Raw genomic sequence first — 72,089 nt, forward strand, 5'->3', positions numbered from 1 at the left:
ACACTCACCTCTCACACTCCAATACTCATTTGTAAGCAGGGTATCCAATGGATACCTGTAAAGGGAAACATAGTACATAAAGAGCCAATACTTTGGAATGTTGTCTTTTGGAATGAAGTAGCCAGAGAATAGGAAGAAGGCTCCAAGAACCGTGCAAATGAGGGAATTCCCTGATATGAAATCAGGAGAGACTGCACTGAGGAAGAGTACCAGGGAACTTGCCATCAGGATTATGAGCCAAACCACAAAAGTGAAAAATGTGAAAGCTGCAATGGAAGGATTAAGCCCCACAATCCAGTAGACAGGACCGGCAAAAAGGATAGCTACCGCGAATAAGAAGGGCATGAAGACTATGGTGTTGGCAATCATGTATGAGGAAATTTTATAGGCTCCCCTTGAGGCTTCCTTCATCAGAACTCGCCGTTCTTGGAGGTATATTGGAAGTGCTTCAACTGTGGAAGAAAGGAGGAAACTTAGACTAAATGCAAAAAGACCTAATCTCTCAGCGACCCCTTCTTCGTCTTTCCTTACCTTCACATAGACGCTTGCCAATCCAAACCCACCAACAACGGCTTGCATTGTTCTTGCCAAGAAAAGCTGCTTTGTTCTATAAATAATTTTCCAAAATCTTGAGCAGAGAAACATAATTTCAAGCAGACTTGAAAACCAAAAATTTCCCATCTGTTTGTCCTCATTGTGTTGTTGAATTCTGATGCATTCTTCGTCTGACCATACCGGGTAGGAATATGAGTCTCCGTCTTCAGCAACAGAAAATTTGAAGCTTGATGCTTCCAGTGCAGGCATAATTTCCATTGCAAATTCTAATGCATTCAACTGAGTTGGAATTTGAAATCCCAATTTCTGTATGGTTTCCTCAAGCAATCCGAGACTACCATTGTGGACAACAGAGCCATGAGAAAGGACTAAAAAGTTAGAAATATATCTAAGAATTCTGTAGCTTGGTTGATGGATCGAAAGCAGCACAGTTCTTCGCTTAGCTTTGGCCATCGAAGCAAGCAGCTCTATCACTTGAAGAGCTGAAGTACTATCCAGGCCTGAAGTTGGCTCATCCAGGAGTAAAATTGGAGGGTCGTGAATCATATCAACACCAATCGAAACCCTTTTTCTTTCTCCACCAGAAATTCCTCTATTCTCTTGATCACCAACAAAACTGTCCGCAACATGTGAAAGGCCAAGCTCTTGCATCAAGCTCTCTACCCTTTCTTCCTTCTCTTTTGAAGTCATTTCTTTGAGCCTGAACTTGGCGCTGAACATCAGCGTTTCTCTTACAGTAAGTAGAGGAAGCAAATTATCCTCTTGTGCCACAAATCCACATATCTTCCTCAACTGAACTGGACTGGTCATCCGATGATCGTTGATAGAGATGCTACAAGGATCAAAGTCTTTATCATTTACCCTTCCTGATATTATCCTGAGAAGACTAGATTTCCCAGTGCCACTTGGACCCACAATGGCAAGTATTTCGGAACTTCTAGCAACAAAGCTGACCGATTTAAGTATCTCAACAGGCTTAGGCATTTGCCCCAGGTGAAAAAAAGTATCAGGAATTGACCTTTTCAGGTGAATTGTGTAGGAAAGGTTTCTCACTGTTAGTTTGTGAGAAGTCTTGGAATTGTCAGTTGAAAGTGGTGAGTGATAGAAGGAAGAGGAAAGGCTGGTGGATCCTTCAGGTGAACTGGAAGTTGAGAAGAGAATAACCGAGTCATCTTCAACATTGCTTGGTTGCTGCTGGAAGCAAGTTGCCATTGTTTGGAGCTAGTGTTTCAGTGTGGAAGGTACCTGAGGCTTTGAAGTGGGAATGTAAAATTGGAGGTTGGAACGTAAAATTGGAGGTTGGAACAACCAAGTTTAATTGTAAAACAAGTTATTTCTTCAGCGCTGGTGAAGGTGGTGAAATATTTGGCAGGGGTTGGTGAGCTGAGAAGCTGACTATATATTAACATAGTATAAAATTATCATTTCTTGTAGATTTGACTCATTCCATTCTGTGTACATCTCTGTTCTTTTAGTCAAGTTCTTCCATAAATGGATTGCCAAATTGATCTAAGCTATATCTAAATGACGCTTCCACGAGTTTCGGGAGCAGGTTTGAAAATTTTGTGCAGGCAGGAAAACAGCAAGGAAAGTGTACAACTCTTGGCTGGAGTTTTGGTGATCAATGGTGAATTAAGGATGTTGCACGAGGTTGATTAAAGTGTAATTATAAAAATAATTATATTATATATATATATATATTAAATTTTCTATTTATAATAATAAAGAAAATTTAAAATTGAGGAGTGGTGGTCACCACTTGACACCACCCGTCATTTTCTTTGCTATGCCCTTGTATTGGGCTCAATGGAAGATCTCATAAATCACAAAACATGCTTGGCTACTTGATTCCATTGAAAATTAATTTGATTTATCATTGAAAGAGAAAAGTTGACATATGATTAAAAGAGATTACCAAAAGATAAATGAATTTACATGACGTTTGAAAAAAAGAAATTAATCGAAATCTACAAGTGAAATTCCTTCTTTCTTTCTTTTAATTAATGCCAAATGTTAAAACTCCCGACTCCATTCACACGTCAAAGAACCACATGATGAAATGAAATAAAAGAAATTGCCGCACAATAAAAGACAAGGGAATTGATTTGGGCCTCATAGATCCAACAAAAAGATGGGGGGCCAAAAAACACCTGGTCATATTTAAGCCACAATATGCCAAATTGAGCCCATATCCTTTAGAGCCCAACACTAACTGAAAGGAATGGAACAAGGTCAAGAATTATTTAATAGTGGTGAATTTAACATTTTAAATAAAAGATAATTAAAAAGTAATTATAAGAATAATAATATTATATATAAAGTTTTATATCGATAATAATAAAAAAATTAAAACTTTAGAGATGACGACTGTCGCCACATACCTTCCCTTGACTCCGTCTTTGAATGTTAACATTCAATTCATCCAAAAAAAAAAAAGAATATTAAGATTCAGGTTTAGATATATAAGAATAATTTGATATTAGTTACATATGTATGGTTGAAACTAGGCCTTATGATTTCTTAGGAAGATAACAGAGTTTCTTTTCTCTTTTTATTTTTCATTCAATATTCCCAAATCACAACATGCATTGTAAAGCATATGATATAAAATATAGAAACAAGAAAAGAATGTATATCCATACTAAAATGTAATATTGGTGCTTCAGTTTTACCACATTCAATTTTGAATTTACATTAATCCAATGAAACACTACTCAATATATATATATATATATATATATATATAACATAATTGTTACATTTATAAAAACTTAATCAACAAATTAAACAAACCAACGTAAAATAGATAAAATCCACACTTGATAAGACTTGAACTCAAGTTAATTACTCATAATTTCAAAATCTAAATATATCCGTCTAACCAAGGTCGGCCCTTGGGTAAAGCCACCCAAGCAAGGGCTTTAGGCCCCCAATTTAGAGAGATCCCAAATTTAGAAAAGTTTTATAATTTTATAAAATAATTTAATTATATTAAAAATATATAAAAATTTAAAATTATATAAAAATAATTAATAATTAATAAAATTATCTATTTTCTTACTTTTTTAACTATGTACTTAGTAAATTTTAATTTTTTTTATTTTTTAATTTTTAAAATGCTATAAATTCTCAATTATTTCTCTTATTTCTAATCAACTAACAATTATATGTATTTAATCATCTCCAACAACTTTTTTTTTTTACTTATTTCTCCTATTTTCAATTAACATATTTAATAAATTTCAACAACTATTTTTTTCTTTTATATAAAATCAATTTTTTTTTTCAATGTATAATATCTACTTTGAAATTCTTCTTTTCTCATTAACTCTTTCTTCCTTCTTCTTTTTAAATTCAATTTTCTTTAAAAAATAAATAAAAGTCTATTATGTTATTATTTTTATAAAATCGTGAGCCTTATTTACGGTTTGTAATAAGTAATCAACAATTAAGTATTATTGTTTTAATATTTATAATTTTTTTATTTTAATTTATAGTTTATATTATATTATTATATTATCTTTATTTTATATTATAGTCGATTTATTTGAATTAAAAATTTGAATTAATGATTTATATTAGTTATTTAAAAAATATATGATAATCGTTTTAAGTTTTTAAAGTTATTGAGCCACCCCTAGGTTTAACTTGGCGGATGCTTGTGTTATTACGAGGGGATGTGACCTCCAAAGATTTTTACAATATTATATATTTTTTCCTTTAATGGTTTTTTAAAATTTTTTAATTTATTTCCCTTATAAAAATTGATTAACTCCACACTTGTTTATAAATTTATAACTTATTCTAAGTATATATAAAAATTAATTAGATCTTAAATTTAAATTTAAGTTATACAATAAAATATAATACTCATCTATTTCCTTATTTAAAGATTTAACCTCATGAGTCTTCGGTTTATAACAAGGCACCAAGTTCCATCCACATGGACTAAACTAGATCACAACCTGCAGGTTGTGGCTACTTGTTGTATTCACATCACTGCACTGTTGTTCACATGGACGACAAGCACAGACATCCAAACATGAATTCACGGCTATGAAAGCATTTGGCTCCACCAAACCTCTCAACACCAAAAAAAAAATATCTTGCAATTACGCCCCCGGATAATGTACGTACTTCTCGACACAATGACAACACACCAACATTTATTTCGCTACACAGCAGAGGACAAATTGACAAGCCTTGTGTCCCATTGCATGTTCTCCACCTGTCCAAATCGTTATAATGCTCTCTTTAAAAAAATAAATATTTCATCTAACAGGTAATATATAATTTTTTCTAAATTAAAATTAAAATTAAAATAAAAATATTTAATAATTTTAATTGTTTATTATCTTATAAAAATAAATGTTTATGAATTCATTATTTATTGTTCTCATATAAATTGTGAATAATAATAGAAGGAATTTGCAGTAGCTCATTCCATGTGTCGGCCAAAAATATCAGTTTCCTTGGAGGTCGTTTGTTTTTTTCCCCAAGACAAATAGACATGTTCCAAAACTGAAGGACTAATTGTTTCACGTGGTTGTTGGGCTTGTGTTGTTCATTTGTAACAGGATTGTCACGTGAATTCCATATGCACATGGACCTACATTAGTTGGATCCAAATTAATTTCAATCGTTCGTATCCAACTTTCCATATATTTTCATGTTATTTTTTCCCTTTTAAATCTATTGATTGAATGAGTGAAGATTGGTTCAATGTCGCATACAATAAACGTTTGATGTTACATAATTATAATCCAAAAACAAAATAAACGTTTGATGTTACGTAATAAAGAAAAGGAAAAAAAAAAATTTAGTCCTTAAAAATAAAGTGTTTTTGAAAATAACCTTTCAAATAATTTTAACTGTTTTTAACAAAAAGAATAAATTTTGAGACAAAAATGCCATTAATGAGACATTTTCGTAGACGCACACTCTCAAACACATTGAAAATGGAAAAATAAATATATAAAGAATTTACGAACATATAATTTTGTGCAAAACATCCATTTTTTTTTTGCGAAGCTTGTGCAAAATAAAATAATGTTGCATGACATGGTTTTTCAAATATTTCAGACATGACATTTAGATAATACGAGAAGAGTAATATTAAACCAAACGAGAAACCGATTGTGATAAATCGAAAGCTTCGAGAATGATGTGAAAGCAGAAATCCCTGATACAGTGGTGCAACGAAAGGAGAAAGATGTGAATCCAACACACGAAATGGTCGTGTTACAGCAGGCCATATGTGACACAGTTGTGGCACGGCAGGGTTCAGAGTTTGTGAAACGGCATGTTGGGAATATGTGACACGGCATGTTGGGAATATGTGACACGACATGGTGGGAATATGTGACACGGTTGTGAGACGACAGGGTTTAGAGTTTGTGACACGCTATAGAAGGAATATGTGACACGACAGGATGAGAATGTGACATGACTCGGAGGGAATATGTGAGATGGCATGGTGTGCATGTGTGACACGCCAGTGTGACAATGTGGCACGCTATGGTGTGTATACGTGACATGCCATGGTGAGAATATGTGAGACGGCATAGTGAGCATATGTGACACGATAGGGTTCAGATTTTATGACACGTCATGGAGGGAATCTGTGACACGGTAGGGTTCAGAGTTTGTGACACGCCATGGAGAAAATCTGTAACACGACAGGGTTTAGAGTTTGTGACACGCCATGAAGGGAATTTGTGATAGGGTAGGGTTTAGCGTGTGTGACACGACATGGCTTGAACATGTGACATGACATGGTTTGAAATATGAAAAATAAAGAAGCGGGCAAATAACGATGAAACCGATTGGACTTGCACTGAATGAATGAAATGAATAAATGAATATTATAAGGCCATTTCATTTTAATTAAATATTTTTCAGAATTCGCAAACGTCTGTGCGAAAGAACTCAGAGAGTTTGATTCATTCCTCATTCCCAAAAGTTGTACCAGAGTGTTCGACTTCGTTCTTTGCAAGCTTAACGACACCACAGCAACAATGTCAGTTATCAGTGAAGAAGTCAATCAGTCTGAAATTAAAACTTTCTTCTATTCATTAATTTTTTGCTGGGTTTGTTTGATATGTTCCTTTTTTTTGCAATCGTTATGTTTAAACTATTTTCTTCCTAGTTTGATGGTCGTACCAAAGTTTTGATATGGCGTATAGTGGGTTAACCGCGTTATGGGGTTTTTAGTGTGTCACAACATTAGTTATTTTAAGGTAGTTCGTGTAACGAGTCAGTAATTACACCTATTGGCGTGTCACACGCCATGGGTGTTTTAGGTCAGTTCGTGTAAAGAGACAGTAATTATAATGATTAGTGTGTCAGCATTGGCGTGTAACAACATTTGACTTGATACTCATGACGTGTAACAACATTTTACGTGATATGCATGGCATGTAACAACATTTTACTTGATATGCATGGCGTATAACAACATTTTACTTGATATGCGTGGTGTGTAACAGCATTTATTTCTTTCTCCAGTATACCTTGTTGCACATTATGGGTTAACTCACTCGTGCATGTGTGCCATGTTTTACAGATGCAGTCTAGACAGTATGACGATCTTGACAATTTTCTTATTGTACTAAGGGAGAAGTGGGCGTTCAATGTCGCTATTAATACTCACTGTAAGCGGTCGCAACTACATTACATTAACAAGACTCTCTAAGATAAAAGGGAGTACGATGCAATGAAGTGTACGTGCTTCGGAATGTTGCTAGACATATATCCATAAGGCTACTTTTGTGCTGGTCTCTTGCATAACATCATAATTCGTCGAATCACTGAGACATATTTAATGGACCATGAGCTATGGTTTGCCATTAGCAAAAGCAAGGTGCACATATCAAAGCAGGAGTTCTACCTTATCACCGGACTGAAGTTTGGTCGAATGCCCGATGTTTTCACACGACCATACGAGGTTGTTATGGACGAAATTCATGCAAGATATTGGAACAGGTAGCAGGGCATTAAGCTGCAAGCATTGCTTGATACATTCCACGGAGGTAACTTTCAACGACCAGAAGATGTGACAAAGATGGCACTCGTCTTGATTGCGAATAACATTTTATTTGGTCAAGACTACCATAGATAAGTGATGCCTTGGCTCTTGTCATTAGTGGAGGACATCGATGCTTGGAATGTCTTCCCATGGGGTCACTATGTTTGGAGGCTGACCTTATACTACCTTTTGAAGGGGTTCGAAGTGCCTGCCTCAAACTTGCAGAAGGATACTCGTTTATGGTACAACATTTACAGATTCGCATGGGTGATACAAGTACTGTCACATAACTTTTTTCATTTTCCTTTTGACATAATAATTTACGGTTGCACTCATTTATCATTTACGGTTTGATAATGGTTACATTTGACTTGCAGTTATGGTCAATTGAGGCAATTTCAACGTTACGAAAAATAGTTGCCCTTTCTAGTCTGAAGGACAACGTCTACCCACGAATGTGCAAATGGCAATGCAATTAAAAGCCGAAAGACTTCTACAAGGTAGTTGAGAAGTTGGAGTCATTCGAGTATGTGAGTGAACAGCTTCTAATTTCTGTTGTTAATTTGTATAATAATTTTCCCTAAAATTTAATCATAATACCTTTTTTGCAATTGTGGGCATTCGAGACCTTAGAGCCCACTCCGGATGAGGCCAGTCGGGAGTATTTTGTGAACATTGATGTCCCGTTATTTGAGGGCCACCAGTACGTGCCAATAGGGCACATGGAGGATCTGACGAAGTGAGGCTTAGGTGCAAGGAAAAAGAGGAGAGACTTGAAAGAGATAAGAACCACTGGTTCCACGAAGCGGAGGCGCATCATCGCTTCTTTAATCGATGAGCTGCTAGACCCTGAGTTGATGGAGCAAGGGGACGACCATGGCAATGGTAGTGAACAGCCAATAAGGACGGTTTTAGCGATTTGTGTTCAACAATTCCATGTGTAATTATTGAATAATATATCTGTGTTTGCAGTTGGACCATGCGACGGTAGCTCCACAACCACCAAAAAGTCTTCCTCGAACGCACAGTGCTAACGAGTTGTAGATAAGATCAGTTTTAACGATTTGTGTTCAACTTTTTCATATATGATTATCGAATAACATATCTGTGTTTGCAGTTGGACCATGCGACTATAGCTCCACAACCACTGAGAAGTCCTCCTCAAACGCACAGTGATAACGAGCCATTAGTAAGATTGGTTATAACGGTTTGTGTTCAACATTTTCACATATGTTTATCAAGTAACATAATAATTTCTGTTATTGCAGTTGATGGAGGTGACAACAGGTCCTCAACGATCGATCTGTCCGGCTCAACCGCACAATGCTAACGAGCTGTCGGTAAGGATATTAAAGTTTTAGCGGTTAATGTTCAACAATTTCATATATGATTATTGAATAACATAGTAATATATATTATTATAGTTAACCCATTCCACAAAAGTCAATGACAAAGTAGTCATGGAACGTTAGCTCCGATAGATCATGCGTAGGCATCAAAAAGACATGTTGGAGCTGAAAGGTTCAATTCAGTCATTGACTCTTGCAATGTAGATGCTTGAGGATCGTATTGTTGCTTGGATTCTAGACAGCCTGAAATCACAACTACGTTATTCTATCTTCCCTTGTATTTTGGTGGTTTACGTTTAGTAGGTGTAGTCCTATTTTTTATTCTCGGTTTATGGTGTGTGGTGTTTTATGATCTAACGAATTTTCCCATTTATCTCATTCTGTAGAGTGGTGTTTCATCGTACAATGATGGTGACGACCATGATGATGCTGATTATGGGTAGCATGATGAACCTGTTGTTGACATTCATGATGATGTTATTGCTGCTGACGGACAGAATATAACTCATGTCGATGATGTTATCGATGATGCTATGGTAGGGAATGTGACCTGTCAATTATATGCTGCTAAAGGAGACCATGTTCTTAAGGCCGATTCAGTTATCGATGCATCTGCTGGAGGGGAGAGGGACCTCCAATTAATTGAGGTTGAAGGGGACCATCTTCTTAAAGTCGATGCAATAGTCGAGGCAACAGTAGGAGAGGATGGGAACCTTGCATCTTTTTAGGCTGAAGAGGACCATCTTTCTCATAGCACTCCTGAAGGCAGCACGTCACGGGTGTCGTCATTAGAGTTGTCTGATGTCCATCATCATGAAGCAATAATTTTAGACCTAACTGAACAGGCATAGGTCAAAATAGCCAGTAAATACATGGCAAACCCATACATCGACCTGTCAGTGACCTGTCGGGATGTTAAGAACTCAATGGTGGAAAGTTACGAAGCTTTCAAGAAAGACGAGTGTGTGAGGTAAGCTCATTAATAACATTCCACATATTGTTTTTGAATGAAACCTTAATCCCCCAAGCCTTTTGAAATTCATTCTGTAACATGTGCAGGCGTAACGTAGAGATCATAGAGGATCAAAGGGCTGACTTTTTCACAATATTAGAAGATCCCAAAGAGGAAATGACAGGTGAATAAAATTGACGCATGCCTAAGTGTACTCTGTAAGTGAATGACAGGGGCAAAGTCCAAGCTGTACAACCCCCATGCATGCATGGTTGATACGATATTCTTCGTAAATATATATGTAAAATTTTCAATTATGAAAATACTAAAGTTTTTGGGGTTTAAAGTGTAAACTAATGTATACATGTTTGACAGGACACCATCCATATGCTCTACACCGTATTTTCAACTGAAGATGGTTGGTCCACTATAGAAATTCCAGATGAGTTACGGGCGTACGTGGAGGATGAGTTACGGTAAAATATGGGAAGATGTCGATTTCATCCTTGTGCCTTGCAATGTGGGTGGCCATTGGGTGGTTGCGAAGATTGACTTGGTGAGGTGGACGATGAAGGTGGTGGACTCTGCAAGAATTTCAGATGCTAAGGATAACGGAATGCATGTGGCTCAGATGACACCCCTTACAACAATGATGCCAATCATCTGCCACAAAGCCGATTATTTCAACAAAATGCGTCGAAAGACACGAGATTCAACGTCGATGCCATTCGAAATTCATTTGCCAAAAGCTAAAGTGCATCGTTAGAATTATGGTGTTAGCTACGGTATGTTCACCATAGAGTACATTGACGACATTTTGCAATCGAAATCGATTAAAGTTAAGCAGAATATGATTGCTAATATGCATCGCCAATACGCTCTGGAAGTTTTTAGCAATAGTTTAAAGAGCGAACCCTAAACCCTACACTAAGAGTTGTATATATATTTTTTTATGGATACAATTAATTTTGTTAATTTTAAAAATAATCAAACATCTTATACGAGAATTTTACAATTCAGACACAGTAACTTGAATGTTGAAAAGCTGAGTTAAATAAAAGAGAAAATTATGAGAAATAGCCATTCTCATAAGGTGATTTCCTTTTCAGAAATAATACTGTAACCACGTGGCATGTCACCCTATCCAAGCATGGCGTGTCACTCCACAAAACTGAAACAAGTCAGCGTTTCATCCCATAAATCTGTTTGCACTCATCATGTCACCAGAAGATGTCATGGACATCTAACAATTAGGGCGCGGCGTGTCAACCTAAAATACTCCAACAAGTTAGCGTGTCACGTCATAAATCTGCTACCACTCAGTGTGTCATACAATAAATCTACAAGCACTCAGCAGGTCACTTCATGAGTCTGCTACCACTCAATGTGTCATGCCATAAATTTGCTAGGACTCAGCGTGTCACACCATAAATTTGCTACCACCCAGCGTGTCATGTAATAAATCTGCTACCATTTAACATGTTATGCTATAAATCTATTAGGACTCAGCATGTCATGCCATAAATTTGCTACCACTCAGCGTGTCACGTAGTAAATCTGCTACCACTCAGCATGTCATGCCATAAATCAGCTAGCATTCAACATGTCACGCTATAAATCTACTACCATTCAACGTGTCACGCCATAAATCAGCTTGCACTCAGAGTGTAACCCCATAAATCTGCTACCACTCAACTTGTCACCATAAGGTGTCATCCACGCATAACAATTAAGGCATGGCGTGTCACCATACAATATGGGACAAGTTAACGTGTCACGCCATAAATCTGCTTCCGCTCAATGTGTCACCACAAGATGATATCGACATCTACCAATTACAGCATGTGGCTCATAAATGTTGACAAGACCGAGGTAGTCCCCGTACACTTAAGCAATGGTAGCCACTGCTTCTTCAGTATGAGAATCTGCTTGTTTGTCGTTTGCGGCCTGAGCTTCAGCCTCTCTCTCCCATTTAGTTCAATGTAGTCCTCTAAATGAATTACAAATTTTCCTGCCAAAGAAAAAATAGGGACTAAAGTGGAAAAAATTTTTTGGCTCAGGGACTAACTTGAAAGAAATTTCAATGTATGAAGACGAAAATATAAGTAACAGACTTATCATATTATTATGTGTGTTTTTCAAAAGTTAAAAAGCCTAAATTCCTTAAAGCGAAGATTAGAATGTTGTTTGAAGTCTACAACAAGATGGTTAGCCTTTTAGCAAAAAAAATAAAAAAATCAAAATAAAAAACATGTCTTTTAAAAAAACAACCAACACCCCTGTACATCCTAAATTATACAAGATTAGTGGAGATGAAAAAAAAATCTGTAAATCAACCTTAAGAAAATGTGAACATCAACAAAATAAAAACCAATAGGAACCATTATCCAGATTCACAGATACAATCTTTCCAACATTTTCAAGCCCATGTTACAATACAAATAAAAAAAAGCTTATATCAAACTGATCTGCTGCACCCTAAAATGAGGGAAATCACTACCATAAATAGCATCTTTTTAGTTCCCTTCATTTACTATTTGCCATCATTTTCTTCTCTTCTTGATAGCCTTTGATGTAGTGGACCTAGCAGCGCCTTCAATTGCACTAGTCCGAAGTACACTTACACTAGCAACATCTTCACTTGGTGTCCCAGCAGCAACTTCAGTAGGTGCAGTAGCAGCAGCTTTAGTTGGTGCAGCAGCAGCAGCTTCACTTGGTGCACCAGTAGGATATTCAGTCGATTCACTAACAGCTTCAAATTTCCTTTTTTGACTTTGATTTTTTTCTGTGTTTAGTTGACCCTAAACATCAAAATTTAAATAAAGTCAAGAACTTACCTTATAAATAATAACTAAATCAAGCCATAAGATACATAATAGATTACACTTACATGTCGCATTGGACAATTTGACCTATTGTGTCCTTCTTGCCGGTAAATCGTGCATTTCATTATCTTTCCCACCCTTGACATCTTTTTCTTTGGCCCTTCACTTTCTTCTTTTCTCTTCTCCCTCTTCAGTAGTCCAGCAGATCTCTGGAGATATGGAGGGTAGACAACCTCTACATTTTCTTTAGGCCAAAACATTGGGCCCCTTACAGGACGAAGCAGTTGTTTAGAAGCCTTAAGGTATTCAGTCTTTTTTAAACACTCTGCTATAGGGTCCTCTCCCTCATAATAGATAGTGCTGATGGCATGCTGGCATGGCACTCCACTAATGTCCCAAGCTCAGCAAGTACATGTCCTATGCTGCAAAGACCCCATGTAAGTCTCCCTTACCAACTTTTCAGGATTTTCCCAAAATACTTCATACAAATGGGCACTATTCGAATCCACTTCCCATTTTGCTGCTTGCCCCATAGACTTATCTAATTTCATTAGTATCCGAGGACCATACTCAGTACTCCACTTCATGCCATATTCCCTATTCTGAACCAATCGCTCTATGATATAAAGTCTAATATACTCAAGCATGCTGATGACTGATTTGCCTCTTGCTCCTATAAGTACTCCATTAAAGGTCTCACACATATTGTTCTCAATAACATCACACTTGGAGAAATCGGAGAAGAATGCTTGACACCTATGCACGGCATCCCAGTTCTGAATCAAGTGATTGTATGCAGCCTCATTCATGGCACATAGAAGTTCCATTTGCTTCTTGAACTCTGTCTGGTTTGGGGATTTAGCGTGGCGCCAAAATTGGAACTTTAAGTCTTCATCTTTGAACTTCTTCCCGTACTTTGCGTAGATGTGTCGTGCACACATTCGTTGTTCAACGAAGGGAAGAAGCTCACTGATAGCACTTAAAAGACCCTACAACAAAAAAAATAAATATGGTAAATAATGAGAAGATATACATTAAAGATTAATTGTGGACAATGAGCGTACTGTTCTGAAAGTTCATGCATAGATGGCAGCCTATGCATGAGTTTAGGAGTTGAAATTTATGATTTTCATGGTGGAAAAGAATGATGACATAATTTGCAGCATGTGTTTATTTATTTCAATGTAAAAGGTAAACACTCAATTCATACAAAAGATACACGATATACATACAGTACATAACATTTAATAGTCTTATTTATTATTTTATTTAAAAAAATACCTTTTACATGTCGCTGATGATGGTCCATCCCATTCCATCTTCGATGCCCAAATCAACACATAAGAGCTACAAAAACCATTTCCAATTGTCTTTGTTCTCGACACCACTAACCACTGCCTATGTAAGAGGGAACATTTGGTTGTTCCCATCTCAGCCCACAGCAACCAAAAGTTGTCCTTTCACTAACCGCTTCAAGAAAAAACCATCCAATCCAAATATACGTTTGCAACCTTTTAAAAAATTATTCTTTAATGCCCCAAAGCAAATATACATTTGGTGGAAAACTACAGCCTCATCTGGTGCAGACCTCTCCACGTCTATTTTAATTGTTGACCCCACATTTCTCTCTAAAAGCTCATCAGCATACTATCTTGATCTGCTGAACTCCTCTACATAATTATCTCGCACTTCCTTCATCATTGATAACTTGACTCTTCTGGCCTTTGTCAGACCAATTGCCACACCTAGCTATTTTCTCGCCAACATTATGATTTGTCTTTCCCTTAGGAACGACATCCTGATAATATCATCTTTCAACGCATTAGCCAAAACCCTTGATGTCACTCTCTTATTCTTAATTATAGGTAAACAATTGTGTGTTTTGAGATAGGTTTTCACTTTGAAGGAGTTATCATTCTCATACTTTGAAGCTAATATCTTCCACTCACATCCAATTCTAGCACATTTAGCTCTAACTCTGACCTTGTCATTTTTTGTTAAAAATGAAAGAAAATCGCTTAGCCATACTAAACTCAAACAAAATAGCTTTGAAATGTCTCGGATCCTTGAAAGATTGGCCCACAAAGAAGTCTGATATCGACTAATTGAAATTACCAAATGGTCTACTCGACCTGACTTTGTGCCACATCAACTTCAGACCAGAGCTTGTAGAAATGTAACTCCTTGGGTCACTAAACTCAATATAATCACTATCATGTTCTACTGTTGATTGTCCAATAGTCAGGCCTCCATCATCTCCAATAGCTTCAGATTGGCCTTCAGTTATTTCGAAAAGGCCACTAGAAGCTTTAAATTGGCCTTTAGCAAATTCAGATGGGCAGCTAGCAACTTTAACTTGGCCTCTAGCAATTTCAGATGGGCCGTTAGCAGCTTTAAATGGGCCTCCAGCAACTTCAGATGAGCCACTAGCAGCTTTAAGTTGGAGTCCAGTACCTTTTGATGGACCTACAGCTGTTGATTCAGATAGCCTTTCATCATCTAATTCCTCTTATGCAACAACCTACAACCTATCTCTGTTTGCATTAAATTCTCTAATTTTCTCCCTAGCCATTGCCAACTCATCATCCCCTTTATCACTTAACCATGTTGTATCAAAATAATCTTCATTTAATCCTTCTTCATCTTCATTTAAACGTTCTTAATGTCGATCTTCATTATCCGATGATAGAAACTCCACATCATCATTGAGTGATTCAGGCATTGGAGTACCATGTTGAGTATTCTCCCCATGCTCAACATAAACAGCAAGAAGACCCTTCTCATTAAGTAATTCGCACAAACTATTCACACTTTGATCATCTAAAATTGCTCTCAAAGCATTCCCATCCTTATAATATAAGCCTTTAATCAATCCTATATCATATTTTAAAGCCTTTACCAGCTATAATAGAGTCCAATAACAGATGGTATCAATGTTTGGTATATCAACCATCTTCCTCTTCCCGTTCCTATATGCAAACTTGGGTTCATGAACTAAGATCCCTCCACGATGAAAGCATAATTGAAAGCGATTGTTATCTGCGTGATAAAGTCGAAACACCCAATCAGCATACATTAAAACAAATACAAATCTAGTATCTGACCATGAATTGAACATTAATAAACTTTGTAAGCGAATTAACGGTGTGGCGAATAGAATGCTGAGTAATAATGCAGGAAAAAATTAATCAAAATAATAGACACTGGAATGTACTACATCTAAAAAATATATAGACTTAGGCATGGCCAATTAAAAGTTATAGGTAAACAGATCCAAATAAATACTAAATCCAATCAATTTTGTTCCAATCACATCTTCACATGTCAAGTTCACTTACTAGTATGTTTAGAGGGTCATATTGTAATGTTCTATACACACTCTAAGATATTGCTGTCAACCATGTGTTCTAAATGGATAATTTATTTTATTTTATTTTCAATAAATCATACTTCTGTTTATGTGCCCTAACCACCATAAAGTACCAACATAAAGTCATATAACATGCCAAAGTTGGAAACTGAATCAAAGTGTTCCTGGTCCATTACTTTTTGCCTATAGTCTGTCTTATCTAACAAATCAGCCTTAATAACAAATTAAAAAAACAAGGCCAAATCAGCATATGTTAAAAACACAGCCTAATACTATAAACAAATACATCAGCAATAATAAAAAATGAAACAACAAAACCATATATCAGTAAACCCTAAAACAAAACCTAATACTATCCATCATCAACATTTTGAATCCATACCGTGCTTGTCCAGACCAGCAGCCTTTTCCTTTTATTTTCCTCTTTTTTCTCTCGATTTTATTCTTTCTCTCGAGCTCTCACCCATTAGCTTTCTCGAATCAGGTTTAGGTTTAGTTTTTAGGCTAGGTTTCAATATCAGCTTAGTTTAGTATGAAGGTTGTGTTTCACTCCCCTTTTTTTGTTCTCTATTGATCTCAATTGGCCAGAATATTAAAAGTTAATGGCTCCAGCATGGATAACGATTACTTTAGGGTTTAGCCACTATTTAGGGATAATTATCGAGGTTAAGGAGAAATGGACCCTATAAGCTAAATCTCAACCCCCACACCATCTAATCAAAATGGTGACGTGGGATTTTTCTTTTATTAGTAAATTTTCTCGTTCATTTTCGTCCTCATACATAATAAATTTTTTCACATTAGTCTCTACATCGCTGCCATACCCAATCTGACAATGATGTGTCACTGCCACGTCATATCATCAGGTGACATGGAATCACCACATTATCATTTGTTATGATATAGGACTGCCACATCATTCAACCCCTTACACATTCGTTTCCATGTTAGCCAAGTTTGTCATGTAAGCACCACGTCCGGTGTTCGGGGGAAGGACTAAATTAGAGAAATTTCCAAAATTAGGAAACAAAACTGCTCTGATCCAATTTTTAATCTAAGGACTAAATTGAACGAAATGGGCCAGTACAGGGACTTCCCACCTCTTTTGACCCTTTAGTTACAACTTTTGCAATTTACGAATACACATTCATTTGAAATTATTCAACTCTTACCGAATTTACCTTTTATTTAAATTTACTTAAAATTTCTTATAAACCGATTTTATTTAAATTCAAATACCACAATCAAATTCTGCTAAATTTAATTTTCAATAATTCATTTCGAAACCCAAAAAAATATTAATAAAATAAGATAAAACCAGTAAACTTAATTTTTGTCAAAATGATAAATTAATTTACATATTCTACAATTGTTTAGGGGATAAATGAAATGAATAATCAAATAATATATTTACAAAATTAATAAAAAAATAAAGACTCATCCACAAGATGAAACTAGCAAACACAAAATATAAATGAATGTAAGAAACTGCAAAAGAAAATTGTCAGAAAGGTATTGCACATGGCTCATAACATTTAGTTACGCAGACAAGTTGTCTTCATCCACAACACACCCTACGTTTTCAGACATTGTCCTACGTATTGGACAGTTGTTGCTGTGTGATCGGTTTGTCTGCAACTTGAACATGTTTGCGGTCGTCACACTCGTGGAGGCACCGATTGAGTAGAAGATGGTGCCAAATTTGTGGATGGAACCGCAAATGGGGATGGGAAATTCTATCTATTATGCCTGTGCCTCTTGATTGCGAACATCTCCATGCTCGACTGCTTTCACCAGCCGGTGGGATCCTTCTCCTCATAAGTCTTCCCGCTTGGCCTCGTCAAGGTGGTTGCAACACAACAATTTGTTTCACATGAGGGGGGATGTCCCACTCACTATGATGCCTTATAGAGCAAATGGACCCTGCATAGCCCTCCACTAAAACGGTTATCTTGTAGTAGTCAGCACAAAATTCAATGGCTTCACGTTTGCATTTACTGAAAAATACAATAAACTCAATGTTCAAGCACAATGTAAATGCTATCTCAATTAGGGTTCAAATAAGAAATAAAGATATTCTGACCTTATTGTTGCAATGGCATGGTTGCATGGTAGTAAATCTGTTTGGAACTCACAACATGAACACGTCTTCTTAGACAGGTTTACAAGTCCATCCATCTTCCCGTCTTTAACTTCAAACTCCATTCAATTTATAGGTTTAACTACAAAGCGATGTGCATCATTGAACCGTTTGCTCACCTGCCTTGTAACCCAAGGGTTGAGGGCGTGGTCACCTTGACGGCCTCCTCGTACCAGTCATGAAACCAAAGCTAGAACATGTATCTGATGAACTCGATCAAAATAGTGATTGACATTTGTCTTGCATGCTTCAAGCATGAGTTAACACATTATGTACTGTTGGATGTCATGAGTTGGTATCGCCTTGACGGTGAACATGCATGTGCCCATCTCTTAGGTCCTATTCTCATAAGGTCAGTGTGGGCTTTCGCGTGAATCTTCTTCAGCTGGTTCATATGTTTGTTGAAATCGGAAACCTTATAACAATCTCACGCAAGGGTGAAAATCATAGAAAAGTCATCGCACTTGAACTTGTTTTTAAAGTTTTTCTTCAAGTGGTAACTGTATAAACCGTGGTGCGCTTTTGGGTATGCATTTTGGATTACTTTCTTAATGCCGAGATGATGATCAGAAATTAACATAGTGTTTCAGGACAACCAACCGCATCACGCAGCTTGCTAAGAAACCACGTCCACGACTCTTCGTCCTCAACATGGTCGATGCCAAACGCAACTGGATATACGCACTCATTCACATCTTTGCATACAGCGACAAATAGAACACCCTTGAACTTGCCTTTCAGATGTGTCGCATCTATTGCAACCGTAGGATGCATTACATCCCTAAACCCCCGAATACAAGCCCCGTATGACCAGAAACAATATTTGAATCTTTCTGCCTCATCAGTAGCCATTACAGTGACTGTGTCAGGATTTTTTTGTTCCAACATATAAAAATACGAAGGTAATACTTGAAATGACTCCTCCGAGGGACCAAAAATAAGCCTCTCCGCATACTCCTTCGCTTGCCAAGCCATACCATACAAGCATTCCAATCCCCACTGAACCCTCATCTCACCAATTATGTCCTTAGGTCTCAATGCTACTCCATTAGCTTGAAGCTTGTGTGACATAAGTTCACCAATTATCTTCACACTCGTGGTTGGAAATCACCCTTGCAAACCATCGACAGTACACGTGTGTACTTTGTGGAACATCCGAACTTGCCAATATTCTCCTTCAAGTAACTTTGTTGCACATACACCGAACTTGCATGCCTTGTCCTTGCAACCAACCTCATAACGACCTTTACATGACCTTTTTACTTTTATCCCAAACTACTATTTTAGAGCCAACATGTTCAAAACTCGTTTCAACTCAACTTTTGAGGAAAACATTCTTCCTCTATATAAGCGATCATCGGCACATGTCGACTCCTCAGTGGTAATTGTTTGGAAGGAGAACCTTTTTGCCCCTATAATTATTCATGTACAAGATATCCCTGCATTTCCCCTTTTCTGATAACTGTCATCGAACAATGTATCAAGGGAACGAATTCTGTTCTCACCAGCGATGGGGTTATTGTATATGAGGTCATCACATTAAACATCTTCTACATTAACACCTCCAACAACTTCCGTTTTGCCTTCAACATTTTGCAAATTGGAATGTCACTGTCATAAAGTCAGTCATTATCTAAACTGTCATCATGCCTTTCATTAGACCCATCATCTGAATTGTCATCAAATCTATCTTCGTCGGTAGGGAAAAAATACTCATTTCCCTTCTCAGATGCAGAATTATCATCGAGCATCACAGTGTCACCCTTTAACGTCATAGTGTTGTCCTCAAGTATTGTATTGTCATTTGAAAATGGCATTACACCCTCTACAGTTTCACCTGATCGTTGCATTTGTTGGAGAAAAGCAAGTAATTAGTTTGATGCACATCCATATCGAAATTGTGCAACCAACTATTCTGTGAATGTCGTCTGTCTATTGGGCTACACAAACTCTTGTGCATACGTCAATTGCCATTATTGTGGGTTACGGACTGAATGTTGTGATATATGTGAAGCATTGTAAATCTCATTTTCATTGAGCTGATTACCATGTTGTTCAGCTTCTTCATGTGACATAACATTTGTTTAGCGTCCCTTAATGCTGACATACACAGCCGAAACATTCCTCTGTTCTAGCAGAATTAATCCAACATCCTCATCGTCCTTGATAATTGGGCGTGATATCTCTTCGAGTGTACTGATCAATGCATTTAACTCAATCTCATCAATTTCTGAGTTTACCCTAACAACATCTTCAACCAGCTTCATCAAGCCCGCAAATGACAAATCACTCCTAACTCCACGCATTCGTGACTCACCACCCTTGTAAATGCCATCCACCCATTAACCACCATGTCTTATCACAAGTCGCACAATTAGAACCCCACTAAAATTGATGAGAACAAAAATTTGTCAATCATTTTACACATTACATGCCCTGTTCAAAATTTTGTCAGTCATGTTGTTACACCTCATGTTTAAAATATATTACACGCCATGTTTAAAAATGTTACACGCCATCTTAAAAAATGTTACACGCAAGTTCAACACTATGTTATCTATACGCATTGTTCAAAAATGTTACATGCATGTTCAAAAATTGTTACATGCCTTGTCAAAAATGTTACACACAAGTTCAAAAATTGTTACACGCCTTGTTCAAAATTGTTACACGCAAGTTCAAAAATGTTACACGCCATGTTCACAACATGTTACATGCCATGTTAAATAAAAATGTTACATGCCATGTGCTAACACATGTTATTTCAGTATATTTTTCACACTCCATCTGCTTTATAGATGCATGGCGTGTAACAACTCTGGGCAATGTGTTGCAACAATAAACCCAATAACATACCTTGATGTCATCTCTGCTATAGGGTCTGTTTATCGACGACAATATGTCAGATGTCAACAGATAGACCACAGCACTAGGGATGTCAAGGGGTACCCTATCCGGTTACACCGGGTTAGGGTACTCCATAAAAGGGTTCGGGTAGGGATTTTACTACCCGAATCGGATTCGGGTAGGGTTCAGGTACCACCCCTTGGGTACCTGTTACCCAAACTCGATTACTATTTATAAACATTTTATTATTATTTTAATAATTAAATTAAAAATTTACAATTTCTATCAACTTTACAAGCAATTTTTTTTTTGTTAAAAACTAACAAATATATGAAAAGTATGGTTACTCTAATTATTAATATGATGACATTAATATATTTAAATTAAAAAACTATTAAATTGTTAATTATGTTTAAATAATTTGAATATTATATCATATTATAAAGGAATATAATTACTATTATATATATACTTTTAATATACAATATTTACTTTCTATTTTGTGTTAACATTACAAAAATTATGACTTATAAAATTATTAATTATAATATATATACTTAAAGAAAGCTTTTGAAATTAGAATAGTTTTGGAACCTAAATGTTTTTTTTAATTTCATGAAATTAAGAACAAATTCTTATAATTAATTAAATTAATTCATGAAACTATTATTATTAATTAACTTGTAATGTCTTTTAATATATATAGTTTATATATTGTGTTAATTTATAAGAAATATAATTACTATTTTATATATTAAAATATTTTTTATATATGCGTGTGTGTATATATATATATATGTACTTTAAATATAAATATATTTACTTTTTATTTTGTATTAACATTGTAAAAATTATAACTCATAAAATTATTAATTACAGTATAGATACCTTTGTTGATATAAACTAATAACATATCAATCTAAAGAGAAGTTATGAGATTAGAAAAGTTAATTGGGTAATTGGGTACCCATGAAGAAGATTTTAATAATTTTTTTATTTAATTGAGTATTTAAACGAGTTAGGGTAATTATAGGGTAGTAGGAATGTATTAGGGTTAGGGTTAAGGTAGTAATTTTTAAATTATTCGAGTAGTTAATAGGGTTAGGGTAGTTAATTTTTAATAGGGTACTACACAGCACGATGACGATGGTGCTCGAAAGAGAGTTGACAGAGCTCATACAGTTTAGAGAGCTTAGAGAGCTAATGATGATAATGCTTAACATGAGAGTTGACAGAGTTGATACAGTTCAGAAAGCTAAAAGAGAAAGATGAAAGACCGCAAACAGTTGAGCATTTATTTATATTTTTTCTATGGCGGGAGGGAGATATCGAGAGCTTAATTTGCCACGATGTTTTTAAGGGCATTTTGGTCTTGGCAAGAAACATAAAACTTTATATGGGTGATTATTTCTGAAATCACCTTATGAGAAGACCTATTTCTCACAATTTCCTTTAAAGAAAACCCAGAATTTGTTCCATTATGATTGAAACATTCCGTATTCGATTGTCATCCTTCACAAAGAAATTTTCACACTTCAATTCGCCTCTCCTTATTATGAAAATGAAAATACTGAGATTTAAGGTTTCGACCTCTTTTTTCGAAGTTAGGGATTAAGGGAAAAAATTTGAATCCATTAAGTGGTTATGTAGTTCTTGTAAGAGACGGCAAAATGAATTCAAACTCAAATCTGTGTTTTAAAAAAACTTAATTTAAATTTTATTAAATTCAAATTTATTAAAAGTTAAAGACTCGAATTCAGAAAAATTCAAATTTGAAATTTCTCTAACTTATAATGATATAAACTCGCAATAATTTAAATTACACAATTTAAACTTGAGACTAATCCAACCCAAAGTTGTATAACTCAAACTTAATACTAAAAATGTAAAATTTAATTTTTATTCTAACCCAAGCCTAGCCCCGACTTAAACTTGAGACAACTCAAGATCAAAATTTAAAACTTCAAATGGACTGAACCTGAAATTATCCAAATTTGGAACAATCGGAATCTGAAACAATTTAAATCCATTATAATCCAAATTAGAATAACTTGAATCCAAAATGATCCAATTCAAATCACACCAAAGCTATTTGTCTGCCACCTCTATTTTTGTATATAGAACTCTATCTTTTGATGTTTGTTATTTTTGTATATAGAACTCTATCTTTTGATGTTTGTGCTTAAGAGTTTGTTTTTTTTCTGTAACAAGTTTTTTTTATATCTTTTGTTAAAAAAAATTACTTATCCAAAAACAAAACAAATGCTCATTAAAAAAAAAAGAAAATACTGTTATAAAATATAATTTGAAAGAATAAATAAAGATAACTTAAAAGAAGAACTAAAGAAAGAGACGGAAGAAAATAACTATAAAAGAAAGTATTTAGAGGGAGAAAGAAGATCTTATTCAAGTGTGTATTTACAAATGAAGTGATAGACTTATTTATAGACTAATACCCCTTATCTAGATAAAATTTACAAAATGAAAATAATACTAAGGGATTAGATAGATGGATTAAATTCTAATCTTAATCCAATCTAATTTACATCCAAATCGATATATACATAACATAAATGGATATTTACAAAAATATTCATAATACTTCCCTTTGAATATTCATTGTATTAAGAATACGCTTCATTAAAATCTTACTAGAAAAAAACTTCATGGGAAAAATATCCGAATGAAGAAAAAAGAGTACATAATTCTTTTTAAGAATACATTTTTGAAATATTGTCTCATTAAAAACCTTCCAAATAAAACCTAGTAAGAAAAACCTTGATAAAAGAAAAGAGTACATTGCGTATTTTGCTCCTCCTGATGACTACATTATTTAAGATATTTAAAATAGCGCATTTCGATCGTTTATACCAACTTTTCAAATGTTGTAATAGGAAGGACTGTGATGAACAAATCTGCAAAATTGTCACTTGAACAAATTTGTTAAACACTAATATCATCATTTTCTTGGAGATTATAAGTGAAGAAGAATTTTTGCGAAATATGTTTTGTTCAATCACCTTTAATGTATCATTTCTTTAATTGTGCTATGCAAGCAGCATTATCCTTATATATCATTGTTGGAATTTCCTTTTTGGTAAACAAGCCACATGTTTCTCAAATATGTTGAGTTACAAATCTTAACCAAACACATTCACAACTTTCCTAGTGAATTGCTAAAATTTCTGCATAGTTAAAAGAAGTAACAATTATAGTTTGTTTTACAAAACGCCATAAAATAGTTATACCTCCACATATGAAAAAATAACATGTATGAGATTGAATAATATTCTGAAACTACGTAACTAATTAAATTTGATTTTGATACATTTGAGTAATATAAGCCAATATCTATTATTCCTCGAAGATATTGAAGTATATATTTGATTCTATTCTAATGTCTTTGAGTTGAAGAAGAATTATATCTTGTTAATAAATTTATAGTAAATTATATATCAAGTCATGAATTGCTAACAAGATACATTAGTGCTCCAATGGCACTGAGATATGGTACTTTAAAACCAAGAAATTCTCTACCATCCTTATAAGGTCAGAAGGGTTTTTTTTTTTTTTTACTTTTAATGACCGACCAATCATTGGTGAACTCAATGGATGTGTTTTGCTATATAATTTGATTGATGGATAAAAATTCAATTTGCCAAATACTCAATTTGCAGATTTAAAAAAGCTTGAAGGTCTCGTATCTCAAATTCTTTTTTCAAGTAATCCACAACTTTGATAGCTCTTCAAGAATTTTAATAATATTTAGGTCATTAACATAAATAACAATTATCATAAATTTATATATGAATCTTTTTATAAAAACACATGAGTATATAGAATCATTTTTATAACCTTTTTTCAACAAATATTCACTAAGTTGATTATACCACATGCGTCCGGATTACTTTAATCCATATAAAGATTTATTTAATTTAATCGAATAAATTTTCCTAGAATTCAAATTTTGAGCTCCAAGCAACTTGAATCCTTTAAGGATTTTCATATGGACATCGTTATCAAGTGAGCCATATAAATAGGCTACAACTACATTCATTATATGCATTTCAATTCTCTTATTTATTGTCAGACTAGTTAATATAGAATTGTTGTATCCACCACAAAGAATATATCTCTTCATACTCAATATTGGGTCTTTGGATAGAACCTTGGGATACAAGCAGTGCTTTATATCACATAATCTCATTTTTCTCATTTCGTATTTGCACAAATACTCATTTATATCCCACTGGTTTGACACCATTTGGTGTACAGACTATAGGTCAAAAAACTTCATGTTTTGCAAATGATTTCCACCTTAATTGCATATTTCCACATTGGCCAATTATTTTTATTTCTACATTCTTCAACAGATGTACGTTCAAAATTTTCATTTTCCTTAATAATATTAAGCACTATATTGTATACAAAAATATCATTGACGTTTATTTAATTCTGGTTCCATCTTTTTCCATTATAACATAATTTATTGAGATCTATTTATTTTCACCGATTTCAATTACCTGAATTTCTTCTAAAATTTTACTAATTATGTCAAAAGTCTCTTCTAGAGTTTTTGTTTTCTCTTTTTGACTATCTTCTATATTTGTTCCTTTTCTCTTTCGAAGATTTTATCTTCAGAACTGATTGGTCTCTCACGCTTTTGGCATGCCTTGTCCTTTATGGACATCACTTTTAATGGGAGCTTTTGCAACTGGTATATAAAATTTAGTTATTCTCTTTAAGTCAGTAAATACGTCTAGCAATTGATTTGTTATATTTTACAAATAAATTATATTTTGAACTTCAAGTTCACATTTATTTGTGTGAGGATCAAAACTAAATAATAATAATACAGTCCAAGATATTTTTTTTTAGCTGTTTATTTTCTCCCCCTAATGTTGGAAAATTTGTTTCATCAAAATGACAATCAACAAATCTTATCGAGGGTTCGAGATATGTAATTATAGATGTAGATTTGTATCCAACATATATTACTAACCTCATTTAAGAACCCATCATTATGTGTCGTGGAGGAGCAATTGGAACATATACCGCACATCTAAAAATTTTAAAATGAGAAATATTTAGTTTTTGACTATAAACCAATTATATAAGGAAAAATTTATAATAACTCGTTGCCCCAATGTGTACAAGTACTACTGCATCCAAAATGGCACGCCCCCAAACAGAAATTGGGAGTTTAGATTTTATAAACAATGGTCTTACAATCAGTTGGAAGTGTTTAATAAACGATTATGTTGAATCGTCTTGTGCATAAACATGAGTAATATGATGTTCAATAGTTATTCGAACTAATATACAATATTTATTAAAGGTTTAAGATGTAAATTCACCAACATTATAAAGACAAATAGTCGTGATTACATAATTAGGAAAATGTGCTTACAATGAATGATTGCAAATGGCAAATTGCAAGCTAATAATAAGCACATGTGACCATCTAGCTTATGCATCGATTAAAATTATAAAATATTTAAATCATTCACATGATGGTTGTACGAGTCACATATATCACCCTGAACATGTTTTAAAAAATGTAAGAGATTTACTCTCAACTTTAACTAATGATGGCCTTATAATTAATTTGCCTTCAAAGCAAGCAGCACAAGAAAATTCATTAAATTGAAAAATCTTTTAGTTTTTCAATGCATAACTACATGTATTTTTAAAATTTTTCTCATCATTATTGATCCGAAATAGCTTAATTGGTCATGCCAAACATTAAAATTATTAATAGACTTCTGGTTTACTAAAGTATAAGTTTCAATTATTTTAATATTTGTGTAGTACAATCTAGAGAACAAAACAGGTAATTTTTTTTTCAACATACATGTGAGACCCTGTCAAGCTCGATTAAAAGACGGTATTGTATCGAGTGGTACAACTAAGTTAAATCGAGCCTTGAACTAGTTCAAATAGAAATTCTAAGAGGAATTTGAAAATTTTAAAACCAACAGAATGGTTTAGAATAGTGATTTGGAGTTCAAGGTCCAGTTTGGAGTCCATCAGAAAATTGACCAATTAGGGACAAAACGGTCATTTTACCATTTGATGATTAAATGGAGATTTTTAGCCAAGATTTGATCACATTTGACCAAGAATAATTATATGAAATATAATTATGATTATTGGAGTATAAAATGATGTTTAGTAGTGAAAAATTGTGATTCCCGGTATTTATAGAGTAGAAGGGCAAAATGGTAATTTTGCCACTAGTGGACTAAACGAAAATTTTTTTAAACAATTTTTGCCCCATTTGGTTAATATTGATCAATAGTAGTGTTATTTTAGGTTGAAAAGTAGAAATAATGAGATTCCGGTACATTTCGGAGTATAAGGGCAAAATCGTAATTTTTTTGTCTCGGGGGCAAATCAGTAAAATTTTCGGCCCAGCACTTGTCAAGACCAAGGGATTTTAATTGTGGTAGGATTGGATAAATACCAGAATATTTGTGGTGGAAAATTAAGAAGAAAAAGTCAAAAAGTTAAAATTTTGGCCAATAAGCATGTGACACATGGCATGCTTGATTATTTTATTATTTTCTATAGAAATCAGCCCATTAAATCCCCAATTCCCTCACCATATTCGGCCTAGACATCCAGCAACCAGAAAAAAGGAAGAACAAAAGGAAAAACAAGAAAACCTAGGTGGAAATTCAAAGAAAAAGTGAAGAAATCAAGGAAACAAGCTAGGTAAGTTAAAATTTCTTTAATTCTCCTTGATACCTAGCTTACCCATGCTTTTGTTCTTGATTTCCATGGTTGAATATTGAGTTATCATGATGAATTCAATTCTGAAAAATGGGTATGGAAGAGGAATTGTTGTTGGAATAATTTGATTTTAGACTATGTTAGTGTTTAGAGATAGTTAAGCATGGTTATGAACAAAAACACTAAAGAAATATTTAATTTCTCTAGGGTTCCTTGTTGGCTGAACCATGAGGGCTGAATATCAATGGGGGATTGTTTTTATTTCAAGGAAAATGGCATGGAAAATGATGAAGTAAGGTGAAACGGTTATGTAGAAAAAATTCGATGCTAGTACACCAAATGACCAAATTTTTTTTCTATAAGGAATTGTGAGGGTTCTAATGCTGAATTTGGCTTTATTTAAATGTATGTGGTAAATTAAGGTATTAGAGGAGAAATGAATTAATTTAGAGGTGATTTGGACACAATCGTCGATTAATCGGGTGATCGGTCGAATTTAATCGATACCGTGATTAAGCGGTAATCGGGTATATTTGTGCATTTACATATCAAGCATTAGTAGTTTAAATTAATTTATATCAATTTAGGGACAATATAGTAAATTCCTCGACTTGGTTATTTGTCAAGGTGGTGAGACGTCCGGAAAAGGCAAAGGAATTACGCCTGAGGACTATTAGTCAGAGTTCACCCGGAATCTGAATTTTCGACACCTGTGAGTGGACTGCCTATCAAAATTGTTTTGGGAATATGACTGTTTTGAACAAAGTGTTTGAATGATTTTATGCAATTTTTCATGAAAATGAATGCCTTGGGAACAAGCTTTTGAGAAAAGGTTTATGTTATGAAATGTGGTTATTATGGATTTCTATGTGGCTGCATTATGTTGATATACATATGTGCTTGAATATAATGTTGTGTAATTATGTTGACTCGGCTATGTGCGAGTAGGGAGTGTGCATAAGCCGAGGATGACCCGGTTATGTGCGAGTAGGGAGTGCGCATAATCCGGTGATGACCCAGCCATGTGCGAGTAGGGAGTGCGCATGAGCTGGTGATGATGATGATGGGTTGGTGAGATGATGATGATGGGTATATACGTATATATATATACATATGTAAATGTGTGTGATATAGCAAATTGATGGACAATGATTTATGGTTGTAATGTACGTAAAATTTGACACATTATACTTTGAGAATTTTCATGAATGTTAGGTTGATTTTATTAGTTTAGTAGGATGGCTTTTGTTGAGTGAGGAAAAATGTTTATCTTGTTGCCTTGTTTTCACTGCATCGAAATTCATGCTCGCTGTAGCGAAAAAAAACTCTGGGGTTTGGAGGGGTTTTAAATAGGAATGAACTAAATTGCATTGTTTGAAACAAGTGCATCATGATTTTAAATTTTTCCTAATTGTTGCTTGTTCCCTTCCTTGTTCACTCACTGGGTTTATACTCACCATTTTCAAATTCATGTTTTCAGATCACGAGGTAGCCGATAATTAGGACGAGGTGTCCTTGTAGATCTGTGTACATCTTCTGGTAGGTGTCTCGGCATTCGGTAGCTGTATATCCATCCGAGTCACTCCGCTGGAGGTCGAGTATTATTTTGTTATGTATAGATGAACTTAAATGTAAATTTTAAAAGAGTAATGCCAGTACGAGTTGGCAATGTGTATCACTATTTTGACTCAAAGTCATGAAATACGACTTAATGATAATAAATAGAATCATAAGTAAAATAAATAATAGGCTTGCTTGGGTTTAGTGGATTACGTCCATTGGACCCATGCGCCGGTCATGACCCGGAATTTGGGTCGTGACAGTATTGGTATCAGAGCCCTAGGTTTGTCTAGGTCCTAGAACTTCCTTTTTGTTAGTCCAGCGGAGAGTCGGGTCTTTATGTGGGAACTTCAGTTGTAAAGTGTGAACCGCGGCACATTTTACAACCAAATGACCGCATAGATTCCCTATCTTAGAAACCACCTGTTGCTTTAAGTATGATTATAATATGTGTTTAATAACAGGCGTTTGCTTTTGTCTAGGTAAGAATGCCGCCTAAGACACGAGCCGCCTCAAGACGGGCAAGGGAGCAAGATGTTCCCATTGAGATGGCAGATAGACCACGGGCATCCACCCAGAGAGGCCGAGGTAGACGTGGCAGGGTCACTAGGCCGGTGGGGTTGGATACGCCTGTGAGTAGGCAAGAAGAGGGACAGTCCTCAGGTGATGTAGATAGACACCCAGCTAGGGGTATTACTATTGAGGATTTGGCGGCAGGCCTACAGGGAGTTAACCGGGTTGTAGAGATGATGGCGACCCGCATGGAAGATATACAAAGGGTAGTAGAGGGGAGACCTACAGTACAAGAATCCCCTAGCTCCCAAGGACAGGCCGATCACCAACATCATGAGGAGGAGAGGGGACATCTAGATATTTCTCTTCCTGACTTTCTCAAGCTTAAGCCTCCAACATTTTCAGGGTCTGATGCATCGGAGAAACCCCAGGTTTTCTTGGATAAGATGGAGAAAATTTGTAAAGCCTTGGGATGTTCTAGTGTTCGGTCAGTTGAGCTAGCCGCCTTCCAATTAGAGGATGTGGCGCAGGAATGGTATAGCTCTTTATGTAGAGGCAGACCGACTAATGCAACACCGTTGGCCTGGAGTGAGTTCAGTGTAGCCTTCTTAGATCGATTCTTACCACTCAGTGTGCGTAATGCCAGAGCTAGAGAGTTTGAGACTTTGGTACAGACTTCAAGCATGACGGTGTCTGAGTATGACATCAAGTTCACGCAGCTAGCTCGTTATGCGCCCTATCTCGTTTCTACTGAGGAGATGAAGATTCAGAGGTTTGTGGATGGGTTAGTGGAGCCATTATTTAGGGCTGTGGCATCCCGAGATTTCACTACCTATTCTGCAGCAGTGGATCGTGCTCAACGCATCGAGATGAGGACCAATGAGAGTAAGGCTGCGAGAGATAGAGCAAAAAGGGGCAAGACAGAGGGTTATCAGGGCCGTAGAGATTTCAGCAGTGGTGGTTCATCTTCTAGCCGTCAGGGTCCACAGAGGGACTCACGGTTACCGCAGCAGGGGAGTGACGCACCTGGTGCTAATATTAGGGTGGGACAGAGAACCTTTAGTTCTAGGAGGCAGCAAGATTCTAGACAGAGTAGTCAAGTCATTCGCTCTTGTGATACTTGTGGGAGACGACATAGTGGACGGTGCTTCCTTACTACAAAAACTTGTTACGGGTGCGGTCAACCTGGGCATATTAGGAGGGATTGTCCGATGGCACATCAATCACCAGATTCTGCTCGTGGTTCCACTCAGCCAGCTTCATCTGCTCCGTCAGTTGCTGTCTCATCTGGCCGGGAGGTTAGTGGATCGAGAGGTAGAGGTGCGGGTACTTCCTCTCAAGGCAGACCATCTGGGTCCGGACATCAAAGTTCTATTGGTAGAGGCCAAGCGAGGGTGTTTGCTTTAACACAGCAGGAGGCTCAAACATCCAATGCCGTGGTCTCAGGTATTCTCTCCGTTTGTAATATGAATGCTCGAGTACTATTTGATCCTGGTGCTACCCATTCTTTTATCTCTCCATGTTTTGCATCTCGGTTGGGTAGAGGTCGTGTTAGGAGAGAGGAACAATTAGTGGTGTCTACTCCTTTAAAGGAGATATTTGTGGCCGAGTGGGAATATGAGTCATGTGTAGTGCGAGTCAAGGACAAAGACACTTCGGTGAATCTAGTGGTGCTAGACACCTTAGACTTTGATGTAATCTTGGGGATGAATTGGTTATCACCCTGTCATGCTAGTGTGGACTGCTATCATAAATTGGTTAGATTTGATTTCCCCGGTGAACCATCATTTAGTATTCAGGGGGATAGGAGTAATGCTCCAACCAATTTGATATCGGTCATATCTGCCAGAAGATTATTACGACAGGGTTGTATAGGTTACTTGGCTGTTGTAAAGGATAGTCAGGCAAAGATTGGAGATGTAACTCAAGTGTCGGTGGTGAAGGAGTTCGTGGATGTATTTCCTGAAGAGCTACCAGGTTTGCCTCCTGAACGGGAGGTTGAGTTTTGCATAGATTTGATTCCCGACACTAGACCTATATCCATACCCCCATATAGAATGGCACCTGCAGAGCTTAAAGAGCTTAAGGATCAGTTGGAGGATTTGTTGGATAAAGGTTTCATACGACCTAGTGTATCCCCATGGGGAGCACCAGTGTTATTTGTGAAGAAGAAAGATGGGTCACTTAGGTTGTGCATTGATTATCGACAGCTTAATAAAGTGACGGTGAAGAATAAATATCCTCTCCCAAGGATAGATGATTTATTTGATCAACTACAAGGAGCACAATGTTTTTCTAAGATAGATCTGCGATCTGGGTACCATCAGTTGAGAATCCGGAACGAAGATATACCCAAGACCGCATTTCGAACAAGATATGGGCACTATGAGTTCTTAGTGATGTCATTTGGGCTCACGAATGCTCCTGCAGCCTTTATGGATTTGATGAACCGAGTGTTCAAACCTTATTTGGATAAGTTTGTAGTGGTGTTTATTGATGATATTTTGATATATTCAAAGAGTCGAGAGGAGCATGAGCAGCATCTTAAGATAGTGCTCCAAATTTTGAGAGAACATCGATTGTATGCTAAGTTCTCCAAGTGTGAGTTTTGGCTCGAAAGTGTTGCATTCTTGGGGCATGTGGTATCTAAGGAGGGGATACGAGTTGATACAAAGAAAATTGAAGCAGTGGAAAAATGGCCAAGGCCAACATCAGTTACGGAGATTAGAAGCTTTGTGGGTTTAGCTGGCTATTATCGTCGCTTTGTGAAAGACTTCTCCAAAATAGTTGCCCCTTTGACTAAGCTGACACGTAAAGATACAAAATTTGAGTGGTCTGATGCTTGTGAGAATAGTTTTGAGAAGCTTAAGGCATGTCTCACCACAGCTCCAGTGTTAAGCCTGCCGCAAGGCACAGGGGGTTACACGGTGTTTTGTGATGCATCGGGGGTTGGTTTAGGATGTGTATTGATGCAACATGGGAAGGTGATTGCGTATGCATCTAGGCAACTTAAAAGGCATGAGCAGAATTACCCCATACACGATTTGGAAATGGCAGCAATCGTGTTTGCCTTAAAGATTTGGAGACATTACTTGTATGGTGAGACTTGCGAGATATACACGGACCACAAAAGTCTGAAGTATATATTTCAGCAGAGGGATCTTAACTTACGGCAACGTAGATGGATGGAGTTGCTAAAGGATTATGATTGTACTATTCTTTATCATCCCGGTAAGGCCAATGTAGTGGCGGATGCCTTGAGTCGAAAATCAATGGGAAGCTTGGCACATATTTCCATTGGTAGGAGATCTTTGGTTAGAGAGATCCATAGTTTGGGAGACATAGGTGTGCGTTTGGAAGTTGCGGAGACAAATGCTTTGTTAGCACACTTTAGAGTGAGGCCTATTTTAATGGACAGGATTAAAGAAGCACAAAGTAAAGATGAATTTGTGATTAAGGCCTTAGAGGATCCTCAGGGTAGGAAAGGAAAAATGTTTACTAAAGGCACAGATGGAGTGTTGAGGTATGGAACCAGACTTTATGTGCCTGATGGTGACGGGTTGAGGAGAGAAATATTAGAGGAAGCTCACATGGCAGCTTATGTGGTACATCCAGGGGCTACAAAAATGTATCAAGATTTGAAAGAGGTGTATTGGTGGGAAGGACTTAAGAGAGATGTAGCTGAGTTTGTCTCCAAGTGCCTGGTTTGTCAGCAGGTTAAGGCCGAGCATCAAAAGCCTGCAGGGCTACTACAGCCATTACCAGTACCCGAGTGGAAGTGGGAACATATTGCTATGGACTTTGTAACGGGTTTGCCTCGAACCAGTGGGGGATATGATTCAATTTGGATAGTAGTGGACCGGTTAACAAAGTCAGCTCATTTTCTTCCGGTTAAGACTACTTATGGGGCTGCCCAATATGCTCGAGTTTATGTGGATGAGATAGTGCGACTACATGGTATTCCCATTTCTATAGTATCTGACAGAGGAGCTCAGTTTACTAGTAGGTTTTGGGGAAAGTTGCAAGAAGCATTGGGCACTAAGTTGGATTTCAGCACAGCTTTCCACCCTCAGACTGATGGACAATCTGAACGGACCATACAGACATTGGAGGATATGTTGAGGGCTTGTGTGATAGACCTTGGTGTCAGGTGGGAACAATATCTACCCTTAGTGGAATTTGCCTACAACAACAGTTTCCAAACTAGCATCCAAATGGCACCATTTGAGGCCTTATATGGACGAAGATGTAGGTCACCCATTGGATGGCTAGAGGTGGGAGAAAGGAAACTTTTGGGGCCTGAATTGGTGCAGGATGCAACCGAGAAAATACACATGATCCGTCAGAAGATGTTAACAGCACAAAGTAGACAGAAATCATATGCTGATAACCGACGGAGAGACTTGGAGTTCCAAGTAGGAGATCATGTATTTTTGAAAGTTTCGCCAACTAAAGGGGTAATGAGGTTTGGCAAGAAAGGGAAGTTAAGTCCTCGGTATATAGGGCCATTCGAGATCTTAGAAAAGGTTGGAGCGGTGGCTTATCGTTTGGCATTACCACCAGACCTCTCTAATATTCATCCCGTGTTTCATGTGTCCATGCTTAGGAAGTACAACCCAGATCCATCACATGTAATACGGTATGAAACAATTCAGTTGCAAGATGATCTAACCTATGAGGAACAACCGGTAGCTATCCTTGATAGGCAAGTTAAAAAGCTCCGTTCAAAGGATGTAGCCTCAGTGAAAGTGTTGTGGCGGAATCACACTAGCGAGGAGGTAACGTGGGAAGCTGAGGATGACATGCGGACAAAGCATCCACACCTCTTCGATATGTAAAGGTAAGCCACTCTACATTGAATTTAAATTCGGGGACCGAATTTTTATTAGTGGGGGAGAATGTGAGACCCTGTCAAGCTCGATTAAAAGACGGTATTGTATCGAGTGGTACAACTAAGTTAAATCGAGCCTTGAACTAGTTCAAATAGAAATTCTAAGAGGAATTTGAAAATTTTAAAACCAACAGAATGGTTTAGAATAGTGATTTGGAGTTCAAGGTCCAGTTTGGAGTCCATCAGAAAATTGACCAATTAGGGACAAAACGGTCATTTTACCATTTGATGATTAAATGGAGATTTTTAGCCAAGATTTGATCACATTTGACCAAGAATAATTATATGAAATATAATTATGATTATTGGAGTATAAAATGATGTTTAGTAGTGAAAAATTGTGATTCCCGGTATTTATAGAGTAGAAGGGCAAAATGGTAATTTTGCCACTAGTGGACTAAACGAAAATTTTTTTAAACAATTTTTGCCCCATTTGGTTAATATTGATCAATAGTAGTGTTATTTTAGGTTGAAAAGTAGAAATAATGAGATTCCGGTACATTTCGGAGTATAAGGGCAAAATCGTAATTTTTTTGTCTCGGGGGCAAATCAGTAAAATTTTCGGCCCAGCACTTGTCAAGACCAAGGGATTTTAATTGTGGTAGGATTGGATAAATACCAGAATATTTGTGGTGGAAAATTAAGAAGAAAAAGTCAAAAAGTTAAAATTTTGGCCAATAAGCATGTGACACATGGCATGCTTGATTATTTTATTATTTTCTATAGAAATCAGCCCATTAAATCCCCAATTCCCTCACCATATTCGGCCTAGACATCCAGCAACCAGAAAAAAGGAAGAACAAAAGGAAAAACAAGAAAACCTAGGTGGAAATTCAAAGAAAAAGTGAAGAAATCAAGGAAACAAGCTAGGTAAGTTAAAATTTCTTTAATTCTCCTTGATACCTAGCTTACCCATGCTTTTGTTCTTGATTTCCATGGTTGAATATTGAGTTATCATGATGAATTCAATTCTGAAAAATGGGTATGGAAGAGGAATTGTTGTTGGAATAATTTGATTTTAGACTATGTTAGTGTTTAGAGATAGTTAAGCATGGTTATGAACAAAAACACTAAAGAAATATTTAATTTCTCTAGGGTTCCTTGTTGGCTGAACCATGAGGGCTGAATATCAATGGGGGATTGTTTTTATTTCAAGGAAAATGGCATGGAAAATGATGAAGTAAGGTGAAACGGTTATGTAGAAAAAATTCGATGCTAGTACACCAAATGACCAAATTTTTTTTCTATAAGGAATTGTGAGGGTTCTAATGCTGAATTTGGCTTTATTTAAATGTATGTGGTAAATTAAGGTATTAGAGGAGAAATGAATTAATTTAGAGGTGATTTGGACACAATCGTCGATTAATCGGGTGATCGGTCGAATTTAATCGATACCGTGATTAAGCGGTAATCGGGTATATTTGTGCATTTACATATCAAGCATTAGTAGTTTAAATTAATTTATATCAATTTAGGGACAATATAGTAAATTCCTCGACTTGGTTATTTGTCAAGGTGGTGAGACGTCCGGAAAAGGCAAAGGAATTACGCCTGAGGACTATTAGTCAGAGTTCACCCGGAATCTGAATTTTCGACACCTGTGAGTGGACTGCCTATCAAAATTGTTTTGGGAATATGACTGTTTTGAACAAAGTGTTTGAATGATTTTATGCAATTTTTCATGAAAATGAATGCCTTGGGAACAAGCTTTTGAGAAAAGGTTTATGTTATGAAATGTGGTTATTATGGATTTCTATGTGGCTGCATTATGTTGATATACATATGTGCTTGAATATAATGTTGTGTAATTATGTTGACTCGGCTATGTGCGAGTAGGGAGTGTGCATAAGCCGAGGATGACCCGGTTATGTGCGAGTAGGGAGTGCGCATAATCCGGTGATGACCCAGCCATGTGCGAGTAGGGAGTGCGCATGAGCTGGTGATGATGATGATGGGTTGGTGAGATGATGATGATGGGTATATACGTATATATATATACATATGTAAATGTGTGTGATATAGCAAATTGATGGACAATGATTTATGGTTGTAATGTACGTAAAATTTGACACATTATACTTTGAGAATTTTCATGAATGTTAGGTTGATTTTATTAGTTTAGTAGGATGGCTTTTGTTGAGTGAGGAAAAATGTTTATCTTGTTGCCTTGTTTTCACTGCATCGAAATTCATGCTCGCTGTAGCGAAAAAAAACTCTGGGGTTTGGAGGGGTTTTAAATAGGAATGAACTAAATTGCATTGTTTGAAACAAGTGCATCATGATTTTAAATTTTTCCTAATTGTTGCTTGTTCCCTTCCTTGTTCACTCACTGGGTTTATACTCACCATTTTCAAATTCATGTTTTCAGATCACGAGGTAGCCGATAATTAGGACGAGGTGTCCTTGTAGATCTGTGTACATCTTCTGGTAGGTGTCTCGGCATTCGGTAGCTGTATATCCATCCGAGTCACTCCGCTGGAGGTCGAGTATTATTTTGTTATGTATAGATGAACTTAAATGTAAATTTTAAAAGAGTAATGCCAGTACGAGTTGGCAATGTGTATCACTATTTTGACTCAAAGTCATGAAATACGACTTAATGATAATAAATAGAATCATAAGTAAAATAAATAATAGGCTTGCTTGGGTTTAGTGGATTACGTCCATTGGACCCATGCGCCGGTCATGACCCGGAATTTGGGTCGTGACAATACACTTCTTACTCGAGATAATAGATATAATATAGAAGTATTAAGTGTCTCTTTGATTTATTCTCTCAATATGATATCCATTCAAACGAATATCTTTAAAACTTAATAAATTTCTTTGAAACATTGAAAATAATATTTCCTCTATTATAAAATTAATTCCTCAAGGTAGTAAAATATTGGCTCTTCCGGAACCTTCAATTAATCTTATACTTGTATTGACATTAGTTTCTTCTATTGTCAAGTGGAAAAAATATTTCTTTTCTTTAAATATAGTGTGCATTATAGTAATGTCTACTAGATATATATTTGCATCATTGATCTTGGATCTAACAAGATGAATATCAGTATTTTTCATTAATAAGATAAAATACATAATAAGAAACTTGTAAGTTAACATAAGAGAATATTAAATATATAATTAAAACATATAATAAAAACATATCATCTAAATATAATGAGAACATACAAAAGTATCTTTATAATAAAGTTATACTAAAATATATGAACAAACTATTAAGAAATTTCATTCTTGGATATTTTTATTACCAATCAAATGATCAATTCCTCTTTTAAGGTGGACAAGAAAATCAATAATATATATTTCCATTAGCAATCATATGATCAATTCCTTTTTCATGGTAGACAAGAAAATCAATAACAGATCAACTTGACCATGGTTAAAATCATCACAACATGTTTTAGCTTTTAATGATGCTTTATAAAATGCAAGATGTACAGGTACGTGACCAATGACCTTTCATGTCACATTGATGACAAGACATTTTCTATATTTATTTTATTCTATCCATTTTTGTTTTTTCATATTCATCTATTTTAGATGAGTTAAAGGTATCCATCCACTTTTTGTGGGTTATTCACTTCTAGTGAGTTAGTGAGTTAAGGTATCCATTCACTTTTTAGTAAGTAAAATTATCCATCCATTTTTAGTGGGTAAAGTTATATATCCACTTTTGGTGGGTAAAGTTATTCTTAGAATTAGAATAGTGAGTGATTAATGTAAATTATTATAGCGACTTCTTTTCTATCTATGACCATAATTGTTAAATGATGTCGCATTCATTTCAAGGAATGAATGGATTCATGATTTTTCATTGGTAGCTATATAATAACAAATCCACTTTTCAATAAATGGACAAAATATAATATATAATACATGATAGCCAAACACATATTAAGGTTGATTTTTAGAGAATGGAAACAGTAAAGAGATATCAAGTCATTTACATGATTTCCTACAACCAGAAATTAAAGACTAACCATTGAAATCTTTATAAAGCTCGGAGATGATGAAAACCAAATAATACCAACATTTATCTTATTTGCTAAAACCAAAAATTAAAATCCAATCATTGAAATCCTTTTGAAACTTAAAAATGATAAAAAGAAAATAATATCAAAATTTGAGATATTAGAAAATCATGTTGATAACGTGTTATGAAATATGACTTAAAAGAATAAATAAAGATAACTCGAAAGAACAACTAAAGAAAGAAAATAACTATAAAAGAAAGTATTTGAGAACTAAAGAAAGAGAAGTCAGAAAATAACTATAAAAGAAAGTATTTGAAGAGAGAAAGAAGATCTTATTTAAATGTCTATTTATAAATGAAGTGAATGATCTGTTTTAAATAAAATTTATAAGATGAAGATAATAAAAAAAAATTAGATAAGTGTATTAAATTCTAATCTTAATCCAATCTAATCTACATTCAAATCTAAATATATATAATATAAATGTATATTCATAAAAATATTCATAACAAATACTACCTTCAAATCTAGGCCATTTTAATTTATTTCTTCCCTTTTTATTTAATTGAATTATATAAGGTGGGGATTTAATTAGATAATTAGAATATTGTAAATCTATCGATTTGTCATATAAGTGACCTTAGATAATTATAACTTTTTATTTTTTTTATCTCATATTAGCCACAAGTTGCTGGTAAAAATTTTCTTTTTCTTTTTTCATTTTATGTTGGAACTGTACTTTTCTGGTTTGCACAATTTGCAGGGTATTAACAAAATGACAATCGAAAATTGGACAGATAGCAGTTAGGTCTAACAGCAATGTTGACGAATGAGGAGTGCAAGGCATTTGACAAGAAACAAAAAATTTAAGCAACGAAAATGACAATGCTTCAAAGCAAACGAAAACAGTTCAAAATTTCTCCTATCGGTTCGTTAGGTGGCCTACATATGCATGCACCAGTCATCTTCGGCTAGTTGAGTACAAATTTTGGTGGACCGTCAATCTCCCTAGGCCGTTATTTGTCTGAAAATCTAATTTGAATTTATTATTATCTTTTTTTTGTTGTTGAGGTGAATCTAGAGAATAATTTGTCAACTGCATATGACAAGGATGTTCTTATGGGTAAAACTTAGATATTTCTCAAATCTCACAAACATTTATGAGCTTAATTTATATACCTTAACTTATGAACCATTAGGTACTCATTCAGAGTTGCATTGAATCTTGGACGGAAGGGTGAATGAAGTTTATGAAAGAAGACAGGGTAATATCTTCTTTTTCAGTATAATGAAGTTATGACCCAATATCAGGGATGACTCTTTCTTGTTCAATTTTGTTTTCTTACGTTTTATCAGTTACATGCTTTTCTTCACGTTTTAGTTGTGTTTGTCTTCAGTTAAAGTGTAAAGTTTGCTATCTGATTAGGCTGGGGGGTGTTGTCGCTTTGCATGTCTTGTGTCCAGGTTCCATGCTCTTGCAAGTGCCTTTAAACGGATCAGTTCAAAGGAGCTGAACATGTGAAACATGACAATTCATGAAGCCAAAAAACTGAAATCAGGGTAACCAGAAGTCACCAACAGCTGATTCCCAATGAAGACATACAAGTAATAAAGAGCCGTTCCTCAAAATGGATATTATGGGAAATTAAGTTCTTGCTTGCATACATATTTTGAGAGGAAAAGCTAAAGATCACATCTTCTCCATAAGGGCCAAGCCTACCTTCATCGCCCAGGTAAATATTATTAGAGCAATATTTGATCTTTATTAAATGTTAGCATATATTTATATTAATTATAAGATATATCTCTACATATTTAACCAAACATTTTTATAAATATATTTTGTATTCTAATCAACATAAAACAGAACAAATTTAGCCTTAATTGTATTTTCTTAACATGATATCTTAAGTAATTGAAGTAATCAAGAAGTAGAAATCTTATACGCCAAGAACACCTTTGGTATGGGGAATAGCAAAACTAATCTCCCTCTATTCCCAACTATTATTTGCTCTCTTTGTTTGGTTGGTAATTTGGTAAGAAATAATAATTTTTAAGTTTTAAAAATTCCTCAAAATCAATAAAAATTTATTTTTAACTAAAGTCAACCGACATAGAATAGCTTTCAAAATCAATAAGATGAAATTATTCCTCATAAGTTTAGAAAATTACAATCCTACTCATATAAAATCATTTTTTCTCTCCTCCTCCTCTCCCTCCATCTGTTCCAACCGCATTGTTCTCTTCCACCATTTCTAGCTCCACCAATCGCCACAACATCTCTCTTGTCCACCTTTCCAGGTACATTACTCTCATGCATCATCCATTTTTCCAGTTTTGCCTGTGATCATGTACTTGTTTGATGTAAAGGAAAATGAGTTGAATTGAATGTGCTCAAGTGCCCTACTTTTTTGTTCATTGTATGATGTTATTGGCTTAGTTTACTGCTGTCCTATTTTTTGTTCTTTGTTTAATGTCCTTGGCTTGCAACTCTCTTAATTGAATTGACCAAAATTATTAAAAGGTGCACAACATTTATACAATGGGTAAAAACTTCTTTCTTGCTGAGTTTTTATTTTATCAAATATTGTACATAAAAAACATTATTTAGAAAAAAATATTATCTAGATAAGTTTCTAAAAGTCTTAAAAATTTTTCTTTCTTTTTTATTTGTGCCAAGGTAGAACTTTGCATTAAACTAATATATACGATGTATTATTTTGATGAAAGTAACACAATATAGTATTTTGATGAAAATAAATACTAATAAATAAAGAATATTTTTATCTTTTTTATCTATTATTTTTTTTTATTTTAAGATTTATTTTACTAACTAAATACCGTAATAAAACATAATAATAATTTTTATCTTCTTTTTTTTATTGTACCAAATTACATAAAATTATTTTATTTTATTTTTATTAAATAACTATTTTATTAATTGTTATTTATCTTATCCTAAATAGCAGACAATGGTAAGAGATGGATGGTGACTTTTCAATCACAATCGTTGGGTTTTTTTTTTTTTTATGTAGAGAGAGAGCAGGCACTTAAAAGCTCCACCACGCACACAACTTGCGCGTGTCCAATATCTTTCTTTAGAATATAATACTCTCCTCCTCAAACTGGCCCAGAGCAGCCAGCGCAAAGACAGACAGATACACCAGCCAGCAATGTCTCGCCACAGACGCCAAGCCTCTCGAGTCCTCCCACCAGAGCTAACATTGGAAGGGGACGAGCCACCTCCCAAATCCACTACTGACTCAACCCAAGCAATTGCTAGTCCTTATGGTCGTCACGGCTCTAATGGTTCAACCACTGACAGGTCTGCAGCAAATCCATCCGCTCATCGCCACCAAGACTCTTCCGGAAACCATTCCCAGGGTCCTGAAACGAAGCCTTCTGCAAGCACCAAACCTTCTTGATAGCTGACAGCTGAAGCAGAACAAGTACTTAATAAATTTTTGCAGTTATGTTAAAGCTGATCCTCATGTTTCTTCCCGGTTCCAGTTCCTTTTTTTTTTTTCTTTCTGTTTTCTCTTGGTAAGGTGAAAAGCTTTTTATTTCTTATTGTATGTTTATGGGAAGTGTTGATTAGCTAGAAAAGTCTGCCGTAGTTTTTATTTTCCTCTTTCCCACTCAATTTAGAAGTTGCATAAGGTTTTCCCAACAGGTTTCCTTGATAATACTGTTTCACAAAAGATAAACAAAACTATACAAGGAGATTCAACAACCAACAGCCTGAGAGATAATAACAACTAATGTGGTATAATTTATGCAATACTCATTTTCCCCATTCAGAAATCATTCATCGAGATTCATTTCTTTGTTCTAAATTTATTACTTTCAATATATATATATATATATATATATATTTATTTAGGATAGTTAGATCCTAGAACGATTTGGGAATTGGTCACAGGTAAATTTTGCTGGTGAAGATATATATATTTTTGGACATTGTTGAGCATTGCCAATCAATATTTATTTGAGTAGTGTGTTCGGAAATACTTCATAACTTCCATTGATTTCATATGACTTGGTATGTTTGGGGAAAAAAAAGAAAAAAAAGATGAAATTTCATACATAAAAAGTTCATTGTACGTTACAAACAAAATTATTTTCAATTGATGGGTTTCATTTTCACATTTGTTAGAAATACTACACCGATTTTTTGTGTTCTTTTAATTTTTTACGGTCACATGTAATTAGCAGTGGATAGGAGGGCAGAGATCCAACAGGGAATAATTATGTATATAAAAGGTCAATTCTAAAATTGAAGAACCATTCCTTGGGGATTTAACCTCATTTTTTTTCCAGGAAATGGTGATTTTCAACTCTTCTAGAAAATGATTGATGGCCTTCGTATTAATGTAGTATCTGAACAGTGGAGGGGAGTTTATAATGGAAGGAAGGCATATGACACCTCAACTAATTATATGAAAAATGATATTATCAGATTATATATATATATATATATATATATATATATATATATATATATATATACATACACTGATATATATTATAAATTTTTTTTAAGAATAATTGCTCGAATTGAAGGCATTTTCACGTTTCTAAACAAGCAAACGGGTTTTAACAACTATTAAATCTAAAGATATTTGCACAACAATTAAATCTATATCTGAATATTAAAAATTAACAAAATAAACCAAACAAACCAACCATCAAATTAGTTATTAGTTACAATTGAATAAAATGGACGTGTAATGAGAATTGAACTTAGGATTGGAATATGATTGTTGAATTAAATTTTTTGAAAAAGAAAAGAAATTTTAGACCAATCTTAAATTTAAAATTTTGGTGGGAATGAGCTGTGGCATATTTCATGACATTAAAGAAGCAGTTGGCTTTTCATTTTCTCATATTTAAGAGGGAAGCAGAAGTTTTGTTTTGTCTCCTCATTTTTTTCCCCTTCTAAGGATATTTACACCCTCTCAAATATCAATTTAATTTAGATCTTAAAATAAAAAACAGTTAAAGCAGCCCATGAGTTACCCTAGTTTTCATAAGGCCTTTTTGTGGTATTGACCCACAAGCAAAATCCAGCCTGATCAAGGGCCCATATTTACAAACTTTTTCCTTAGTTGCCTCCTTATTTTCTTTAGTGCAAGTAGAGGATTAGTAAAACTTTTCCAATATTGCTTTTATATATATATATATAGAGAGAGACATTATTATATATTGAAAAAGAAAGATATTTCATCACAACCTATTCCAATGGGGGGAATATTCTCTTTATTAAAAGCTTTTTCCAAGTAAAAATAGTATAAACAAAATACAACATCTAATGACATTAGAATAAAAACAAATCTAAAGATATTAATCTAAAAAAATGTGAATTTAGATATTTAAAAAACTAATATGTTCACATAATTAAAATTATATCAAACAGTATTAATAAAACAAAATCACCTACATTAATTTTTTATCTCTCGGAGGATTAGACCTGTCTAATGAAAAATCTAAGATTCTTATATGAAAAGTGACTAATGAGTAATTATAAATAGACCTGGTAATTTTAGACACAACACGTTAACACAACACAAGAAGACATAGGTTAAACAGGTTTAGGTTTAGTCTTGACGTGTTTCGTGTCCAATCGTGTCTGACACGTTTAAGGTACGAAAATTTTTGTATCTTAACATGTCAAACACGAGTAACATGTTTAAATACGTTTAATTAATCTTGTTATCGTGTTTAAACGTACAAACGTATTTAATCGTGTTATCGTGTTTAAACGTGTATACATGATATGTTTATCAACTTGCTAAAAATTAATAGTCAAATGTTGTTTTAGCCTTACTTAAATAATTTTACAAAGATAAAATGTAAATATGTCATACCCAAATCCTAATTTTAAATTTTGTTTTGTTGTATTTGATGCTTTTGTTATTTTGTTTTCTTATAATTGTTTTTATAATTATTGATTTTAAATTTAAATAATAAAATTATATTTAATTGTAAATATTTTTATTTAATTGTGTTAAACGTGTTAATTATGTTATTAATCGTATCGTGTCATATATTGACACGTTTAACAAACATGTTTAAACTTGTCAGTCGTGTTACACGGTTATTAAATGTATAAGTATACGTGTTTCAAATTTAAAATATAAATAATATTCGTATTGTGTTTATATTTAATCTTAACGTATTTCATATTTAAACGTATTTCAGATTTAATTGAAGGTAACGATCGCTCTCACCCACCATCCTTTGACTCTATCGATAGATCTGTCTTAAACCCACATGCATGCCCTGACTCGAAAGTGTCGTAACGTGCAGATCCGGGAACCCGACCGCCCGACGCTAGTGAAAACTCTAAAACTAGGAGTCACCACCAATCTTTTTTACTAGGTGCGATTGGCCACCTATTGACTCGATTCTAATCGATGAAACTTTAAATTAATTTTAAGCCCACCGAAAATAACCTTAAACTAGTCTACATTTTTCTAGATCTAAGTTCGGGAGTACGGTTACGCCCGGGGAAAGATTAGCACCCCCGGGACGCCCGTTCTATGAACGGTACCAATTTTTAGATTATCCTATTAGGCTTTAATTTTTAAGTTTACTATATTTTCTTAGTTATTATTATCTTATTTTATCTCATATTTAACCTAAAATGGAATGCAAATGTGAGGCAAGATGATATGCATGGCGTTAGATAAAAATGTCGAACAAATAACCTTTTATCGATGATATTTTTTCGGATCCGCCCATCATACTGGTGGGATCCGAGGTATTCTCTCACCTAAGGAATCATTCGAGAAATTCGCCTTTGCAAATTTGACGAATAAATCCCGTCATCGGGGTTATCGTACGTTTTCTTTTAAAATAATATTTTCGTGCATAATGAATCTAATACGGGCAAAAGCCTTTTATTAAAGATGTTTCTCGAGCTCTCCCATCGTACTGGTGGGACCCAGGGACACATTTTCACCTAGTGAACTTTTCGAAGAATACTCGCCTTCGCAAGATCCTCGAAAGATCCCATCATCGGGGCTTAAACTCGAAAACAGAAATATTTATATGCAATTATATGCATGATGCAACATATGTATATGCCATGCTAATGCAATTATCTATTTTTTGTCATTTTTTATTATTATTATTTTCATTTTATTTCATATTATCGTATTTTCTATTTTTTATTCTCTTATATTTTATTTTTTTATATTCTAAGTTTCTCTTATATTTTCCTTTTATAATTAGATAAATTGTTTATGATTCCATTTAATACTTAATTTTAAATTACTTGTCGTCTTAGATTTTTTATTATTATTTATTTATTTTATTTTTCTATTTATTTAATGTCATGTATATTGCATTTTCACAAATTAATTATTTACTATATATTCGAATTATTATTATTATTTTTATCATCATATTTTTTTATCTATTGTTATTTATTTATTATTTTTATTGAATAATCTTTGTATAGTCAAATTCTTTATTTATTAAAAATTTCAGAATCTTGAAATCGAGGCCCTCCCATCGTACTGGTGGAGCCTTGATTCGGATTCCGAACCTAGGGAACATAGGCCCGGGATTGCTACTTCTCGCGTCCCGACCGATCATCCCATCATCGGTATTGTTTACTTATCTTATTTAAATTGAATAACTCATCACTTTGCCCCATTCTCATTCTTTTTCATTTATGAAGCTATCTTTTTAAATATTTTGACAATTACACATTTTATTCTACTATATTTTCTATTTTTATTATTTTATTATTTTTTTCAAATTCTTTTCCATTCATGATTTCCCCATATAAACTCACCTAGTTAAGTGTATTATTATTATGTCTCACGTTTCAACTCTTCCTACATTTTATACTTTCTCTTACCCATATTCTTAATCTAGTCATATATTTCCTTTTCTATGTGTATATTAAATAAATTCATTCATATCACTAAATGCTTACTTTTCCATGTACAATGTCCCTCTAAACCTATTTACTATATTATTAATTTTTAATTAAATGTTCATTTATTTTCCTATATATTTTTATTCTTGGATCTATTTTTATAACTAAATAATCTTTCTACCTAATTATGCTATTACTTATTTTCATATAATTGCACATATATTTTATATATTTTCTTATCTATTCCAATCTCTCTATTTTTCTTCACATTTTTACATTTTTAAACATCTCTATTATTATTATTTTTTACTTACATATTTTTGTATTTTTTATTTTTTTATATTCTTTCCTAATATGTTTTAAAATTCATTCTACAACATTAATATACCTTATTTATATTATTTTACTACCCTTAACTTAAAGCTACATTAAAAAATTTTCTAACTTAAACAATCAACACAAATACCACAATCATAACCCAATAAATCAATGATCCAAAACTTACCCCAAAGCTTTAGCCCAACCTGGCTCAAGGTGGATCGGGCTGACCCGAAAAGCTTGCAAGCCTGCTTCAAGAATTCAGCCCCCTGGTGCCCAAAACGGTACCATTTCACATGCCCCAGCTCTTAACTATTTAAGCTTCATTTTCTTCCTTTCTTCCCATTTTCTCCCTTTTGTCTCTCTCTCTAGAACCCAAACCCTCTTCCTTATCTCTACCAAACCGCCGGCCAACCCTACGCCAGACCTCCCTTTGTCGTTCTCTTCTTTCCGCCGGTGACTAGCCCACGTCGGACCTCCCTCTATCGGCTACCTAGATCTGCTCTCTTTTTGCCCAAATCGGGCTCTCCCTCTACCAGTCTCTTCCTACCGTCGGCCACTAGCCCACGTCAGACCTCCCTTTGCCTGCTGCGTCACTCTTTATCTCACCACCTCACCGACCGGTGGCTTGGGAACTTCTCTTCTCCCTCTCCTTCCTTTCACCAGCAACCCGAAAACCCTAGTTCTCTCCCCTAAAATCAACGAGACCAATAAAAACCCCAAGCTCTCTACCCCTTTTGTGCATATATTTGATGATTTTTTTTGTCTCTCTTTTTGATTTTTTGGATTATGGTTTTTGTACTGCTAGAAAACTAGGGATTTTTTTATTTGCGGGTTCTTGTGGCTGCCAGAAAAAAATTAGGATTTTTGCAGGTCACTGGTATTTTCTTCGCTGGTTGTGTTTGATCCTAGGGTTTTTGCAGATTTTTTGGCTCCCCCCTTTGATCAATTGCTACAGTACTTTATACACTCAACTTTTTCGCCGAGTGAAGTGCCTCCACTACCCTACCAGACACAAATTTTTCACATCTGGCAGGGTGAGGGAGGCACCTGGCAGGGTGCATCCGTACCCTGCCAGTCGTGCCCTCTCCCCTTTTCTCTTTCTCTTTTTTTATTTTTTATTTTTTATTTTTATTTTTTTATTATTATTTTTTGTTTGTTGTTTATCTTTTGTTTGCTATTATTTTATTATATTATTATTTTTATCATATATTTATTTATTTTTTAAACACAAAAAATATAGTGTCTACAGTTGCCCCTCTTTACGAATTTCAGTAATCTGAAATAATGCAAAGACGTAGACACCTTAATTTATCATCTTTCAAAGCTTTTGCTCTGTTTTTTCTCTTCTTTTTTTTAATAAACTTCTCAAAATTGAGGCAATGAAACTTTTAAAAATAAACTCCTCAAAATTGAGGCAATGAAACTTTAAAATAAATTTCTCAAAATTGAGGTAACGAAATTTTAAAACTAAACTCCTCAAAATTGAGGCAACGAAACTTTAAAAATAGACTCCTTAAAATTGAGGCAATAAAACTTTAAAAAAAACTCCTCAAAATTGAGGCAACGAAACTTTAAAAGTAAACTTCTCAAAATTGAGGCAACGAAACTTTAAAAATAGAACTCCTCAATATTGAGGCAATGAGACTTTAAAAATAATTAACTCTTCAAAATTGAGGCAATGAGACTTTAAAAAAATAAACTCCTCAAAATTGAGGCAATGAGACTTTAAAAATAATTAACTCCTCAAAATTGAGGCAATGAAACTTTAAAAAATCTTGAAACTAATTACCCAAAGGTTTTAGAAGATGCACCCGGAGGATTTAAGAAAATAATATGCTCGGAGGATTTAGGAAATGTGGCTCCTCAAAAACTGAGGCAACGTAACTTTAAAAATAAACTCCTCAAAACTAAGGCAACGAAACTTTTTTCTTTTTTGAAATGGTGAAAAATAATAAATTCCTCATCTGAGGTTCTACGACTTTAAAGATGAATTTCCTTTTTTTTCAGTTGTTTTAAAACTTTGAATATGACAATTTAAATATCCTAATCATCTTCATCAACCCCCCCCCCTTTTTTGAGTGTTTTAGAGTTTTCTCTTTGATCATTGGGGGATGAATCGATCACGCTTCTGATTTCTCGTCTTCACCATTTCGTTGCTCACAACTGTTTTCTTCCTCTATCATATGCATGGTCCAATCATTCTTCACATTTTTACTGTTCTCCATTCTGTTGCTACTTCCATTTCTTTCTTTCCTTTCTTAGTCTTTTCTCTTTCTTTTTTACATTACCAGACTCCATTTCATTCCCCGTCAATTACGATCTTTTTTTAAAATATTGCAAACATTTCTTACTTTATCATGCTCTTTATTAAATATCATTCCAATTTTATGATAAATGCAATGCAATGTACTTATATCTCCTCTCTTGGCAGAATGGAAATGATGACAATGTTGGGAGCAGAAAGGCTATTTTTCATTAGAAAAAAGAGAAGTTTCTACAATCAAGCATAACGACAAGGAACAGGGGAAAACTAATTGATACAAAAGAGATACAGTTCTTTCTTAATGACTGTTCCGATAGATATTGACAGTAGCCTCGAAATTTTATCTCAAAGCAGGCACAAGCGTCAGCTCCCTTGTCTTTTGTTTGAACATCTCGGATCATGATTTTCACCCTTTCTATGTTAAGCCCTTATAGTATTTGGACCTCTTTCGTGTCTAGACCGCTTTTTTTGGTTTTCGCCCTAAACACATCTCCCATACTCAAGCCGCTTTTTCAGGTTTTCGACTTAAAATTTTTTTTTTTTAAATTCATTTTTTCTTTTTTTTTTAAAATTTTATGCAAAATATTTCTTGACAGCATCAGCATTCACTGGGTTGGAAAACTCCCTTCCGTCCATCTTTGCCAAAATTAGTGCTCCTCTTGAAAAAGCTTTCCTCACCACAAATGGTCCTTCCCAATTCGACGTCCATTTCCCGCGAAGATCCTTCTAGTTCGGGAGAATTTTTTTCAATACTAACTCTCCTTCTTGAAACTATTGAGGATGTGCATTTTTGCCATATGCCCTCATCATTCTCTTTTGATATAACTGCCCATGGCAAAGTGCCGTCAACCTTTTTTCTTCTATGAGATTCAATTGCTCATAACTAGTGTTAACCCATTCAGCTTCTTCCAATTGTACTTCTTTAAGGACCCTTAGGGAAGGGATTTCTACTTCAATTGGCAAAACTGCTTCCATCCCATACACCAAAAAGAACGACGTAGCTCCCATGGAAGTTCGGACTGTTGTGCAATAAGCATGCAAAGCAAAGGGTAACTTTTCATGCCAATCTTTGTATACATCTGTCATCTTTTCAATTATCCTTTTGATGTTCTTGTTGGCTACTTCTACCGCTCCATTCATCTTTGGGCGATAAGGCGTTGAATTGTGATGCTTGATCTTGAACTTAGCACAAACCTCTTTCATCATCGAACCATTGAGGCTATTAGCGTTATCTGTGATGATCCTTTTCGGGAGACCATAGCGGCATATTATTTCTTTTTGGATGAACTTACATACCACTTTTTGGGTCATGTTGGCATAAGATGCTGCTTTTACCCATTTAATGAAGTAGTCAATTGCCATCAAAATAAACCGATGCCCATTTGATGCCTTCGGGGTTATTAACCCAATCACATCCATGCCCCACATTGAGAATGGCCATGGTGATGTCAATACATGTTGTGAATTTGCAAGAGTGTGGATTCTGTTTGTGTATATTTGACATTTGTGACACTTTCGAGCGAAATCTATACAATCCATTTCCAACGTGAGCCAGTAATACCCTGTTCTCATGACCTGTCTTGCCAACATATGCCCACTTGCATGTGCCCCACAAATTCCTTCGTGAACTTCCTCAACTATTCTTTGAGCTTCGGCTGAATCCACACATCTCAAAAGCACTTGATCCCTACTTCTCTTGTATAAGATGTCCCCATCCAAGAAAAAATTCATTGCCAACCTTCTAATGGTTTTCTTATCATTTTCTGAGCTTTGCTCTGGATATTGCCGAAACTTGAGATAATGCACAATATCATGGTACCACGATTTCCCATCTACTTCTTCCTCTACACTAGAGCAGTGTGCGGGGCACTCTCGAAGATTAATCACGATGGGTTGAATCTTGACATTGGTACCAACTTTGAACATTGCTGCCAACGTGGCTAATGCATTAGCCAATTGGTTCTCCTCTCGGGGCAAATGGGTGAAGCAAATCTTATCAAAAGTTTCAATTAGTTTTGAAACATACTTATGATACCGGATTAACTTCAAGTCACGTGTTTCCCATTCTCCTCGCAACTGAAAAATGACCAAAGCAGAATCCCCATACACTTTCAAAATGTGAATTTTCCTCTCGATTACTGCCTGAAGACTCATGACACAAGCTTCATATTCAGCCACATTATTGGTGCAATAGAAGTTGAGTTTAGCTATGACGAGATAATGATCTCCTTCTGGTGACACTAACACGACCCCTATGCCATGCCCTAAGGCATTCGAAGCTCCATCGAAAAACATCTTCCAATTCTCTTTCTCCTCTGATTCCTCCTCATTTGTTTGACAAACCGACATCAGGTCCTCATCTAGGAACTCAAACTCCATTGGTTCATAATCCTCCTCCACCCTTTTTGCCAGAAAATATGCGATTGCACTTCCTTTGATAGCTTTTTGGAACACATATACAATATCATATTCAAATAACAACACTTGCCATCTTGCCACTCTACCTGATAAGGATGGTTTCTCGAAGATGTATTTAATAGGATCCAACTTCGCAATGAGCCAAGTGGTATGATATAGCATGTACTGCTCGAGTCGATGCGTCGTCCATGCTAAAGCACAACACATCTTTTCCAATGAGGAATACTTGGACTCGTACTTAGTGAACTTTTTACTCAAGTAGTAGACTGCTCTTTCTTTCTTATTAGTTTCATTATGTTATCCCAACACACATCCCATGGATCCTTCATTTACTGTCAGATACAAAAGAAGGGGTCTCCGGCCACAAATGGTACCAACATTAGCGGACTTAACAGATATTCTTTAACCTTGTCAAAAGCAACTTGGCACTCCTCGTTCCATGCCCCAAGATTGTGCTTGCGAAGGAGCTTGAAGATTGGGTCACATTTGAGTGTGAGTTGATATATGAACCGGGCTATATAATTCAACCTTCCTAAGAATCCTCTAACTTCTTTCTGCGTTTTGGGAGGAGGCAAATCACAGATTGCTTGAACCTTATCAGGGTCAACTTCTATTCCTCTTTCACTAATGACGAAACCAAGTAATTTTCCTGAAGTGACTCCAAAAGTACACTTTGTCAAATTTAATCTGAGCTGAAACTTTCGTAACCTCTTAAATAACCTTTCAAGATTGGTCTCATGGTCCTCTATTTTGTGAGCTTTTACAATCATATCATCCACATACACCTCAACCTCTCTGTGCATCATGTCATGGAAAAGAGTCACCATGGCTCGTTGATAAGTTGCCCCAGCATTCTTCAAACCAAATGGCATTACCTTATAACAAAAGATCCCCCACATAGTTATGAAGGTAGTTTTTTCTCTGTCCTCTGGTGCCATCTTAATTTGGTTATACCCCGAAAAACCATCCATAAAGGAAAACATGGAATTGAGAGCAGTATTGTCAACAAGGGTGTCGATGTGGGGCAAAGAAAAATTATCTTTTGGACTAGCTCTATTCAAATCTCAATAGTCCACACACATTCTTACTTTCCCATCTTTTTTAGGCACTAGGACAATATTTGCAACCCATTTCGGGTACTTAGCTACTTCCAAGAATCCTGCGTCGAACTGATTTTTCACCTCTTCCTTAATTTTCAATAACATTTCAGGTTTCATTCTTCTCAACTTTTGCTTAATTGGTTTGCATTTAGGTTTCAAAGGCAATTTATGGGCTACAATGTCTGTATTGAGTCCTAGCATATCTTGATAGGACCATGCAAACACATCTTCATATTCATGAAGTAGTTTTATTAGTTTTTCTTTTTCAATCGGCACCAACATCGTACCAATTCTAACTTCTTTCTTATTATCTTCATTTTCCAAATTAATTGTTTCAAGTGTCTCTTGATGTGGGACAATTTGTCTCCCCTTCTGTTCTACTAGTCTTAACAAATCCAGAGTTAAATCATAATCTTCCACGTTTTCTGTATCGTCAAGTTCACTGACACTTGTACCTTTTTCAAAATTAACCTTAAAACCACTATCACTATCATCTTCGCATTCATTATTTGAAATCCTAGAAGGTAAAGGGAATTGAAAGATGTAGAGCTATTGTATAGATAAATAGTTAAAATAAAGGGATGAGATGACAAGAATGGAAATGGTGAATCATGAGGGGAGATATGAGAAATGCACTACGCATGTCACTTTATTAGAATGATAAATGATAAAAAGCCCGATACATAAAATTTTCAATGTTCTTGGGCATAAGCATGGATGTTTAGTTTGCATTACTTTGAAATTGAATCACAAGTGACTGGTAAACTCATGATGGTCAAGTTGCTCAACTTCAACTTCGATGGCCCGATGTATGTAGTAGGAATCCCATCCACATATCCTAGCTGCTCTTCACTTTCCTCCATTACACATATTGATAAATCAGAATAGGTTTCCCCTAATGCTGACACTGATTCTAGGCTCCCAACGGTGAGTGATTCAGGAAAGATGTAGCCTCCAGACCGAAATATCTCGTAAAAATGAGGATATATCATTCTATGGTTTTCCAACTCGTGCCTCTTAAAGCGAGCCAACATTTCCCTTCTTCTTTCGGCTATCATTTCTTCCCTTTCCTTAGTCGGCTTATATCCTAGGCCAAACCTTTCTTTATTTTTGCCAGCACATATTGGCCTTTTAATGCCTTGCAGCTCTTTTCTCAATCTTGCCCTTGCTCGGTATCCTTTCCCTACCATCTGACTGACAGCCATCTTGGTGGTTTTGAAAAGCCTCGGAATATGTGGTGTGGTTCCTTCTCCAACATATGTGGTATTAATAAACTCGAAGGATCGAAAGAAACCTTCAGGCACTTCTTCCACCGCCTCCACGTAAGGAGTATCCGTTGGCTTGCTTATGAGCAAGTCTTCTTCCCCGTTAACACATACAATCTTCCCGTCCACGACGAACTTGACCTTTTGGTGAAGCGATGAAAGTATGGCCCTAACCATATGGATCCAAGGTCTTCCCAAAAAATAATTGTATGAAGGAGCGATATCCATAACTTGAAATTCAATGGTAAAGGTACACGGGCCGATTTCTACCGATATCTCAATATCCCTTATTACTCCTCTCCTTGTCCCATCAAAAGCTCTCACAATCATCTGGCTCTTTCTCATGTAAGACATGTCGATGGGTAAGTGGGCCAAGGTCCTCATGGGTATCACATTCAAGGACGATCCGTTATCAAGCAGCACTTTTACGACGGTACAACCTTTACACTTGGTAGTGGTATGCAAGGCTTTGTAGTTTCCCCTACCTCCAGAAGGGATTTCTTCATTGCTAAAGGATATTATATTACCCACTAAAATGTTCCCAATTATATAGTCTAAATTTTCAACTGAAATGTCGTGATCCACATATGTTTGGTTCAGAATCCTCATCAAAGAATTCCTATGTGGTTCCGAGATGAGAAGCAATGATAACAGTGAGATACGAGCAGGTAACCTGTTCAATTGCTTGACCACATTGTACTCACTATGTTTGATGAACTTGAGGAACTCTGCAGCTTCTTTTTCTGTCATCGATCCTTTTGAGCCATTTGTCGATTCTTGAGATTGCACCTTTTCTTCTCTCGAATTTTGCTCTTTTTCTTTTCCCTTCTCCTTCTTGAGATTCTCCGATGCCTCCGGTGTATAGCAACGTCCACTGCGGGTAATCCCCCTAACACTAGTTATATTTGCAGCATTATCTTGAGATTCGACCATCCATTTTCCCGTATTTGAAACTTGTACATTGCAATTATAGTTCCACGGGACAACTTTGTCATCTTTGTAGGGGAAAGGTTTAGGGACTTTGATGGTCATTTTGGCATGGGTTCTGTCTTCCACAGACTCTCCTCTTGGTTCATAAAAAATGCTTAAAGGTTTTATCTTCATTGGGTGAGTGGACTCTTTGGCCATCATGTTTACTGCTGGCCCTGAGGCTTCAACGTAGAATTCAATCCTTGATTTGTCCATCATCCTTTGCACTTCTTTCCAGAAAGAACTACAATCTTGAATTAAATGCCTCACACATACTTTGTGATATAAGCAGTATGGTCCTTAGATATCTCCTGAGTCATTCACATCGGGACATTTCAGCAAAACCTCGAGCATTTTGGCCTTTACCAAGGCTTCAAACACTTTCTCCATGGAGGTTTTCACTTCTCGAATGTTTCTTTTAACATACACCTCCCCTTCGATTACATTTACCCCTGCCCCAACATGATTTGGCAGTGGGTTATGGCTAACATTCTGTTCTGGCTTCTTTTCAAAATTCAAGATTCCTGTCTTGATCAACCCTTGCACCTTATGTTTGAATGTTGTACAATTCTCGATCGAGTGACTTTCAATTCCATAATGATAATCATAGTTGGCGGAAGCATCATACCATCTCGAAAATGGAGGTTTCAATGGCTTTATGTATAAAGGTGCCACCAGATGGTTTGCAACTAACTGAGTGAAGAGTTCAGCATATGGGATTGGGATTGGGTTAAACTGTACTTTTTCTTGCTTGTTTTGCCATCTTTTTTATTCACCGGCAGTATGGTTATTTAAAGGTATTATTTGTTGTGTGGTTGAAGCTGTAACGGGTGTGAAAGTAGGTGGGTGGATATTTATGGGATAAAGTGTCCGTTGGATGGGAGCATATGGGTATAGGTTAGAAAAGGCATTTGGCATGGGTGGATATAGGTAAGGGCTTTAGGAAGCGTTATTCACAACTGGATAATAGGGCTATGGTGGATATGGCTGGTAAGGGTTGTAGCTTCCTCCTTGGGGTTGTCCCGAAGTGATGGCTTAGGCTTTTCCTTCCTTCTTCTTAAAAGTTTCCCTTTTTTTTTGTGTGCCACATCACCTCCTTCTATCTTTCCTTGCTTAATGGCAGTCTCGATCATCTCTCTTGAAATCACCATATCAACGAAGTTCTTTGTGGCACTACCGATCAATCGTTCGTAGTAAAGGGCTCGCAGGGTGTTAACGAACATCACGATGGTCTCTTTCTCAGTCAATGGTGGCTAAACTTGAGAAGCCATATTCCTCCATCTTTAAGCATATTCTTTGAAGCTTTCAGTGGGTTTCTTCTCCATGTTTTGTAAAGAAAGACGATCCGGAGCCATATCTGTAACATGCTGATACTGAGCTACAAATGCCTGAGCAAGGTCCTTTCATGTGTGGATTCGATTACGGTCCAGTTGGACGTACCACTTTGCTGCAGCACCAGTGAGGCTATCTTGGAAGCAATGTATCAAGAGCTTGTCATCATGGGCATATGCAGCCATCCTTTTGCAATACATGGTGATGTGTGTGACCGGGCACTTGATTCCATCATACTTTTCAAAGTTTGAAATTTTGAATTTTGGGGTTATAACCACATCTGGAACGAGACAGAGTTCGATTGCATCCATAGAGCAATACATTCCCATTCCTTCTATCATGCGTAGTCTCTCCTCAAAAAGGTCAAATTTTTGATGGGTATCGGGATTGTCTTTTGATTCAACAGATCCACACTTGAGCTTCTCTTGTTCTTTCGGATCGTCCAGATCAGGTACAAAGATGGGATCTGAAGGACTTGCCCCTCCAATTGGCCTCTGTTGGGCATAAGTCGGTGGTGGCCCTGTAGACACTAGCATCCCAAAGAATTGATATTGTCCTATCGATGGCATAAGGATAGACGCATTCCTTGCTGGTGGTGGTGTGAATCTTGATGGATATACAGGGTCTGTGTTGGCTTCTGTCTGTTGAACACCTTCTGGTGCACCAGAACTCCCTGCCACTCTCTTCTCTTTATCTGTCGACATCAACTCCAAAATCTTTGACAATTGACCCATAATCTCTTATTGCTTCTTCTCGATTTTGTCCATTCTCTCTGTGTGTTAGTCCCCCATGATCTTAGAGCGAACTCTTGTGTTGTATCTGTGTAAGGTTCGTTTCTCTGGAATTTTATTCTTTACGGGCCAAATGGATAAGTTAGAATTTTATGTTGATGAATGCATTGTCATTTGTTATTATTTATATGAATCATGCAACTATGATGAAAGTGAAATGTGTTTGAAAAGAATAGGAAAAATATTGGTCATCCAACATTTACCATAAGAAAATCCACATCCATAGAACTGAAATATCCGATTACATCATTGTCTAAAACCATTACATAACTACTAAAAGGAAAAACCAACTTTGTCATATTGGTCCCTAACCATCCTGAGGTGATCGATCAACCGTTCACTCAATTCATCCCTCGAAAGAATCTCTCACTTGAGTTCTTTGGTCTTGTCTATCATTGCTGGCGCTCTAAATGCCACTTTTCTCATCTATCTCAGTATCCATCGCATTTCAGCTTCTTTCCTTTGAAGGCTTTGTGTGCACAAATCATTTCTTTTCCTCATTTGGAAATACTCTTGCCTTACAACTTCATACTGTGCCTTGTAGCCCTCCATGGCAGTTTTCATCAAGCCGTAGTCATTTCTCAACTCTTGGATAGTTTGTTCTTGTCTTCGTACCTCGTGTTGCAAAGCATTGTTGTCACTTTGGAGTTCTTGCATTTTGGCTATCAGAGAAAAATTTACCACGTTCACTTCCTCAAACTTGTTTCGCCACTCATCCCGCTCTTCCAAAGCCATCCGTACCTTTCTTGCCGTCTCTTTCTTCACTTCTTCTAGCTCATCCTCATGTCTCTGCTTCATATTCATCATCTCCTTTTCAAGTCTCTTTCTTATCAACTCACTTTCTAGTAGGACATCTTGAGGTTTTGGGTTTATGGGATGTTTTGATGGATTTTTCGGGGGGCATACGACATCTTTCACCCTTTGGTCGTGCCAAGTATGATATCCTGTGGTGACTTCATCGGTAACCCTCCCTTGATCCACTCGGCATGTTTTCTTCCAATATTGTGTAATTTTCTCAATTTTTTTAAGCGTTTCTGACTCTCCATATGTAAACTCTAACTGGTTAAGCTGGTGAGTCATGGGCACGAATTGCTCAGATCCAAACTGTCTTTGTACCATTATCGGTGCATAGCTAATGGCTCCCCATGGTCCCATCAACTGCACCCACGGCTTGTCCCCGCATTTATACATCACTTGTATTCACGGCATCCATGGAGCTCTCCAAGTCACTTCAACGCTCATTAACCTCTGGAGCCTCGTGACCCACTCTTCCTTCCTCTTGCAGTCTGGCCATTCACTTTCACAAAACTCAAGGATAGGGAACCTCACAAATAAATAAAGCTTTCAAAATTTGCTTTCTTTGCATTTCAAAATGGCTTTTGATCCATATGGTTAAGAGTTGGGCACATCCGATGAATCGTCCCTCGCCTTTGCGTCGATAGAAATTCAAGGATCTGAAGGTTTCAGCTAAGATGGATGAGGCCGGGTTGATGCTCCTTGTCACCTGATCGAAGAAGTCTATGACTGATACCTCCACATGACCTAAAACCTTCAGGAAGACCACTAAGCCATAGATTGCCATCGCGAAAGCTAGGAGACCTTGTTCATCCTCCATGTGTTTTTTAATATATCCGTTCAAGAAACTCCACAAAAGGCACTCTATGTCTCATTTCTTCTTCAAGTGCTGATCCACTTCTACCGTAGTCATTCCTAGCAACTTGGCCAACTTTCGTCGATATCTTGACTTTTGGGCTCTCCAATAAATCTTGTCAAGCTGCATGTGATCTATCCGGAGTAGAGATGAGTACTCTTCTATGGTAGGGGTCATGTCCACCTTGTTAAGGACAAAGCAACGGTATGAAGGATCCCAAAACAAAACGATGGCTCGGAGCATCTGGTCATCAACAGGTACATATAGGAGCCATGCAATGTGTCCATACTTGCTCTGAAAATTGTCTCAGTGAGCACGTCTCCATTGTTCCCAAATTCCTATCATTTCTGTGAAGTCATTTTGCTGAAGGTCCAGGTGAACTCTCTCGGGTCAAGTTGGGATATGTCCTTGGGTCAAACAGTCTCCTTTTTCTTGTTGAATCTGCCCCATTCGTAACTCTATCTCATAGTCATTTCTGTATATGTTGAGTGGACTTGCTGATGACGATGCCATGGATGTAATCGGGATCTCTTAGGTTAGATGTTGTGTAGTCAATATTTCTCCTATATGCAATTACGATGCATGCAAATGAACATGTAACGTGCACATGACAAGCAAAATAAACTTAAGTTAGTATGGTAAAAAGAAAGAGTGGAGTGTTAAAAAATAATGAGAGAATAATAAGTAACATCATGGGTATTACTGTCTACTCCACGATAGTTAATTATCTCATGGCATAATTAAAAATAGAGGGAGTGGAAGAAATTTCTTCACGTGTACCTATTTATAGAGTATACTCTCACGGGTATGGCCCTACCTAGGGTTAAGCTATTCTCGGTATTCTACATGCTGAGCGGGGTTTATAAACAGAGCTAAGGTTCCCAAATCGTTCCTCACTGTCGTCCACGCGGACTAGTAAAGCACCCCGGTCCTCACCCATTACAAGCTTCAAACGGACTAGGTTCGATTTGAGTGGGAGTCCTCACTAGCCCATGCAGAAGTTATCACCTCACAAGAGCATAGCTACTAAACTCCCTCCAAAAAAGGACATAACCTGGGTGGAGGGTTTATGTATGAATGCAAAATGTGCTGTGTGTGTGAAGGAAAACATCGAGTTCAGAGTAACATTCTCACATCCCTCTCTCTTAAATCCCCACAATTATTAAAAGCAATAAAGTAACAAATGCGAAACAAACAAATGCATTAAACAAAATATGCAGAACAAATCATCAACACTAAGGAAACATCGAATTATTTAAAACCTTGGATAACCTATCATTATTTAATGGTTCGACTCTCGAAAATCCCCAGTGGAGTCGTTAGCTGTCGTAACGTACGGGTCTGGAAACCCGACCGCCCGACGCGAGTAAAAACTCTAAAACTAGGAGTCGCCACAAATCTTTTTTACTAGGTAAGATTGGCCACCTATTGACTCGATTCTAATCGATGAAGCTTTAAATTAATTTTAAGCCCACCGAAAAGAACCTTAAACTGGTCTACGTTTTTCTATATCTAAGTTCGAGAGTACGGTTACGCTCGGGGAAGGATTAGCACCCCTGAGATGCCCGTTCCATGAACGGTACCATTTTTTAGATTATCCTATTAGGCTTTAATTTTTAAGTTCACTATATTTTCTTAGTTATTATTCTCTTATTTTATCTCCTATTTAACCTAAAATGGAATGCAAATGTGAAGCAAGATAAGATGCATGGCGTGAGATAAAAATGTCAGACAAATAACCTTTTATCGAGGATATTTTTTCAGATCCGCCCATCATACTAGTGGGATCCGGGGTATTCTTTCACCTAGGGAATTATTCGAGAAATTCACCTTCGTAAATTTGATGAATAAATCCCGTCATCGGGGTTATCGTACGTTTTCTTTTAAAATAATATTTTCGTGCATAATAAACCTAATACGGGCAAAAGCCTTTTATTAAAGATGTTTCTCGAGCCTTCCCATCATACTGGTGGGATCCGAAGATACCTTTTCACCTAGTGAACTTTTCGAGGAATACTAGCCTTCGCAAGATCCTCGGAAGATCCCATCATCGGGGCTTAAATTCGAAAACAGAAATATTTATATGCAATGATATGCATGATGCAACATATGTATATGCTATGCTAATACAATTATCTATTTTTTGTCATTTTTTATTATTATTATTTTCATTTTATTTCATATTATCGTATTTTTTATTTTTTATTCTCTTATATTTTATTTTTTTTTCTATTCTAAGTTTCTCTTATATTTTCCTTTTATAATTAGATAAATTGTTTATGATTCCATTTAATGCTTAATTTTAAATTACTTGTCGTCTTAAATTTTTTATTATTATTTATTTGTTTTTTATTTTCCTATTTATTTAATGTCATGTATATTGCATTTTCATAAATTAATTATTTATTATATATTCAAATTATTATTATTATTATTATCATTATTTTTTATTTATTGTTATTTATTTATTATTTTTATTGAATAATCTTTGTATAGTCAAATTTTTTATTTATTAAAAATTTCGGGATCTTGAAATCGAGGCCCTCCCATCGTATTGGTGGAGCTTTGATTTGGATTCCGAACTTAGAGAATATGGGCCCGGGATTGTGACTTCTCGCATCCCGACCGATCATCCCATCATCGGTATTGTTTACTTATCTTATTTAAATTGAATAACTCATCACTTTGCCCCATTCTCATTCTTTTTCATTTATGAAGCTATCTTTTTAAATACTTTGACAATTACACATTTTATTCTACTATATTTTCTATTTTTATTATTTTATTATTTTTTTAAAATTCTTTTCCATTCATGATTTCCCCATATAAACTCACCTAGTTAAGTGTATTATTATTATGTCTCACGTTGCAACTTTTCTTACATTTTATACTTTCTCTTACCCATATTCTTAATCTAGTCATATATTTCCTTTTCTATGTGTATATTAAATAAATCCATTCATATCACTAAATGCTTACTTTTCCATGTACAATGTCCCTCTAAACCTATTTACTATATTATTAATTTTTAATTAAATGTTCACTTATTTTCCTATATATTTTTATTCTTGGATCTATTTTTATAACTAAATAATCTTTCTACCTAATTATGCTATTACTTATTTTCATATAATTGCACATATATTTTATATATTTTCTTATCTATTCCAATCTCTCTCTTTTTCTTCACATTTTTACATTTTTAAACATCTCTATTATTATTATTTTTTACTTACATATTTTTGTATTTTTTATTTTTTTTATTTTTTTATATTCTTTCCTAATATGTTTTAAAATTCATTCTACAACATTAATATACCTTATTTATATTATTTTACTACCCTTAACATAAAGCTACATTAAAAAATTTTCTAACTTAAACAATCAACACAAATACCACAATCATAACCCAATAAATCAATGATCCAAAACTTACCCCAAAGCTTTAGCCCAACCCGGCTCAAGGTGGATCGGGCTGACCCGAAAAGCTTGCAAGCCTGCTTCAAGAATTCAGCCCCCTGGTGCCCAAAACGGTACCATTTCACATGCCCCAGCTCTTAACTATTTAAGCTTCATTTTCTTCCTTTCTTCCCATTTTCTCCCTTTTGTCTCTCTTTCTAGAACCCAAACCCTCTCCCTTTTCTCTGCCAAACCGTCGGCTAACCCCACGCCGAACCTCCCTTTGCTGCTCTCTTCCTTCCGTTGGTGACTAGCCCACGCCGGACCTCCCTCTGTCGGCTGCCTAGATCTACTCTCTCTTTGCCCAAATCGGGCTCTCCCTCTACCGGTCTTTTCCTACAGCCGGCCACTAGCCCACGTCAGACCTCCCTTTGTCGACTGCCTCACTTTTTCTCTCACCGCATCACCAACCGGCGGCTTGGGAGCTTTTCTTCTCCCTCTCCTTCCTTTCACCAGCAACTTGAAAACCCCAGTTCTTTCCCCTAAAACTGGCGGGACCAAAAAAAACCCAAGGCTCTTTACCCCTTTTGTGCATATATTTGATGATTTTTTTTGTCTCTCTTTTTGATTTTTTGGATTATGGTTTTTGTGCTGCTAGAAAACTAGGGATATTTTGATTTGTGGGTTCTTATGGCTGCCAGAAAAAAAATTAGGATTTTTGCAGGTCACTGGTTTTTTCATCGCTGGTTATGTTTGATCTTAGGGTTTTTGCAAATTTTTTGGCTCCTCCCCTTGATCCGTTGCTGCAGTGCTTTATACACTCAGCTTTTTGGCCGAGTGTAGTGCCTCCACTACCCTGCCAAACGCGAATTTTTCGTGTCTGGCAGGATGAAGGAAGTGCCTGGTAGGGTGCGTCCGCACCCTGCCAGTCGTACCCTCTCTCCTTTTCTTTTTCTCTTTTTTTATTTTTTATTTTTATTTTTTATTTGTTGTTTATCTTTTGTTTACTATTATTTTATTATTTTATTATATTTTTTATCATATATTTATTTATATTTTAAACACCAAAAATATGGTGTCTATAGAGAGGATCTTGAAAAAGATTTGTAGGTTCAGCTAAAGCCAAGATATTATTATATTAATAAAATTTAGTTTTAAAAATATTAAATATTAATATAAAAATTAATATTTTAATAATAGATTTAATTTAAATAAATTAGAAGTGTCAACCGAATCGACTGTGGCTCAATGATTACCGTCACTAGTGGGAATCCAAGAATTTATACATGCATCAAATTGAATATAATGATGATTATAGCTTTGCAACAACAACATAGAGCTCATTTTGGATTATGATTACAATTGCTATTCATAACGTATGTTAAATTTGATTGCAAACGAAGATAAAATTCTTTATAAAAAGAAATTAATTTTGGTGAATTTCTTGTTAATAACAAAATTAAAAGTATGTCCCATTGCTTTCGTGATTAAAATGAGATTGCTTTCAACCTCAATTCTTTACTATAATTGTTAATCACCATTGCAATACTAAAATAAATCTTACAGCTCAAAAATCTAAACACACTAATTATTTAACTTTCTCTTGCTTATTAAATATATATATAATAATACCACATGAATTATCATACAAGTAGCAACTATAATTTAAGTAAAAAAAGTGATTAAATTCCATTTGTTCTTTTCTATATTTAAATGCAATATACACCAAGGCTATATTTTAAAATTTTGATATAATGCTCAAATAAGCTTCTAAACTATCTAAGAAAATTCAAATAAGCCCTTATTCTTTTACTGTGCTTCAATTAAACATATACACTTTTATTTTGAATCAAATAAGCTCTTATAATTAATAATTGACTTATTGTCATTAGGTAAAATATCACTTGTCATTTTATATCCATATGACACTGACATGTCACAACCAAAATCTAAGACATGATTGACTCAAGAGTTTTGATGGGGGCTAAAATATCACTACCCTCTTAACTGATGTAAGCCTAAAATAAATAATAAACCAATAACCATATGTGCCTCATGAGAATCATCACCATGGAATCATATGCAAGTAGATATAAATATGATTATATCATACAACAGAAAAGTGTATAAAATTTGTCGACATGATTACGTGGTGCTCATAATTGCAAAAGCAACATAAATTGTTATCCAGTGTTTACGCCATCCTATGGCTGATACAAAAAGCATAAGCCATCTCATGACAATTTCCAGAGTGTCATGTACATGACATAACAAGTCAAATCCATAACAGTTAAATACAAAAGATCAAACCAGACCAGACCAAACCCAACAAAGTATGACTTGAAATAGCAAAGCTGATGCCTACTAGATGCTTTGACCATCACCTACCAAAATTGATTGTAGAGCAAGCCAAGTAGTCTATTAATCTGAAATAACAAGTGTATTTTACATGTGTGAGTTATAAATAACTCTATGAACAAATGTAGGGAGGGGGAACAAGCAGATGGGGAAGAGCATTTATCAAATACAATTTCAAAATTACGCAAATAAACATTTAACCAATGTTTTGCAAAACCTGCCTTTTCAAGAGAACTATAAATCAAGTCTCGTTTTTTCCATGCGTAATCGTAAAACCAACCCACTTTATCAAGCATGTCAAATAATTACCTGGTCATCCAGTTGACATCTTTTAGACGGCTATGATACTGACCAAACCCATAGTCTTCGAGTCCATTATCTTTCAAATGACATCAGAAAACGTATGTCCTTTCTCACTCCAAGACTTATATCTTTCAAATGATATATGGATAAAATACCGTACCTTTTATAAAACATCGTTTGTAAAATAGTTAATAAATTTTAAAAAAATATTTAAAAGTTGGGAATCAAATCAAAAGTTTGATTAAAACATCATTTTAAGAGTGTTTAAAACATAAATTTGAGATTCTCAAAGATTTAGTTTTAAAACAAAATCATTTTTCGCTTTAAAAAATCTTTTGAAAACATTGTAGTTTCAAAATAAGCTTGATTTATTGATACATGGATCCCATGTATCAATAGATTGCCCCATCTATTGATATATTGCTCCAATGTACCGATAGATTTGAAGTAGAATGCAAATCCATCGATTCTGTGTTGAATCTATCAATGCATGGACTCCATGTATCGATAAATTTGCTACAGAGAGCAAAATCTCAGCCTAGAACTAACCACTAGGACCTCAATTAAGACTATAAATCAACCACAGACAAATAAACAACATTTAAATGTAATGCAACAATAGGCATGATTCAATTCATCAATTCAATCATGAGTTCAATAATAACTTAGTCTAAATCCACACATTAGACATTCAATTAATCAAAATGGAGCACAAAAACCAAGGACATCCAAACTATCGAGTGTCATCAGACTAAAATGAATAGCTCACTACTTTTAGTAGACAACTATTCATAACAAGAGGCAGTACTTCATTAGCTACCAATATCCAACAAGTCCTAATAATTTTTGAATAGGCTCAAGCTACCACTCATTGTGCACAATAGCTAATGCCTCCTACCACTAGCTATAGGTCCTTATACCGATAGGTTCCAACAACAACAATATAATAATTCAATGTACAATGTATAATCAATTAAGGGATGAAATCAATCATCAATATCCATAAAGGTTGAGACAACATAAAACTACATTCAATCAGCCACACAACATTTTATAATAAATGGCCATAAATACCATGGTACCATCATGAAGAAAAACATTTCTCATGCAACTTTTAAAACCCATCCATCATACATCAACCATTCACAAATGAGATGTTGAGATATAAATACAATTGAAAGACTTGTTCTCCATTTTCAAATATTATATAGTAAACTATATATACTTAGTCTATAATTTTCATCAATCATACTTGAAAACATTTGTTCATCATACAATGTTATCAAAATCCATTTATATGCAAAGCTGTAGAATAAGTATGCTTAATTATATCAAAATAATTAAAAACGCTACATCTACCCACCTCAAAGAAACGTGCCTTGCTCTCCAGCAACTTTCGTCGAACACTTTGTTTTCCAAAGATTCAAACTTTCTCCACAACAATTATCACAAAAGTTTCCATCATGAATATTTGATTCTTTAACAAAATCTTCAATTAATGATCATCTAGTCCTGATACAAGTAATTTCCAGCAACTAATATAACTCCTACTAAAGGATTTAAATCTACTTCTAGCTAGAGTTAAGGCAACTTTACCTTGATAAGCTTGAGAATTCCAAAATCAACTCAAAACTTAAGTTTTTCATAAACAAAACAATTTATGAGAACCCATAAGGTCTAGAAAATCAAAATCTTAGTTTTAAAGTCATTGGAATCAAAATCCAAGCTTGAAGATGACTTTTAATACTTAAAATTTACAAATTTTGTTGAAAATGAGAGTTGAGAGAAAAGAGGAAAAAGGTGGCCAGGTTTTGAAGGAAAAACCACATTTTTAGCCAAATAGAGTAAAGTTTGAGGTTTTAGGATTTTTAAATGAGTGACAAAAGATCGAAATAACCTCATATTTTTCAAGTTTGGGCATGATGTATCGATACATAAGGGTAATGTATTAATATTTTTTGCCTTAGGTTTCATGTATTAATACATGATGAATGTATATCAATACATATTCATAAAAATCCCTTGTTAGGTTTAATGTATTGATATATGATGAACATGAATATAGTTTTTAAATCCAAAACCATCCCTTTTGACTCCAAAAAGACACCAACTCCAAAATAGACTTGTACGCTCAATAAACTATAAATTTTCTAAGTTAAAATGATTCCATAAACATGTTTAAAACATTAAATCATAAGCTCACCAAGGTAAGTTGCGAATCTAATCTTATGTCTAGAAGTAGGGTTTCACATGACATGGCGTTGATGTGAGGAAGAAAAATGTCACATTGTCATATTATCATGTCAAATTAACATATCACGTCATCATCAATTATAATATATCATCATATCACATCATCATCAATTATAATATATCATCATATCACATCATCATCAATATAATAAATTAGTACGCCACGTCAACACTACATGGCATATTATGACAAATAACATTTTAATGAAGTTAATCATTAGTTATAAAGATTTATTTGATTCAAAATAAAAGTATAAGGGCTTATTTGGCTCAAAATAAAAATATAAGAGCTTGATTGAACCAAAATAAAAATTTAAAAGGTTATTTGAATATTTCTAAATAGTTTAAGAATTTTTTTCGATATTATGTTTAAAATTTTCAATGATAAAGTATATATTTTAGATATAGTTTCTAATCCTCCTTTATTTGGAATATAAAAGATAATAAATAAATTTTATTAATTATTACATAGTTATTTAACTATAAATAATTTTAAAAACCAACATTTAATTATGCCGTGTCATTACTGTGTCAAATACAGAAAACGACATAATCATCAAGCAATGCCACGTTAACACAATTAATGATAAAAAATTACGTTATTAACAATTTTCTTAAATTTGTACAAAATGTTAAATAAGAATTAAATGTCTCCAACTAAAATTACAGGACCACATTAATCATTTTGAGTAAGGAGATTGATAATGAACTTGTACATGGCACCATTTATGATAAATTATCAATAAGATTTGGTATTTGACTTAATTATTGATTTTCTTATTTGAAAAAAAGGGATTTAAAACTCAACTTTTAAGTATATAAAGCTTTTCTTGAATCTAAAAACAAAGTGTAAACCAATGAAAATTTAATCTGATGATGACGATGGCTGTAAGATATAAGATTCCAATATCCTATTCTTAGAAATTAATAATCCTCTTATTAAAAAAAAATTAATAATCCAAAAGAAAGTAGGAGTCGGAATGGGCTTGGGGCAGCATACATTCCATCGTGTAGACTCTCCCTTCTTCCATCTCCTCAGGCCCCAATCCTCCTCCTACCAAAACCAATGTACCCCACACTCTCTGGGAACTGTGGACCCCCTATACTTTGTAGGTCTCGAATTCGATGAGGGTCCCACTCACGGTGCTTTAACTTCACTGACAATCTATATAAATAAGAACCCTAATAAAGCGTTACTCTCTCCATTTATCACCATTATTCTCTCTTTCTCTCTCCCACCCTCTCCCCCCCCACCCATGGCGGACTATAGCGGAGCTATATCCCTTTCGCAAGCTCATACCTCCGAAGATGACTCATCCGAGCACAGCCCTCGAAGTGTCCCAACACTCTCCACCGCTGCCTCTGGCGGAGGCGGTGGCTCTTCCAAGTCAAAAACGCCTAGCAACAAGATTATTACTCTTGATCATCATCATCACCACCACCACCACCACCAAACTCCTTCTTCATCCGAGAACACTGCTAGGAAGCCTAGAGGTAGGCCTCCAGGGTCCAAAAACAAGCCCAAACCACCAATTGTTATTACCAGAGACTGTGACTCAGCTATGAAGCCAGTGATTCTCGAGATCTCCGCTGGTTCTGATATTATTGATTCTATTATCAATTTTGCTCGTAGAAACCATGTTGGCGTTAGTATTATCAGTGCTACTGGGTCTGTGTCAAACGTCACGCTCCGCCATCCTGTTTCTCACGCTCCCGCACTCTCTCTTCATGGACCCTTTGGGCTACTCTCTTTGTGTGGCTCATTCATTGGCTCTAGTACTGTATCTTCTTCTAATAAAGCACCCCAATCATCTTCGTCATCAACGTCACCATCGCCTTCTTCTTTGTCTTCTCCTCTGTCTTGTTCTTTTGGTGTAACTCTTGCAGGGGCACAGGGGCAAGTGTTTGGAGGGATAGTAGGAGGGAAAGTAATGGCAGCAACGCAGGTGATTGTGGTGGCTGCTACTTTTATAAACCCTGCGCTTCATAGGCTGCCGTGCGAGGGTGATAATGAAGATCGTCATCAGGAAACCAAGCCTGGTGTTCATAGTAACGTTGGTGGTGGTGGTGGTGCTACCGCTGCTGCTGTTGGTGCAACTGAGTCTTGCTCTTCTGCTGGCATGTCCATGTCTGTTTATGGCGTAGCAAGTCCTAGCCCACTCAGTTGCCAGATCTCTCCTGATGTTATGCCTTGGGGACCTTCCTCACGTCCTTACTGAGCAGAAGAAAATGAACATGTCAAAGAAACTTCAAGCATACCTTAATTAGCTAGGTAGTTTTTGGTTTACATTGTCATCATCATCATCATCATCTTAAGCTCATTGGAACTGTTTTGGGTGTTTGAGCTTTAAGGCGATATTCATATATCTTCCCTTTGGCATATAATATCTGTAGTTGGAGTTGGTTGTCTCATTGTACTTGCAAATTTAAACGATACCTAGCTTTTATATGTAGTTATTAGTTATCATCATGTTTTTTAAATCATATAATTAAATCACTGTTTCAGTTTCCTATCGCTATCTTGCTCCCTTCTATGCTTGCATTGCGTCTATATATGTTTAAAATTTTAGTAAGAGTATTTTATGGTTCGCAAAGAAAAAGCTTGCAGGATTTTTCATTTCGTCAAAGAAAGACAAGAATGGTGGTGGTGGTGGTGGTGGGGCTTCTGTATCTCAGGCTTTCGGCTAAGTTCACAAAGGTTAGTGCTGCTACAGGACCAATGGAAATGTCAGTTCTTGAGGATTTCAATGTCAGGGTCTTAACCCTACCCTCGGGAAGGGCCCATTTTTTTGACATCTCCAAAGCAAAGGGCTCAGATAATAAGCCAGAGTGAAAGAAACAGACTATCTATCCAAAGCGCTTTCGACCATGAAAGGCTAGACTCTATACTGTTTCTGGTAGCTTTCAATTCATTACTGAGCCATCTTTTCTTTCTTGTCCTCCTTGATCAGAAACGCTTTTATGTTTTATCATCTTCGTTTTCATTTGGCTTGTCTTAACTCGTAATAAGTGAAACACTATATATGCGGGTAGTTCTAATCATGCAAAATCAAAATGACTTTTCTGTCACCCTCCATTAATTCCAAGCTTAGAATGTTCTTTGTAATTATTAATTTTAGTCCTACATTCAGCGTCCTTTGCATGCTTCTGCTCTATATATATACTGTTATATGGGAATGGATATGGATCCAAGGAGATATGGATACAACATTCTGATGCGCCAGATATAATAAATCATTATTTTTATACATATATGCAATGCACCCAAATTTAGTATGCTGGACATTTAATAGTACTCTATGAGAAAATGCTTCATGTATTATAATAGTTAGGAATCAATGTGTTAGATAAATTTCATAGCATCTGTACTACAAGAGTAAATAGTGTATGGGTTTTTGCATGTTTTTAAGCAGTTGCTGTTGCTTAGTCTCTTAACATTCGTCCCCAGTGTCCACTTTTAGCGATGGATCATGGAACTGAATCCAAAAGAAAAAGAGAAAAAAAATAAACGCAGCAACCAACAGTTTCTTTTTTGGAAGATAATCTTTCTTTTTCAATCAGAAGAGAGAGTCCAAAATCCAGTCAAAAGGCTCAGAACATACTTAGCTTTCAGACGTGACAATCAGAGCAGTGAGTCCCAACCTTCTGCTCACCCCATTAATTACCTTTTCGTCCTCTTCCACACATGAAATGTAAAAGAGAGAGAGAGAGGTAACTTTTTCTGACTCAGAAATATGATGAAAATTACTGTGGTGAAAAAAAAAATCTGGACTGTTCAATGGGTCTCGTCGCTCATGGACGTGACTGCAGAGGACTGAGTAGGGCTTTTGCGCAAGTGGACGCACGCGAGGTCAGAGACAAGGCTGGAACTGTCAACGTGTCATTCTTGCATTGGCCAGTCATTTTCACGAGCAATCTAACAGTAAAAATAAAAGCTACTTTGACTTTTATTTTCCGAAAATAAAAAGAAGAAGGAAGCATCGCATCGCTCGCCCTTATTACCGTTACTAGCTAGTAGAGCTTCACTTTGCTAGTATACTTAAATGTCTCTCCAATTTTGAACTTATCTTCCTTCCTTTGGTCAAAACTTTAAAACCATCCCAGCGGGACATTGCTAGTTCCAGGGCCTGAGTTTAGGTTTTTTTTTTTTTTTTTTTTTAATGTTTAAAGGGTATGTTTTGTCATGCACTAGGGCCAGGTTGCGAAAGTGGAAGGGAACCAGTCTTAGAAACTGGCCTGGAAAACCATACATTGGGAATTGGAACAGTTTTCATTTTAGGGCGACCTTTTCTTTGCGACTTTTGCAAAGCATAGACTTCCCTCCCTGAAAGAGCCATTAGGCATAGGGTGGTGGTCTTCGTCTTTGTTGTGTTACGTTTAGCATGCATCAAGGGAAGGTACTTACGACTGGCTTGGGAGATGTGGGGGCCTATATGTTGAGGTGACATTCTCCAATGCAAAGGCTGCTTGGCTCCCAAGTCTTTATAGTACTAGCAAATATACCCAGTTTAATTACCCTGTGTGTGCCTGCGGGGGACACAAAGGAGACTCGTTGGTGTCCGTTGGTTTCTCATGGTCCCCCTTTGGAGTCCAGGGGATTTCGTTTCATGCATATTCTACCTCAACTTTTTCCGTCTCACTTGTTTAGAGTTCAAAATACCCGAAAGAAACAAGATAAGTATACGATAAGAGGAACTGTCCGAAATTTTAAAAAAATGAAATAATGACGATTAATGTCAGTAATATAAATTTTATTTATTGCATCCCACTATGATTTTTTTAGATAATTAAAAAGATACTTGCTTACAATGTCAAACAACTTACTCAACTTTCCATCATCTCTTCCTTTTCTCCTTTTAGTTTTTGCTCAACTTGCAATGGTTGGTTGGTCAGAAGGGTTTGGCATGCTTCCTGTTGAACTTTTGGAAACAACCGTTCAACATGCTTTTCTCGTGATAGTCTCAATTTTTGGATTTTTCTATCTCCAATGATATCCACTTTTGAAATTTATCTAGCTAGTCCCAAATC

At 35.4% G+C, this 72,089-nt stretch overlaps 2 protein-coding genes and 3 long non-coding RNA genes across 6 annotated transcripts in view; 4 read left to right on the forward strand and 1 right to left on the reverse strand.

The window, feature by feature from the left end:
• Window positions 1-1,847, reverse strand: part of ABCG23 (ABC-2 type transporter family protein) — a 2,204-nt gene extending 357 nt beyond the window's left edge. The window contains exon 1 of the mRNA XM_007015221.3: window positions 1-1,847. This exon is cut by the window's left edge and continues 357 nt beyond it. Within this exon, the coding sequence (XP_007015283.3) occupies window positions 1-1,767 (1,767 nt within the window). The 5' untranslated portion in view covers window positions 1,768-1,847.
• A 25,826-nt stretch (window positions 1,848-27,673) lies between these two features.
• Window positions 27,674-29,419, forward strand: LOC148760991 (uncharacterized). Its single transcript, XR_016028268.1, has 3 exons — window positions 27,674-27,782; window positions 28,428-28,512; window positions 29,281-29,419. It is a non-coding gene; the product is annotated as an uncharacterized LOC148760991 (long non-coding RNA).
• Window positions 29,420-35,525: 6,106 nt separating this feature from the next.
• Window positions 35,526-37,469, forward strand: LOC148760992 (uncharacterized). The gene is made up of 3 exons (XR_016028217.1): window positions 35,526-35,634; window positions 36,280-36,364; window positions 37,133-37,469. It is a non-coding gene; the product is annotated as an uncharacterized LOC148760992 (long non-coding RNA).
• A 2,381-nt stretch (window positions 37,470-39,850) lies between these two features.
• LOC18589986 (uncharacterized) lies at window positions 39,851-41,919 on the forward strand. The gene is made up of 3 exons (XR_001929187.2): window positions 39,851-40,012; window positions 40,212-40,480; window positions 41,783-41,919. It is a non-coding gene; the product is annotated as an uncharacterized LOC18589986 (long non-coding RNA).
• A 26,398-nt stretch (window positions 41,920-68,317) lies between these two features.
• Window positions 68,318-69,291, forward strand: LOC18589988 (AT-hook motif nuclear-localized protein 28-like). 2 transcript variants are annotated; one of them, XM_088810216.1, is made up of 2 exons: window positions 68,318-69,103; window positions 69,164-69,291. In XM_088810216.1, the coding sequence occupies exons 1-2, from the start codon at window positions 68,318-68,320 to the stop codon at window positions 69,278-69,280; spliced, it is 903 nt and encodes a 300-aa protein (XP_088666342.1). In that variant the 3' UTR covers window positions 69,281-69,291. The 2 variants fall into 2 exon arrangements, with proteins under 2 accessions (XP_088666342.1, XP_017982585.2); XM_018127096.2 differs by having other exon boundaries at window positions 68,318-69,291.
• The last annotated feature ends 2,798 nt before the right edge of the window (window positions 69,292-72,089 follow it).

Source organism: Theobroma cacao, chromosome 9 (genome assembly GCF_053813885.1).
Source record: "Theobroma cacao isolate CCN51 chromosome 9, ASM5381388v1, whole genome shotgun sequence".
NCBI classification, from domain to species: domain Eukaryota; kingdom Viridiplantae; phylum Streptophyta; class Magnoliopsida; order Malvales; family Malvaceae; genus Theobroma; species Theobroma cacao.

What these genes read in the sequence shown, in the direction of transcription:
- LOC18589988 (XM_018127096.2), top strand. Translation starts at nt 68,318, where the DNA reads ATGGCGGACTATAGCGGAGCTATATCCCTTTCGCAAGCTCATACCTCC.